Source organism: Erpetoichthys calabaricus, chromosome 14 (genome assembly GCF_900747795.2).
Source record: "Erpetoichthys calabaricus chromosome 14, fErpCal1.3, whole genome shotgun sequence".
Taxonomy (NCBI): Eukaryota; Metazoa; Chordata; class Cladistia; order Polypteriformes; family Polypteridae; genus Erpetoichthys; species Erpetoichthys calabaricus.
Genome location: NC_041407.2, coordinates 48,554,018 through 48,626,106, shown reverse-complemented (window position 1 = coordinate 48,626,106; position 72,089 = coordinate 48,554,018).

Genomic DNA, 72,089 nt, shown 5'->3' with positions numbered 1-72,089 from the left:
GAGTCATTTAAAAATGGAATGGATTTTCTGAAAACAAGAAATGGTTTTACCTAGGGTTCTTCTGAGGATTATTTTTAAGGCACAATAAGCATTTCTTGTTTGTCATTTTATATATTCACCTATCTATATATCCTTATTATGAATCCACTTTGTCCAGTAAGAGGTCAAAGAAAGCTGACACCTATATCAGCTGCAATTCAGCTACTAACCCCAGCAAGGTTATCCATCACTCCACTCACTTATCCCCAAATAAAAAGGATAACTTAGTTTGACTTACTAATCAGGAGAAAATAACCATCAGTTTATGTTTTCTGAATTCATAGTTTGTTACTGAGGAAGAAAAAACATTATTAAGTGTAATGATTATAAGTATTTAACTCACAAATACCAAGGACTGTATTTTGAATTAATCATGCTGCAGAGAGCTATATGATTTATTACTTCTATATGAATTTGTTCTTCATTTAGGTAGAAAAAGAATTAAGTTTGTGCAAAGTTTAAGGGACTAACTTGCATTCTTTTATGAGAAAATGCTGACCTCTTAATACTAACAGAACACCCTGTAATATTATAAATCAATGTGCTAGTTTCTGAATTCTTGCTTAAAACTATAAGAAACATGTCCCTTATGAATTAATAAATAAGGATTTATTAATCTAATCAGACAAAATCTAATGAAGATATTAAAGCTATAAGAATGTAATTTCTTTATAACTAATGTACTGAACTATAAGAAACTGCTTTAAACTGGTCTTGTATGTGTGAGCTGATAAGGGCATATCTTTAGGAATGTGAGTGCCCTGATAACTCTTTATTTTGGTAAGAAACTGTGCACTCCTGCATGTAATAAATCAGGATGTAACTGTAACTTACAGCAATCTATGTATGACCTCAAAATTAACTGTTTTTTTTTCTGTTTTGCTAATGAATAAGCTAGGTAATATAAGAGAGGATTTTTTTTCTTTTAGAGAGCAGTCTGTCTGATCCCAAATCAGTTGCACTGAGCATTGGGGGGGGGGGGGGGGGGGGGGGGGGGGGGGGGGGGGGGGGGGGGGGGGGGGGGGGGGGAAGTCTCTCAGTCTCTTTAACTCATCAAGAATAAAGAATAAAGAAATTGCTTTTTATTTTAAATTGGTTTTAGTCTCCCATTGTTTTTTCCGACTTCAGCGTCCACATTACATACAGACTTTGAAGTACATGGAACTAGCTGCAGAGCAGGGCAGTCAAATTAAATATGCAGACCATTACAATTTTAATATTATAATGTTCTGCAACTACACTCAAATAGCACTTAATTAACTAGGTTGGGCTGAACAATGAGTTGCTTCTTTTTCTCCTTAAGAAGTGGCCATAATCTCGATTTTGAAATGAACACTGCTCTGCTAGTTGATGTGTATGACCACATGAGCAATGTAATGGTACTGCAAAGGCATCTGCATAGAATTCCTTTTGGATTAACAAAAAATTAAACTTTTGCAGCATCATTGCAACAGCAAGGCTATTTTACCTCATCCAAAGATGATTTTAAAAGGCATTCAAAAAAGTTAATTTACAAATCTGGGAACAGGCGCAACTTTGACATTGAGAATACAACCAATTTCTCTCTTCTTTTACACGGCAGTAAGCAAATATATCTGGCACCTCAATATCAGTCAAATGCTGAATATGTCAGGTATGGTCTCTAGGGGTGCTGTTGAGCCAAACTGAAGTGTTGTCTGTGAAGCAAAAATAAGTTTAAAGGAAAATCAATTCCCTTATGCAAGTGTTTTACTAGGTCGGTAAATAGGCATGCACGGTACCTCTGTATCATGTAGATACTACATATGTTCTACATGCCAGCTTACTACTGTTTGGTTTGCATTTTCCATATTGCATTTTGCATCATACTTCAACATACGTTATCATGTAGAGAAAGCTCTGTATACATTATACATGTGCATGCAATAAATTTGCAATAAATCTACTTGGCAGCTGCAGGCACTGAGCACAGTTGAAAACAATCAGTCAGTAGTAATCATACTACAACAATGAATTCTTGAAGATGCAATCATGTTTTCCATAACAATGCCTCTATTTCTTTGGGTCCAAATCCCCATCCCTGAGTAATCCTTTGGAATTAGTTGATGCATCAAGGGGCTTGACTTTATTATTATTATTAATCTTTCAGTTAGACAATATGCGTAATCCTTCTGAAGCACAGCACTAAAAAACACTATGAGTGCTGTGCTGGAACCGTTCCCGGCCGGGATGCCGTAATGGAAGGACAACATGGAAGAAGGGATAATCCGGCCTGGATGGGACTGAAGCAAATGGATAATGTGGGGACGTTGGTGCAGTCAGGGCAGTTCCCATACTGAAAGTACTTCCGGGTCTGACATAAAAGCGAGCCATCCAGCCTCCTCCGGTGAGTTGGGAGGGAGGAAATCAAAACTCACCTGAAGGTGGAGAGGAGAGAAGACTTAGTGTACCTCATTGTGAGGGAATTAGTGGAGAAATAAAATATTTATTTGAACATGTGACTGTGTCCGTGTGTGTGTCTGAGATTGGGTTAGATTTTTCTGCTTTCTGCCAGATACTGTAAAATGTGCCTGAATTACATTTGATTTAGGGTTTGAAGGTTGGGTGCTTTGGTAACATGTACAACTAAATAAGAGTAAATAGACATGGTCAGCAGCCTGTGTGTGACATCTTAGGCCATGTTTTGTATTTTACAAAGTGGGAAAGCCACAGGTCAAGATAACTATACAGTAGAATTTCACAAAATGCTCTCTGCTACATTAGCTCTATTAATGCTAACTATATTTAAACAAGCTAGAGAAGATAAAAATACTGCCAAAACATTATGCCAGCCATCTATTACATTCTTTCTAAAGAATAAAAACAGAGAATGACATCATGATTCAAGTAAAAAACTGAATAAAAAGAACAGAGTAAATATTATGTTCACAATATCACAAGAAGAAACTTCAACACTTTCTATAAAGCCTTTGCTGAGTGTTTAATGTATTACATACTCTGTTAGTATCTGAACATCCAGAGGACCTGTCATCTCCGCACTCTAAAAAAAGTTTTTGATCGAAATGAATGAGATGTCTATTCACTGTTCTGTTCAAATGAGGCTTTGGCCTCAACATACGTTCCTGGATTAAACTGCTACATTGTAACTCAGAAGGGAGTAGTGACAGTTCTGCTCTGGAATCTGGAACAAGACAAGGCTGCCAATTATCACCAAAGCTATTTTCTATTGCTATTTCAAAGGCATTGAAAAAATAGATCCAGCAGAATTCTTTCAACTTAACGATGATTCACATATTTCAGGACACCAATGTAGTACTGGGGTGTTGTACCGTGTTAGCCATTATGAATGTAGAGAAAAGCCAAGCAAAATGACACCTTTTATTGGCTAACTAAAAAGTTTACAATATGCAAGCTTTCGAGGCAACACAGGCCCCTTCTTCACCAATGGTAATAAAAGGGAAGTGCATTTAGGACTGAAGCCAGGGAGCACCTCTTTACACAAAGAGTTGTGGAAATCTGGAACAAACTACCAAGCAATGTAGTTGAAGCAGAAACCTTGGCAACATTTTAAGAAGAATTTGGATGAGATACTGGGACAGCTTAGGTATTAGCTAAACAATTGAGCTTAAATAACTGAATGATCTCCTCTCGATTGTCAAATGTCTTATATTCAAACCTCTGGCTGTACACCGCTGCAAATAAGCAATGATTTGGATGACTGTAAAGGAAGTACTTAAACAAAAGTGTCAGTTTTTGATGATGACATGATGCTCCACATTATTGGACCATGTTCAGTCTGGGCATATGTATTGAATATATTGGAGGAATTCTACAGGATTTCTGGGTTAAGAATTAAATTCATTTACAGCATATTGTCCCAGTGAGTAATCCTTAAACTGTGAGTAAACTGCGAGAAATAAATAAAACATCAAGTTAAATTGAAACAAGTTTTTCAGTTAATTGATTTATATTTACAAAAGCTTAGAGATCTATTTAAATTCAATATTTGCAAGATGATGTAAAGAAGATTTCAATAGATGGTCCTCTGTTAATCTCACTTTATCTGGTAGATCAAATATTGTTGATATAAATATCCTCCCAAAATTTCTTTAGTTTTTCTAAATATGTTTATCTATACATATTAATAAAAGGCAAAGCCCTCACTGACTCACTGACTGACTGACTGACTGACTCACTCATCACTAATTCTCGAACTTCCCGTGTAGGTGGAAGGCTGAAATTTGGCAGGCTCATTCCTTACAGCTTACTTACAAAAGTTAGGCAGGTTTCATTTCGAAATTCTACGCGTAATGGTCATAACTGGAACCTGTTTTTTGTCCATATACTCTAATGGAGGAGGCGGAGTCACGTATCACGTCATCACGCCTCCTACGTAATCATGTGAACTAAAAACAAGGAAGAGATTTACAGCACGAGTCAAACGCGGGAACAAAGGTAAATGACGTTGTTCAGTGTCTTTTAATACTGTGTAAGCATACATATTAACACATGTGCAATTAAAGGTGTGCATTTACGAGGTGATTTCTCAGGCTTAAAAGCTCGCCTTTTATTAAAAACGTAAATGCAAACTGTTTTCATTCTGAAGGGCACAAACCACGTTAGATTTCAGACGTTAAACGCGCAAAAATGTCGGTACACCAGATAAATAAGCGCAACATATTATCAGTTGTATTGTATGCTTACAATACATATAGAAATGTGTTAATCGTTAACTAATATTATGGGATGGTGTTTTTCGACTCGCGCCTTGATTTAAACTATTGCATTTCTTGGTGGGTTTGTGTAGCTTATTGTCAATATCTTTACACCTCTTTTTAAGACTTAATTTAAAAAGGTTTTCTTTTCTTCTTAATTAAAATTTAAAAGCAATACGTCACCGCTGCCAAGCCCCTCTAGTGCTGACGTCCGAGGTTCGATTACCGTAAGCGAGTGCAGTGAGTGTGTACGCCTGATGAGCCAAGAATAAGGGGGAAAGACGTGTCGCATACTCTTTGCATTATTTGACAGTAAACTATTTTCAATCATTCTATGATCTGTTTCTCACAACTGAAGGCACCGTGGCTGATGTTACCTCACTTGCTGGCCAACCATAAGCGTTACCTGGTAGGTAACCAGCCACTCACTCACTCCCTCCCTTCACGTCAGCGCTACAGGCGAAGCCCCTAAAATTGCGCCACGGCGTGTGGTTCGTTTATTTGACAACATGTAGATCGGGGTAATTACATTCACGGCATTCGTAGTCTGATTCACAATCTGATTGTATGGGTGGTTACCTACCAGGTAACGCTTATAGTTGGCCAGCAAGTCAGCTCGAAGTGATCACTCGAGTGAAGGCAGCTTCACAAAAAAACAGATCCTTAACAAACTGTTATTAGTATATTTTCCCTCAATTTAAAAAGGTTTTCTTTTCTTCTTAATAAAAATTTAAAAGCGGTACTTCGCCGGTGCGAAGCGCGTGGATTTGACCGACTGACACATACAGACATATTCATGAGTGCAGGTACTTCGGAAAGAAAGCACCGTGTAAACCTAAAGTTTAAATTAAGTTCATAGACCTACAAAAGGTTGCCATTCATTTGAGGCAAGATTGCTTTTCTTCTGTACAACTATACGTTGCATTCTCAAGAGTGTGCTTGCACGGCTTCGGATATAGATACAGTGGTGTGAAAAACTATTTGCCCCCTTCCTGATTTCTTATTCTTTTGCATGTTTGTCACACAAAATGTTTCTGATCATCAAATACATTTAACCATTAGTCAAATATAACACAAGTAAACACAAAATGCAGTTTGTAAATGGTGGTTTTTATTATTTAGAGAGAAAAAAAAATCCAAACCTACATGGCCCTGTGTGAAAAAGTAATTGCCCCCTGAACCTAATAACTGGTTGGGCCACCCTTAGCAGCAATAACTGCAATCAAGCGTTTGCGCTAACTTGCAATGAGTCTTTTACAGCGCTCTGGAGGAATTTTGGCCCACTCATCTTTGCAAAATTGTTGTAATTCAGCTTTATTTGAGGGTTTTCTAGCATGAACCGCCTTTTTAAGGTCATGCCATAGCATCTCAATTGGATTCAGGTCAGGACTTTGACTAGGCCACTCCAAAGTCTTCATTTTGTTTTTCTTCAGCCATTCAGAGGTGGATTTGCTGGTGTGTTTTGGGTCATTGTCCTGTTGCAGCACCCAAGATCGCTTCAGCTTGAGTTGACGAACAGATGGCCGGACATTCTCCTTCAGGATTTTTTGGTAGACAGTAGAATTCATGGTTCCATCTATCACAGCAAGCCTTCCAGGTCCTGAAGCAGCAAAACAACCCCAGACCATCACACTACCACCACCATATTTTACTGTTGGTATGATGTTCTTTTTCTGAAATGCTGTGTTCCTTTTACGCCAGATGTAACGGGACATTTGCCTTCCAAAAAGTTCAACTTTTGACTCATCAGTCCACAAGGTATTTTCCCAAAAGTCTTGGCAATCATTGAGATGTTTCTTAACAAAATTGAGACGAGCCCTAATGTTCTTTTTGCTTAACAGTGGTTTGCGTCTTGGAAATCTGCCATGCAGGCCGTTTTTGCCCAGTCTCTTTCTTATGGTGGAGTCGTGAACACTGACCTTAATTGAGGCAAGTGAGGCCTGCAGTTCTTTAGACGTTGTCCTGGGGTCTTTTGTGACCTCTCGGATGAGTCGTCTCTGCGCTCTTGGGGTAATTTTGGTCGGCCGGCCACTCCTGGGAAGGTTCACCACTGTTCCATGTTTTTGCCATTTGTGGATAATGGCTCTCACTGTGGTTCGCTGGAGTCCCAAAGCTTTAGAAATGGCTTTATAACCTTTACCAGACTGATAGATCTCAATTACTTCTGTTCTCATTTGTTCCTGAATTTCTTTGGATCTTGGCATGATGTCTAGCTTTTGAGGTGCTTTTGGTCTACTTCTCTGTGTCAGGCAGCTCCTATTTAAGTGATTTCTTGATTGAAACAGGTGTGGCAGTAATCAGGCCTGGGGGTGGCTACGGAAATTGAACTCAGGTGTGATACACCACAGTTAGGTTATTTTTTAACAAGGGGGCAATTACTTTTTCACACAGGGCCATGTAGGTTTGGATTTTTTTTCTCCCTAAATAATAAAAACCATCATTTAAAAACTGCATTTTGTGTTTACTTGTGTTATATTTGACTAATGGTTAAATGTGTTTGATGATCAGAAACATTTTGTGTGACAAACATGCAAAAGAATAAGAAATCAGGAAGGGGGCAAATAGTTTTTCACACCACTGTATATATATATATGTATGTATGTCTATATATAAATATGTAAGCTTGTAAGTACTGCCTTACTTCTCTTTAAGAAAGGAAGATGTAATGATACTTGATTTAAACGATTCCATGTCTTCCTGGGTTTGCTTAGCTTATTGTCAATATCTTTACACCTCTTTTTAAGACTTATTGACTGAAACGGGCTTTCACGAAAAAAGTTAGGGCTTTGCTACAGGATACACCCTCCACAAGTTAAGCAAGTAAAAATAAAATATATATTTCTGTTTTATTTAAACCTTTTAAGTTCGTATGCATAGCCCCATTTGGCTGTTTTATGTTTTTTTTTTTCTTTCTTCAGTAATATTTAATCTCCTTAAAGAAAAAGAACATATCCATTTTACTTTTTTTGTATCTCTTTAGTAATATTTTAGTGTAAAAGGATAACCAGTATTTAAACCTTTTATGTTACTTTATAAATTTATTTTACACAATGTTGAAAAATTAATAAGAAAGCTACATATTTTGGCAGCTGCTGCTTTAATTTTCAATGAAATGAAAAAACCTCTCCAAGAGAAAACGTCAATGAAGAAAAAACAGTTTGCACTATCTAAAAAGGAGAAACCCTCATTTATAAAAGTTTGCTGCAGATGACTTAACTGAAAATAAATGAATAGTTCCTATGTGTATAATACATATTTATGTATTTTACTTATGCCTTTATTCCAGCAACTTGCAACATCTGAGGTACAATTTCTTACATTACTTTTGTTTTTTGCAGCACAGGCAGGTGAAGTGACTTCCTCAGGGTCACACAGTGGTGTCAGTACCAGGATTTGAACTGACAAGCTCCGGGTTTACTGAAATATTACTGAAGAAAGAAAAAAAACGAAAACGGGCAAATAGGGCTATGCATACAGATGTCCATCCATCCATTATCCAACCCGCTATATCCTAAATACAGGAGCCAATAAGTAGATATGTATATATACAGTATATATATATATACAGTATATATATATATATATATATATATATGTGAATGTATGTATGTATATATGTATGTCTATATTTATATCTATATATATATATATATATGTAGATATGTAAATTTGTATATGTATATATATATATGTATATGTGGATGTGTATATGTAGATATGTATATATATGTATATATGTTTATGTATATATATGGTTACATAACCTCTTTAACACACTACTTCTCCGCTGCGAAGCGCGGGTATTTTGCTATATGTAGATATTTGTATATGTAGATATGTATATATATGTATATATGTATATGTATATATATATGTTTACATAACCTCTTTAACACACTACTTCTCCGCTGCAAAGCGCAGGTATTTTGCTATATATATATATATATATATATGACAGCAACACTCATAACAATGACAACACAATTACATATATATATATGTAGATATGTATATATATATGTGTCAATCTACGTATGTATGTATGTCTAGATATATATATATATATGTAGATATGTATATATATGTGTATATATATGTAGATGTGTATATATGTAGATATGTAAATATTTATGTATATATATGTGTCTGTGTATATATATATATGTGTGTGTGTATGAATGTATGTATGTGTGTATGTATGTATGTGTATATGTATATGTGTGCATTTATGTATGTGTGTATATATATGTCGATATGTGTATATATATATATATATGTATATATATGTGGATGTGTATATGTATATATATATGTAGATATGTGTATATGTAGATATGTATATATATGTATATATGTATATGTATATATATGTTTATGTGTGTGTGTGTGTGTGTATATTATATATATAAAAGACAGCAACACTCATAACAATGACAACACAATTACATTGACAATCATGTTACGTTATTTTTAAAATGTTTCCTTTTCTTTTTCATAACCTCTTTAACACACTACTTCTCCGCTGCGAAGCGCGGGTATTTTGCTAGTATGTATATATATGTGGATGTGTATACAGTGGTGTGAAAAACTATTTGCCCCCTTCCTGATTTCTTATTCTTTTGCATGTTTGTCACACAAAATGTTTCTGATCATCAAACACATTTAACCATTAGTCAAATATAACACAAGTAAACACAAAATGCAGTTTTTAAATGATGGTTTTTATTATTTAGGGAGAAAAAAAATCCAAACCTACATGGCCCTGTGTGAAAAAGTAATTGCCCCCTTGTTGAAAAATAACCTAACTGTGGTGTATCACACCTGAGTTCAATTTCCGTAGCCACCCCCAGGCCTGATTACTGCCACACCTGTTTCAATCAAGAAATCACTTAAATAGGTGCTGCCTGACACAGAGAAGTAGACCAAAAGCACCTCAAAAGCTAGACATCATGCCAAGATCCAAAGAAATTCAGGAACAAATGAGAACAGAAGTAATTGAGATCTATCAGTCTGGTAAAGGTTATAAAGCCATTTCTAAAGCTTTGGGACTCCAGCGAACCACAGTGAGAGCCATTATCCACAAATGGCAAAAACATGGAACAGTGGTGAACCTTCCCAGGAGTGGCCGGCCGACCAAAATTACCCCAAGAGCGCAGAGACGACTCATCCGAGAGGTCACAAAAGACCCCAGGACAACGTCTAAAGAACTGCAGGCCTCACTTGCCTCAATTAAGGTCAGTGTTCACGACTCCACCATAAGAAAGAGACTGGGCAAAAACGGCCTGCATGGCAGATGTCCAAGACGCAAACCACTGTTAAGCAAAAAGAACATTAGGGCTCATCTCAATTTTGCTAAGAAACATCTCAATGATTGCCAAGACTTTTGGGAAAATACCTTGTGGACTGATGAGACAAAAGTTGAACTTTTTGGAAGGCAAATGTCCCGTTACATCTGGCGTAAAAGGAACACAGCATTTCAGAAAAAGAACATCATACCAACAGTAAAATATGGTGGTGGTAGTGTGATGGTCTGGGGTTGTTTTGCTGCTTCAGGACCTGGAAGGCTTGCTGTGATAGATGGAACCATGAATTCTACTGTCTACCAAAAAATCCTGAAGGAGAATGTCCGGCCATCTGTTCGTCAACTCAAGCTGAAGCGATCTTGGGTGCTGCAACAGGACAATGACCCAAAACACACCAGCAAATCCACCTCTGAATGGCTGAAGAAAAACAAAATGAAGACTTTGGAGTGGCCTAGTCAAAGTCCTGACCTGAATCTAATTGAGATGCTATGGCATGACCTTAAAAAGGCGGTTCATGCTAGAAAACCCTCAATAAAGCTGAATTACAACAATTTTGCAAAGATGAGTGGGCCAAAATTCCTCCAGAGCTCTGTAAAAGACTCATTGCAAGTTATCGCAAACGCTTGATTGCAGTTATTGCTGCTAAGGGTGGCCCAACCAGTTATTAGGTTCAGGGGGCAATTACTTTTTCACACAGGGCCATGTAGGTTTGGATTTTTTTTTCTCCCTAAATAATAAAAACCACCATTTACAAACTGCATTTTGTGTTTACTTGTGTTATATTTGACTAATGGTTAAATGTGTTTGATGATCAGAAACATTTTGTGTGACAAACATGCAAAAGAATAAGAAATCAGGAAGGGGGCAAATAGTTTTTCACACCACTGTATGTATATATATATATGTATATGTAGATATGTGTATATGTAGATATGTATATACAGTATATGTATATATGTATTTGTATATATATGTTTACATAACCTCTTTAACACACTACTTCTCTGCTGCGAAGCGCGGGTATTTTGCTAGTATATTAATAACTCTGATGGCGAATGTGATTTTCCATACTGTGATGTGCTGGACCAGATACTTCACATCAAGAGAGGCCCACCAAATCAACAAGCTGACTAAGAAGGCAGGCTCAGTTATGGACACACACTCAAGGTAGTAGTGGAGGAGAGAATGAAGACACAACCAATGGCCATTATGAACAATGCTGCCCATCCTCTCTCTGACACACTAACACCGAGGGCTTTCAGCCAATGAATCATTTAGCAGAAGTGTGTCAAGAAATGCGACTGGGACACCTTTATACAAATAGCAATATGTCTGTATAGTGCCTCACTGTGACTGTGACAGCCAAGCCAGATGTTTTCTTTCTTTTAAGCCATTCTGGTGTGTATTTGAGAGGGGTTGTTGTTGTTTGTTATAATGTGTATGTATCTATTTATTCATGCACTGGTCTTCTGTAAAAAGCAGCATCTATCTATCTATCTATCGGTCTAATGTTATTACTGAGTTGTGAATATTCATATTCTAGGGCTATGGAATGAGACTGAAGATAAGGAAATTCAACCTTCTTAAATAGTCATGGAAAGGAAATTCTGCTCAAACTCTTCTCTGTATGACCTGTGCTCCAGCCATTACTAATTAATGGTAGTATTAAATCATGGACTTGTTCAAAATTTGCATACTTTTTATCAAGACATGCTGAATGGGACACTTTTATTTACCAAGACTTAAAAAGTGAATCCGGGGTGATTTTAAAGTAAAGTATTAAGAAAAGTACATAACCTACAGACAGCTTGTGAGAACTAATGGAGAAAGAGATTTCCACTTCTTTGGGGGTGGAACTGGAAGCCAAATCAAAGCAATGGGGTCACTGCAATTCCGAGTATTTGGACCATTTCAACCTCCTGGGTGGTAAAGGAGTTTGCTTAGGTTTAGAAAATGTTGTTTTGTTTTTATCAACTATTTCTAACCTTGAAAATGGAGAAAAACGTTAGTTTTTTTTATCATAAATGTAGGAAGATTTAAGATCTTTCTTTGTTGGGGGACCCTACCCTGTTACCTCAACTGGGCAGCTTCCTGTTCAGATTGCATATTTTTGGTTTATTGTGGGATTAATAAAGTATCTATCTATCTATCTATCTATCTATCTATCTATCTATCTATCTATCTATCTATCTATCTATCTATCTATCTATCTATCTATTGGGGGAGAAGGTGTTGAAAAAAAGCTGCTATAAATACAATAACGACAAAGTAGAAGAAGAAAGAGGAGTATTATGAAGTTAGTTGTGAAATGTGGAATATGAAATGAGATTAAAAATATTGTGTTTAATCCCCATTTTTAGTCAGGTTTTATTTTTTTCTAGATTTTTGTATTTAAATGGAAGAAAAGGAATTTGTGTTTTTGGGCATTGATTTCTGGTTCTCGATGCCTAGTTTGGATATGTTTTTTACTCAATTATTTGCACAACATTTTGTATACTCTCAATGTTTTGTATTTAATTTTTGCATTTTGGGGGCATCATTATTATGTATTTTTCTTCTCTGCTGTCACTCTTGTTACTATTGATGTGCTTGATTTTTGTGACTATAAACCTCTTTCATATTATTTCTTTCATAGTGGTGTATGCCTCCTGTGTGGTACCTGCTTTGCTCTTGTTTTAGAAGTGAGATTTGGTTCTGTTCTCTTTTCTTTCTCAGCAGTGGCAGAAGTCAATGACTTGCCTCTCAATCATCTTCCACTCAAAACAAAGTGCCAAGAGACACCTCACTACTAATACTAATACCTTAATGCAAAGATGCTACAGTTATTTGCTCCTCTGCATGACAATCATATGTTCCAGCCATTCTTAAACTATACAACATTTTATTAACTGAAGTCATTTGGTATCCAGACCTTTAGAAACGTCCATGTTGAAAATACGAATGCATCATTGGAACATCTCAAGATATAATTTACCAGTGACTTGTTTCTTTCCTAACCGTTCATCAATATCTATGGTCGAAACTACTGTTTATTGTCAATTAATGATGAAGAGATGATCAACATTTCCAGATCCTACTGTCCAATTTGAAACTGTACAGCCTGAGGTGATTTAAGGCGACATTGTGAGCAGGACCTTTCAATTAGAATCTTATTCGATATAAGGAATGGAATTCAGTCATCATCTAATGATAAAATGAGTTGTGGTGCAGCCCTTTAGGTACTTGAGTTTTGAAATCCCTGTCTTACATATATATTTGACACCTGTATACTATCATGGTTCATCCAGCATATTCCCCTTGGCTGGTGTTCAAAGTTAGGTTTCTTGCTTCTTTTGTGTTATTTTATGCCATTTATTTGTATTCACATTTATTTTGTTTATTATGTACATTTTTCTTTGTGTTCATTTGTCCTTGGTTATGTCCCTTGTGTTTTGTGCATGGCTTCCCAAGATGCAGGGCCACCTGCTAACCACCACTAGGAACGGCCCTCCATCCTCTTTAAGGGAGGGCCTCCCACGGTTCCTGATGGTTCACTGAATGTGCTGGAATGGAGTATTTCTTGTGTTACTTTGCCTTTTGCCTTGCCTTTTGATTCCCTGGATTTTTGACCCTGTGCTCTGCTTTTCGACTTATTTCTTTGGTTTTCATATTGGGATTGTGTTTATTGTTAATTTAAACCTCTGCTCTGTTTTTTTGACCACGATTTTTGGATTCTGTTTTTGGATCTTGTTTGCTGTGTCTGCCTTGCCTCTTAAGGCATCTACTTTTGCTCTTCTGCGTTATGGGGCTTGCACTGCCTTTGACTTTTATCAAGATTCATCTTGGCCCCTTTTGTTTCTAGTTGGGGTAGTTTGACCGTGACCGGAAAGAAGCGCACAGGAAAAAAAAGCACAGGAAATATCCACATGGAAAAAAGCGCACAGTCCTATAAGCGCACGGGAAATAACCGCACACAGTAAAATGTGCGCACGGAAAAAAAACGCACATGGGAAAAACCGCACATGGATAAATGCGCACATGGAAAAATGCACATACGGCAAAGGCGTACAGTGATCCCTCGCTATATCGCGCTTCGCCTTTCGCGGCTTCACTCCATCGCGGATTTTATATGTAAGCATATTTAAATATATATCGCGGATTTTTTGCTGGTTCGCGGGATTTCTGCGGACAATGGGTCTTTTAATTTCTGGTACATGCTTCCTCAGTTGGTTTGCCCAGTTGATTTCATACAAGGGATGCTATTGGCAGATGGCTGAGAAGCTAGATTGCTTACTTTTCTCTCTCTCTTGCGCTGACTATCTGTGATCCTGACGTATGGGGATTGAGCACGGGGGCTGTTCGCACACCTAGACGATACGGACGCTCGTCTAAAAATGCTGAAAGATTATCTTCATGTTGCTATCTTTTGTGCAGCTGCTTCCTGAAACAACATGCTGCACAGTGCTTCGCATACTTAAAAGCTCAAAGGGCACGTATTGATTTTTGACTGAAAAACAAACTCTCTCTCTCTGTCTCTCTCTCTCTCTCTCTCTCCCTGCTCCTGACGGAGGGGGTGTGAGCTGCCGCCTTCAACAGCTTTGTGCCGCGGTGCTTCGCATACTTAAAAGCCAAACAGCCCTATTGATTTGTTTGCTAGAGATTGTTTTCTCTATCTATGTGACATTCTGTGCTCCTGACATGCACTCCTTTGAAGAGGAAGATATGTTTGCATTCTTTTAATTGTGAGACAGAACTGTCATCTCTGTCTTGTCATGGAGCACAGTTTAAACTTTTGAAAAAGAGAAAAATGTTTGTTTGCAGTGTTTGAATAACGTTCCTATCTCTCTACAACCTCCTGTGTTTCTGCACAAATCTGTGACCCAAGCATGACAATATAAAAATAACCATATAAACATATGGTTTCTACTTCGCGGATTTTCTTATTTCGCGGGTGGCTCTGGAACGCAACCCCCACGATGGAGGAGGGATTACTGTATATGCAAAGAAGAAAAAAAAAAAAAAGGTTGAATAAGCGAGATGGAGTTTTCAACCAGTCAGAAAAGCAAGCAAATTCTCGGTTACAAGGGATTTGAATATCTGTGTTTTTGCACAACAAATGGAATAGATACTTGGAGGTGCCGTGAAAATCGATCAACAAAGTGCCATTCCTTAATGAAAATGAAGAACGGAGACATTGTACAAGAGCCAACCAGTCATGAATAGCTAATTTACAATAATACTGTTAATTAGGGTGTGTAAGAGCCATTTTCCTAGTTATATAAGATTCATAAATATTTTGCTAGATGACAATGCATAATCTACGGAAGGTTCCTAAAACCCCCATAAGTAGAATTGAATTGGTATATTCTTGCCATTTCTAACAGCTTTGATTAAACATTATTCTTCAGTTAGTGACAGCCTTGTTGTGTGTAAGGCATAGAGGGCATACGGTTTTAAACCGTGCTTGCGCCCACGCCTACGGGCTCTTTGAGTGTGTGAAGCAACATGTAAAGATAACGTACTTATATAAGCACAAAGCCATGCGCTTAAAGCGTACAGAAGAAGAACCTTTAAGTATAGAAATAACTAACATTCCTGAAGAAAAGCTAAGTTTAGACAAGATACATTTTTCTTTTTTTTTTGCCTTTTATTCTATGTGTGCAACTATTTTTCCTTTATTCTTGCATGGATTATTTGCCTTTAACTTTCACTAAATATTTTTAAAACAAACTTTTGGACTGAGAGATTTCTTTCGACACGCGTTTTACCCGTGCTCGATTTCGCCTTATACTTCGGAGGCTACACTAAAGTTTAAAACCTGCCTAAGATTGAAACCAGCCTAAAGATTGAAAGTTTGAAAATTGCCTTGGATTATAAAAGAAAGTAACCTGCATGTTCTACGCCTGAAAACGGACTGAGATGAAAGAAAGCAACAACAACTTGAAAGGACTCGACAGGTACTTTTAATTTTTGTCTTCGATCAGAGTAAGACATATGTGAGAATTGCTAGTGCTCCACGTGAGACTGTGGAAATTACAAAGGAGCTTAAGTTTAAGTACCTTGTGAGAATGCCATGGAAACCGGGAAAAATTTCAAATCCCTAACGAAAGTCTTAGTGGTGCGAGCAGAACTCGCGATGATTATGATGTTTTGAGGGAGGATCATCTTCATGATGACAGACAACCCTTCAATTTATCAGATAGACTTTAATCAGAAATGGATTACAAATATAAACAATTATTCGATATGATGAAGAACATAAAGGATTTACAACAAAATGAATTTAACTGCGACAAAGTAGACCTAATTTTCAAAAATCAGTTCCTCAATCTGAGAATGGAATATAAAAGGTTAAGCAACAAACTTTTATCCTTCCAGAGCAACGAAGATACATGGAAAATGTTACAAAAGGATTTTGATGCTAAAATGGAAACTTTTGATAAATTTATAGGGTGTACAATGAGTTGGATTATGGAAGTACTCCAAAATAAAAGCCTCAACCAACAACCTGATTTTTCTGCTAACCAATTCAGGGATTACAGAACGAAAGATGACATTTCTCCAGAAGACAATATCTCTTAGATTTCCACAAAATCTAAAAGTCATGCAAGCTCAGTGGCTACTTCAATTAAAGACTCCCAAATCTCCAAAAAATCTAAAATTTGTGCAAGTTCAGTGGCTACTTAGTGCCCTCAGATCTCAAGAGGCTGCACACGCTGTGCTGTTGGCTAAAGCCGAGAATCGAAGAAAGCAACAGGCTTTAGATATGGAAGAAGCACAGTTAAATGTTAAAAGAGAACAATTGGAATTGGAAGTAGCTATAGCAGAATCCGAAGCAAAATTGAGAGTTCTTAAATGACGCAATCGCAGTCCAAGTAAACCAAATAATGATAATGTGCCTCAGAGACCAGATGTGAAATTTGAAAAACCACTAGATGCAAGCAGTCGTAACTTTCCGTATAAAAATGAAAGTAAAAACACTCCTCAGCAACAGTTTTATGATCAACAAAATAAAGCTCCAGCACTCTTTCAACAACAGCATTACGAACAGTGTTACGATCAACTAAAAGAACAACAAAACAAGGCACAAGTGCTTAATATACCTCATAGAAAAGTGTCAATATTAGATGGCGATCCATTGACTTATATGAATTTTGATTTTCGATCGGGTGGTGAGTGATTCTGGGGTCAAATTAGAGTATTTAGTACAATTTACCAAAAGTGAACCTAGAAAAATTGCAGAGAACTGTGCATATTTGCAACCAGAAGAGGGGTACAGAAATGCCAGAGAAAAGATAAAGATTTTTTATGGAAACCACGTACAAATAGGAGATGCCTACATGAAGAAAATCAGGAAGTGGCCACAAATAAAAACGGGCAATGGAGATAGCCCAAAAGCATACACACTCTTTCTTGGTAATTGTAAAAGTGTTATGTCGGGTTTAAAGAACGGACATGAATTCGATAACAATTTAAATATTCGTACTATGTCATCGAAGCTTCCCCAAGAGCTAAGAGAGCTCTGGCAAAATAAAGCAGCAAAGATCGAAAGTAGTGAAGGAAGAAGACCAGGGCTCGCTGAACTATATGGATTTATAGAAAATTGGCTTGTAGCTTCCTTGGACCCAATGTATGGCGTTTCATATCAAAGTCATACCTTCAAAAGGGAAAAGGAAAAGACTGATTATGAAAAATATCCAGTGAAAGGCGAAATAAGAAAGGGCAATTTTGTCTCAAATTTTGCTGTTACCGTAGAAAAAGGAAATAAAGCGGAGACAACTGGACATGTACATGGTAAGCAATGTCTTTTCTGTGATAAAAAACACGATCGTAATGACTGCAAGGCAATTCAGAAATTAACTTATGAAAGTAAAATTGACTTTTTGAAATCCAAAGGCTTATGCTTTAAATGCCTTAAACAAGGTCATCTTAGTAAAAATTGTGAAGAGAAAATTAAATGCAGCATATGCTCTCAATTTCATCCAGTTATTTTACATGTAAACAAAGAAAGGAACTCTGATGATAAAGCTAAATCTCTTAAAGATGAGAACGCTAAATCGAAACAGAAAAGCACTTCTTCTACGAATACACCCATAATACCGAAAAAGACTTGTATGGCAACTGGGGCCAGAAAGGGCATCTTAGCTGTGGTTCCAATCAAAGTTAAGTCCAAAAGGAGCGAAAAATATATCGAAACATATGCTCTAATAGACTCATGTAGCTCAGCCGCATTTTGCACAGAAAGCTTACAAGAGCAATTAAACCTTTCAGGAAGAAAGTCTCACATATATCTCAATACTATGGAAAATACAGAAAAACCATTAAAATGTAAAGTTTTATCCGACATGCAAGTCTGTGGGCTAGAAGAAAATACATTGTATGACTTGCCAGAGGTGCATACAGTAAACGTCATACCTGGACGTAAAGAAAAAATTCCTACTCAAGAAGATATTATAAAATGGCCTTACCTTAAAGATGTGTATCTACCCCAAATCAATACTGAAGTAGGTTTATTAATAGGTACAGACTCTCGTAAAATCATGGAGCCATGGGAAATCATGCACAGTGAAGGAGACGGACCTTTTGCAATGAAAACAGTTCTAGGATGGATTGTTAATTGTCTAACAAAGGACTCAGACAATGAAAGTTTAAAAAGATGTTCAGTCAATTATGTGACAATAATGGAAGTGGAGCAAATGTTACTCCAGCAATATAATACAGACTTTCTAGACCGCAGCTGTAAGGAAAAGGAGGAATTGTCACAGGAAGACGTTAAATTCATGCACATAGTCTCAGATACTGCCAGACTAATGGACGGACACTATTGCATTAATGTGCCTTTTAAAGATGAAACTCTTAAAGTGCCAAACAATCGTTGCATTGCAGAACAACGCGCTATTGGACTTAAAAAGAAACTTACAAAGTATTCAACATTCCATGAGGATTATAAAATTTTCATGAAAGATATTTTAGACGAAAGATATGCCATCAAGGAACCCACTGAACAGAGGACCCTAGAAAATGAGAGAGTGTGGTACATACCCCACCACGGAGTATATCATCCAAAGAAAAATACAATCAGAGTGGTTTTTGACTGTACAGCCACTTACCAAGGTTTTTCCCTAAATGAACAGTTACTGAAAGGACCTGATTTAACTAATACACTCATTGGAGTTCTTACAAGATTCAGAGAAGAACCAATTGCTGTCATGGCAGACATTAAATCAATGTTCTATCAAGTGAAAGTTCCAGAAAAAAACATGGATCTTCTTCATTTTCTGTGGTGGCCTGAAGGTAATCTAAACAATGAACTTGAGGAATACAAAATGACAGTGCATCTTTTTGGTGCAACTTCATCACCGAGTTGTGCTTCTTATGCCTTAAGAAGAACAGCAGAGGATGTAAGAGGAAGCAGTTAACACTGTGTTAAATAATTTCTATGTTGATGACTGTTTAAAGTCAGTTGCTACAGAAGAACAAGCCATAAAATTGGCCAAAGATCTTCAAGCCCTGTGCTTAAAGGGAGGATTTTATCTTACAAAATGGATAAGTAATAATAGAGCACTCTTCTCGTCTATTCCTGAAGAAGACAGGGCAATAGATCAAAAGGACTTAGATTTAAGTCATGATTTGCTACCAGTTGAAAGAGCCTTGGGCGTTCAATGGTGCACACAAACTGACAGTTTCAAGTTTAAGGTCAAGCTTTAAGATAAGCCTGCTATAAGACATGGTATTCTGTTAGTGGTCAATTCAATATATGACCCACTTGGATTTTTAGCACCAGTCATACTGTCTGCTAAGCTTATTCTAAGAGAACTGTGTAAAGAAAAATATGCATGGGATCAAGAAGTGGAAGTTAAGTATGTCCAGCAATGGAAAAAATGGATGGACGATATACAGTTACTTGTGGATTACAATGTAGACAGGTGCATTAAACCACCTGGATTTGGCCAAATAATGACCGCACAAATGCATCATTTTGGAGATGCCTCGGAAAACGGGTATGGCACTGTTTCCTACCTCCTTCTGACTAACTGAGAAAATAAGAGACATTGTTCATTTTTAATGGGGAAATCAAGAGTGGTACCACTAAAACCTGTCACTATACCAAGGTTAGATCTTACAGCAGCAGTGGTAGCAATCAAAATGGACAAAATGTTAAAACAAGAACTACAGATTCCCCTACAAGAGTCAATCTTTTGGACTGACAGCACCACAGTACTAAGGTACATTACAAATGAAAATGCACGCTACAAAACTTTTGTTGCTAACAGAATCGCAGTGATAAGAGAGCACACACAACCCTCACAATGGAGGTATGTCGCATCTTCACAAAATCCTACAGACCAGGCATCAAGAGGCTCTTTGAGTGTGTGAAATAACATGTAAAGATAATGTGCTTATATAAGCACAAAGCCGTGCGCTTAAAGCGTACAGAAGAACAACCTTTAAGTATAGAAATAACTATAGCTAAGTTTAGACAAGATACATTTTTCTTTTTTTTTTTTGCCTTTTATTCTATGTGTATAACTATTTTTCCTTTATTCTTGTATGAATTATTTGCCTTTAACTTTCACTAAATATTTTTAAAACGAACTTTTGGACTGAGAGATTTCTTTCGACACGCGTTTTACCCGTGCTCAACTTCGCCTTATACTTCACCTTATACTTCAGGTGTGTTAATCTTTTATATTTTATTATAATAAAAAATGTCTAGCAGTATAGGTGGTGTATATTTTATATTTGTAATAGTTATATGTCGCCGCTGTGTGCTTTTTTCCGCGCGCGCACTTTACCGTATGCGTATTCTTCCACATGCATTTTTTTCAGTGTGCGCATTTTACCACGTGCGTTATTTCCTGTGTGCTTATATGACTGTGCGCTTTTTACTATGCGGATATTTCCTGTGCTTTTTTTCCGGTGCGCTTCTTTCCAGGATTCAGTTTGACAGTGTTTCTCCTCTCTAGTTGGCAACCTTGGAATTGTTTTTGATATCTGTGCTCACGACATACACCTTTTAAGCACTGAAATGCATGCAGCAAAAAATGAATGATAACAGTGACAAAACTGTCATTCCAGTCATTTCCTTAATCTTTTGACAATTACAACTGCTAATGGAACAAATTACATCCCGCCAGACATCCAGTTTAAAACAATGAAAGAGACTTTTTCTTTTCTTCACCTTATACAATTTCTTGTATTAGGAATTTGTTAGTTTTCGTATACCCCTTGGGGGCAGAGCGCAGGGGCAGCCATTGCACAGCACCCCTGGAGCAATTACAGGTTAAGGGTCTTGCTCAAGGACCCAGCAGAGTAGGATCTCTTTTGGCAGTGATGGGGATTCGAACTGGCAACCTTCGGGATACCAGCACAGATCCTTAGCCTCAGAGCCACCACTCCACCCTAGTCTATATATGTCTATATATGTCTATATGATAGACTTGTAGCATTTGAATGCTTTTACTTCAATAACCAGTTTGAAAATGCTTACCACAAACATCTCAGATGTTGGCAACACAGACACACAGTGGAAAAAAACAAAATAAAAAAAAAAATGCAGTAGCAAAACAAATGTCACATTTCAGTTGCACTCTTCGGCCTGCAGAGGTGTGACAATTTCCTCTTCCTTTCTTCATCTCTCACAGACCTTACATTTTGTGTGCCTCATAAGTTCTGCATGACATCAAACTCTGACAGCTTTGTATGTGAGTCACAAATACATCTGGGTCTGTGCATCTTAGAAAGACAATAGACTGTTCTGTATCTCCCTTTTTAGATAAATGACACATATTTTCCGACTCAAGATGGTCTTAAATACGGATATTGTTTGTCATTTGCAACAATATCGTTAACCTAAGGTACATGCACCAGTACATTTGTCAGCTTTTTCCCTTGTTACTTGGAATTAGTGTAGTCTGAAACAAGGCATCAAACTGTGATAATACTAATGAAGGTCAGGTTTCTGTCATTGCTTTGTGAGCAGAAAGCAATTTAAACTCTTCAGCTCCCTAGTTTCTCATACTCTTCCTGAGCTCATTAATGCTACCAGCTTAAAGACTTTTTCAGGGTTTTACAAGAGTGCCGTCCTTATTTGTACCATAAATTGTCTACTAGACATCATTAATCAGATGACCTCTTTGCTTACCTCTGGAGGTGCTATGCTTTGGTAGGTTTCTCCCTTTGTATTTTGCATTTGATAATCACATTAAACAAGATGTAAAATAGCTATATTTGCATGAAGGTTGTGTTCTTTGTGTCTGTCACAGAGTTCTCTTTTTGAGTGAAGAGGTTGCTTGACCCTTTAAATCCAGGTAAACAGCATCAGGAAAAGAAGAGGAGAACATACAAAGTTACTTCTGTGCCCGTATTTACCAAGCATCCTAGAATTACTCTCAGAAATTGCACTAAAAGTCTGACTAGGATAAGAATTTGTCCTACCACAGAGTAAACCACGAGTAGTTATGAAGTGTCCTACACCAACTCCCAGCGAGGAGTAGGAGTTGACATTTGAAAATGAATGATGTCATGATTTCATGGCTCACTAGGCCACAAAGTGGCACTCATGAAGACACTTTGCAGTTTCCTTGGAAATCATGACAACACATTGTAGCTTTCTGATACTAATACTAAGATTTTACCACAAAGGCAATAATAATAATAATATTCAAAGAGACATGATTACATTCAATAAAAAGGTTTATGCCATTTTCATGAAGTACTCCAGAGTCATGTATTGAACTGGGCACCTTGCAAAAACATCAAGAATAATACAGTAACAAGCACAAAGATGGAAAGACAGAGAACAGACACTTCAAATAGGAATAAAGCCCCATAACAGACATGTTTATTTAACAATGAATGATTCACAGTCATACTTTCAGAAGAATCAGCTTCTCACTGTTATGGTGACAGAGAACATCATAAAATAAAATAACAGTTACTGCTATTGGGGTGGCGTTTCTGAACTTGCATTCACTGTTCCAGTGTTCCCGATCGTTTTCCAGAGTTGTGTGCTGTGTCCCGATCTTCCTGGGCTTGTAAACTGTAATGCAGATGTTCCATGGATGCATCAGAGTGGTATGTTGGCTACTACAGTAATTCATTTGTCTTGACTATCTATCTCTGCTTTTAACCCCTTCCGAAATGCCATTCCTGTGCTTGGTCATGATAATTGTTTAATAAAATCTTCCATAAAAGTGCACAACATAAATACTGTAATAACCAATCTTAATGCACATAGAAAATCTAGGCAATACGGCATAAACACGAATAATTTAATTAAAGTTACTACTTTAGATGAACAATGTATTAAAACTATAAAAACAGATTATAGATTAAACAAAAAATGCACACAGAGCGGCGCTAATAAAAATAACTTAATTCCTGTTCCATATATCAATAACGCACATAGTATTCATCTCTGCTCCTCCGAAACATTAAATATGGTACTATTAAATATTAGAGCTTTAACTAACAAGACGTTTTTTATCAACGATCTTATTAGTGATAAAAAAAATAGATTTTATTGCACTAAGTGAAACGTGGCTTAGCTCAGATGGCGCAGCTGTTTTAATCGAATCTGCGCCTCCGGATTACAGTTTTACTCGTGCAGATCGCCAAGAAAAGAGAGGTGGCAGACTAGCAAACATTTACTCAAGCAGGTTAAAATGTAAAAATGTCAGTTTTGGTAAATTCAAGTCCTTTGAGTATCTCGCCATTGTTATTCAGGGAGATTCTCACGTTCTAGTATTATCTGTGTATAGACCTCCAAAATTCAACGCGTCTTACTTTGAGGAATTCTCTGACTTGATGTCAATCTTAATTACGAGCTATGACACACTCTTAATAGTCGGCGACTTTAAATTTCATATAGATAATCAATGTGACCAAAAAGTAAAAGAATTTATGAACCTCCTGGACTCTTTTGATTTGAGACAGCTCGTTAATCAGCCTACACATAAAGCAGGTCATACGTTAGACTTAGTAATTACTAAAGGACTAAAAGTTGATATAAAGCAGGTCATTGATACGGGTCTATCAGACCATTTTCTTCTACTTTTTAATATAGAAATAATGATAGAAAACACTCATGAGAAGCATATTGTTAAAAAACGCTTCTTTGACTCATCAGCAGCTTTAAAACTTACAAACATTCTAAGCAATCAGTCCGTTTATAGTGGCAACTATAATAGCGAGGAGAATGTAAATAATAAGGTGGAAAGATTTAATACTAAAGTGAGGGCTGCTGTTGACTTAGTTGCACCTGAAAAGACAGTTGAAAAATTTTCTAGCATTGTTATACCATGGAAGACCCAAAGAGTGTCTGACTTAAAGAGAACATGCTGTAGAGTTGAGCGTAAATGGAGGAAAACTAAACTAACTATTGACTATCCATCCATCCATTTTCCAACCCGCTGAATCCGAACACAGGGTCACGGGGGTCTGCTGGAGCCAATCCCAGCCAACACAGGGCACAAGGCAGGGAACCAATCCTGGGCAGGGTGCCAACCCACCGCAGGACACACACAAACACACCCACACACCAAGCACACACTAGGGCCAATTTAGAATCACCAATCCACCTAACCTGCATGTCTTTGGACTGTGGGAGGAAACCGGAGCGCCCGGAGGAAACCCACGCAGACACGGGGAGAACATGCAAACTCCACGCAGGGAGGACCCGGGAAGCGAACCCGGGTCCCCAGGTCTCCCAACTGCGAGGCAGCAGCGCTACCCACTGCGCCACCGTGCCGCCCAACTATTGACTATGAAATATTAAAAGTTAAAATAACAGAATACAATAACACAGTCCGTCTTGAGAGGTGCTGTTTTTTCTCTAAGATTATAAATAACAATGCTAGTAATCCCAGAGTCTTATTTTCGACGATTGATCATCTGTTAAACCCAGGTAACTCAAAGGAATTCCTCCTAAGTACTTCCAGTAAAACCTGTGAGGCTATCGCTGTATTTTTCAATCAAAAAATTAATGATATTAGAAATAACATAGTATATCTCCCCAACACTAAGGATCCTCCTAAACCCCAGTACTCCATAATAAACAAATTAAATTCTTTCACTAGGATAGGTTTACCTGATTTACATAAAATAATTTCTCAAATGAAACCCTCCACCTGTGCCCTTGACCCAATACCAACAAATTTTTTCAAAGAAGTATCGGGCGTGCTTATCGATAATGTTCTTGACATAGTAAATTCGTCATTAGATACGGGGGTCTTCCCAGACTGTCTTAAGACTGCTGTAGTTAAACCCCTAATTAAGAAAAATAATCTCGACCCCTCTGCTCTTGAAAATTATAGACCCATCTCTAACCTGCCTTTCTTAAGTAAAATTCTAGAGAAGGCAGTCATTATACAGTTAAATGAGCACCTCAATAAACATGCTATTCTTGATAAATTTCAGTCAGGTTTTAGAACAAATCACAGCACAGAAACTGCACTCGTTAAAGTAGTAAATGACTTGCGGGTAAATGCAGACAGAGGCCATTTATCTGTTCTCATCTTCTTAGATCTGAGTGCCGCATTTGACACCATTGATCATAATATTCTTAAGAATCACCTTAGTCAATGGGTGGGCCTCTCTGGCAGTGTCTTAAATTGGTTTGAATCCTACCTGGCAGGGAGAAAATTCTTTGTTAGTTGTGGTAATTATAATTCAAAGACACATGATATCTTATATGGTGTTCCACAAGGCTCTATCCTGGGTCCGCTGCTCTTCTCAATCTACATGCTTCCATTAGGTCAGATTATCTCGGGACATAACGTGAGCTACCACAGCTATGCTGATGACACACAGCTGTATTTATCAATAGCACCTGATGACCCCGAATCTCTTGATTCGCTAACACAATGTCTAACCTGTATCTCAGAATGGACGAATAGTAACTTTCTCAAATTAAATAAAGAGAAAACCGAAATCTTAGTGATTGGCAATAATGGATACAATGAGGCTATTAGAAATAAACTGGATGCATTAGGATTAAAAGTCAAAATGGAGGTAAAAAGCTTAGGGGTACCCGTTGATTGTAATCTGAATTTTAAATCGCATATTAATCAGATCACTAGGATAGCATTTTTTCACCTAAGAAACATAGCAAAAGTTAGACCTCTTATATCATCGAAAGATGCAGAGAAATTAGTTCACGCATTTGTTTTCAGTCGGCTAGATTACTGTAACGCACTCCTCTCAGGACTACCCAAAAAAGACATCAATCGTTTGCAACTAGTGCAGAATGCAGCTGCTAGAATCCTTACCAGGAAAAGAAAATCCGAATACATTTCTCCAGTTTTGATGTCACTACACTGGTTACCTGTGTCATTCAGAATTGACTTTAAAATTCTGCTTATGGTTTATAAAGCCTTAAATAATCTCGCCCCATCTTATATATCGGAATGTCTGACACCTTATATTCCAAATCGTAACCTCAGATCCTCAACTGAGTGTCTCCTTAGAATTCCAAGAGCAAAACTTAAAAGAAGTGGTGAGGTGGCCTTCTGCTGTTATGCACCTAAAATCTGGAATAGCCTGCCAGTAGGAATTTGCCAGGCTAACACAGTGGAGCACTTTAAAAAACTACTGAAAACACATTATTTTAGCATGGCCTTCTCATAACTTCACTGTAATTTAATCCTGATACTCTGTATATCCAATTCATTATAATAACTATTCATTCAAAATCTGTACTAACCCCTACTCTCTCTTCTGTTTTCTTTTCCGGTGTCCTGTTGGTGGTGGCGTGCGCCACCACCATCTACCCAAAGCACCATGATGTTCCAACAATGATGGATGGATTAAAAGCCAGAAGTCTGTATGACCATCAGCATCAAGTGACTCCGTGAGAACCCTAACTACAAAGAGGACTATTTCATTTATGTTAGGTAGATTGCCCAGAGGGGACTGGGCGGTCTCGTGGCCTGGAACCCCCACAGATTTTATTTTTTTCTCCAGCCTTCTGGAGTTTTTTTTTTGTTTTTTTCTGTCCACCCTGGCCATCGGACCTTACTCCTTTTCTATGTTAACTAATGTTGTCTTATTTTAATTTTGTATTTTGTCTGTTATTTTTCTTTTCTTCATTATGTAAAGCACTTTGAGCTACTTTTTGTATGAAAATGTGCTATATAAATAAATGTTGTTGTTGTTGTTGTACAGTACAGTTTACATCTATGACCATCTTTATGTTGATATTGAGATATCACTTGTGCAATTCATCAGTGAGTGCTCATAGAAAATTGGGTCGATGATCTTTATGTTCATGCCATCAATCACATCATCAACTCTAGGAGAACCAGCGATTTGCAAGAATGAAGCTTACTTGAACTTTACTTCAATAGAGTGATGGGGAAATATATAAATCTGCATTGTAAGGGTTTTTCAGTTTTTGTCCAAAATTTGAGAGATAGCTGGTTGTGACATTCCCAGATAATCACTATTGCAAAGCTCTATTTTCCTATAGCCAAAAAAGGTTACTTCACCAACACTTTCATTTCGACTGACAGCACATGGCTTCTTAATATACATGGAGTAATCACAAGACGGACAAGACTTTTTATGAATATTATTCCAACTCTGTCAAATCTACATCTGTTTATTGTTGTCCAGCATTACCAAAACATTCAGCCTTTATAAGAGACATAGTTGCAGATCTCAGTCTGAAGCCTTCTTCTGATGGCTCCTAGTCAGTTAGGACATTTTATGAGCTCTCCTAAAAGCCAGTGAAGTTAGTAGCAGTAGTAAGCAGAAGTTTTCTAAACTTGAAAATTTGATAAAATGTTTTTACTCCTACTCCTAAGAATGGGATCAAATTTGCATCACTGAGATTTTTTTAGCAAGTTAGGGTTGTTTTCCTACTCTGAGACGTTCGATAAATTTAGGCATTGATTTAGAATTTGTGTCTAAAGTTAATGTGTTACATGCTGTATGATGAACAAAGGCAAATTTCTCACAAGAAATGTCTCTTGGGAGCTACCTTACTCTTTGGTAATACTTACAAAGGCCTTCCTCCACAAAGACAGAAAATCTCTGTCATATATAAGTTTTCACAGAGGTTCTAAACAGTTATTATGTACAGAGTCTTTCATGCCCATGCAAATCACAAAGACATTTTTCAACATTTTATTACTCAAATGTCCAGTCAGTTTGTGGATTAGTGTCTTATGAAAGCAGCAGATGTTTTACTCTCCTGTCTCTCAGAAAAGTAAATTGTGCCATATCAATATTAAATGTCAACAGTTCTTTAATCCTACGCTTGTCTGATGTTCACTTTTGGGAATATACTGAAATTGATTAAAAACATTCAGAGAAAGTACATACGTATATCCACATCCTTAAAAATTGCTTTTGTTACTCTAGGATCTGTTTTCAGAGTAATGAGTGTCTTAAGTCATCTTTTGTCAAGTTTGTAGTATTGTAGCTCTTTCAAAATTCATAATTTCCAGTTTTACAGAATTGAAAGACTCATGAAGTGTTGATCACACATCTGTTTACAGTGTTCAGGTCCTTACATTAAAGAGATTCATATCATAATCATAAGCAAGAAAAAATCAGTGGGGAACTGTCCACGTCTACTGAGACTTCATTGATGGTCTAGGAAAAAATAGTGAATTGCATGTTTTTTTAAATCTACTAAATTACAGACTAATTCATTTTTTTAATATTTTCATAATAATGGTGTAGTTCTAACATACAGCATCTGGATTCATATGTTGTTTTACAAGTGTACTGGTTAATTTGATGTGAATAGAAAAACAGGTTCATAAAGCATTCTCCTTTAGAAGGAGAATAATCCAGCTTGAAATATTGGATCGTTTTTATTTTATAATATGACTTTCGAGAATGCAAGGACTGATGAGTGTTTCAGGGTTAACTATTCTAGGGTTTTCTTTGTATTAATTTAAAGCGACAAAAATCAACAAGGTCTTTCTTTGGGAGAGTGGTATAGAATGGCCTAGAGGCACATGGGATGAATAATATGAAAGGATAAACAATTGTTCAGCTAGCCAATCCTCTAACCAAAATTCAATATCAAAAATTCAAAACCAAATTCAAAGTCAGGAAAGGTAAATCATCTTAACTCCAATAATTTGGTTGAGATCTACCAATCTGGCTTTAGGCTTTACCATTGTGCTCAGATGACCCTCCTGAAAGTATTTAATGACCTCTCTCTTATTTATTACTGATTCAGATGGGACAGCGGTTCTTGTCCTCCTAGACCTTTCTGCAGTTTTTGACACTATTGATCATGAGATCTTGCTGTTGCAGCTTGAGCACCTGGTGGGGATTAAATGGGCTGCTCTTAACTGGTACAAGTCATATCTTACTGGTAGACACGTTTTAGTGATATTCAGTTCCTCTTTTTCGTCTATTGCGCCTGTTAAATATGGTGTTCCTCAGAGATTTACACTGGCTGCCAGTTAGCTTTAGAATTGCTTTTAAAATTTTGCTGCTGTTTTTTAATCACTACATGGGTATGCTCCTGTGTATTTATCTGAATTGGGTGTTATACACCAGCAGTCCTGAGTGCTTAGATCTACTGGTCATTTCTTTCTTGTTGTCCCTCATACTAAGTGCAAACCTAATGGGGAGCAAGGTCTTTGCAGCTGCAGCACCTTGCCTGTGGAATTCTTTACCTAATGACATTAAGGAGTCACCTTCAACTGAACTGTTTAAAACTTGATTGAAGATGCATTTCTATTCTCTAGCTTTTCATGACCTTCAATGATACATTGAATATTAGTACATCAGGCACTGTAGTTAAAATATAAATTACCTTTAGGTATCTGTCATTTAATGTTTAGGAGCAGTTTTTCTTAAACTGTCTCTAATTGTGTCATGGTGAGTTGTGGATTAAAAATTAAGTGAATGAGAAAGGATCGTAAATAGTTTGCGGAAAGCTTGCAAGAATCTTCAAGGGTAAAGCCCCACCACAAATGATGGTGTCAATGATTCTCTAAGGGGAAAGCACAATGTTTGGGGGAACGGCGTGATGATTGGCCACTGTAACTGATGATTACAGTTTCTGAAGATATGCAATATGCAAAATTGGGTTGCAAAAAAAAAATATATACTACAATTATTAAGTACAATTAAGTACAATTATACTTGACGTTTGCTTTTTCCTGATTTAGTCTTGTACCTCAAAAAATTATATAACTTCATGTCATTTGACATTAAGTAAAATGCTTTTTTTCTAGTGCAAGCTTCTAATATTTATAAATGTAAGCTAAATCTGTATGAAAACATATAGAAAATAAGCACCTTTGTCTACAAGACATTTAAAGCACATATTACAGTGATATTTGATTATTGATTATTTTTACAGCTTATTACAAACACATGCAAAAATGCATTTGAATGTGAATTTGCATGTGAATTTAATAAAGTATCTATCTATCTATCTATCTATCTATCTATCTATCTATCTATCTATCTATCTATCTATTGATAGAGAGAGCATAAGTAATATGCAGATATTCACAGTTACTCCACACGACTCTGATCAACACTCACTAGTACTCACTTCTTTTCAGGTGTTTGCTGATGGAGGTAAAACTGAGTGCCATGTACGAACCCACGAATTGCTTTCAGCGTGGTTGTCACATCTTTTAACACTAGCTTGTTTTGCTTCTTTGGATGACACACATATCTACTTCATCAAAATTTTAAAGTGCATATTCCTTTAGCCAGTCCATACCTGCTACTCATTATGATCTTGCAGGTATTCTTCATATAAAAGGCATCTACTTTTTGCATTTTTACTTGAAATATGTTGCAAAATTGCATTTTAGATTTAGTCAGCCGTTTAATTATTGTTAGCTTTAGTCTAGTTTTAGTCAAGAAAAAGTAAGATGATATCTTGTTTAATATATCAATACATTCAAAATATACTGTACTTCTAAACTGTTACACTAACATGTACACTAGTGAGCCAAAACTCATTTAGTGATTAGTGAAAATAAAACAAGGGTAGCTGTAGAATGGAAGTTGCTAGCTGGCCAACCACCTACATAATGGTATATAACCTGATATTAACCACAGGATGGTGTGTGTCTAGATGCTTCTTGAGATCTGTGGTGTTCCTTCCTATGATCTTCATTCTACATTGCCTACACTGGACTTTATTTTCATATAATTTATGTTATTTCATATGTCTAATCACTTTTTTCACTTTACACCTTGTTAAAACTGACCAATCCATTCATGCTCATTAATGTATTCATATTCTTTACTGGTTGGCGGACCGTGTCATATATAATGTAAAGTGTTTTGTTGTGTGTAATGCTTCATATCGCTCATTGTCTGCTTGTCTGAAACATTTTTGTTCCGTTTATATTTTGTCGACAATAATTTTAAAAGCATTTGCCTAAGATTTTATCAAATTTTTTCACAGATTTGTCAATGAAATTAACACAAGTTTGAAATTCAGATAACAATGGAGTAAGTGCCTCTTAAGGAGGGTTGAACACAGCCATTAGACATAGTGTCAGGCTCATTGATGTACTCAGCTTGCCTGATGACAACCAGAGTGGGTTTCATAAATCAAACAAGAGACAGAGAATGTGAATGTGTGTGAGACAGAGCCTACTCCATGAAGGACAGGCACCTAGTCTTATCTTGTTGCCTTCTTGAATATGGATGGTAGGTTCGATTTGTTGATGGAGACAACGAATGTGAGCTTGAGCAGTAGGCCTATACAGCCAGAGAATTGATCAGATGTTACAGAGAAAAGAGGCTATAAAAAACAGTGATGAATGGAACCCTGTAACACAACACAGGCTTACTTCAATACAACCCTTCTGTAAACTCCCATGCTGTAAACAAAGCATAGCATCTAATAAAGGAAGAGCTTGATTAATAATGATACAATGGCCAAAAATGAAAGATGTATTCTCTAGGTCCATAGCGTTTAAAAATCTTAAATAAATAGCTAAATGTTGGCAGTGAGTAAAAATGAAAGAAAAAATATATATTTAAAAGCTATTTCTGTAATACTGGCTGTGAGAAAATAAGTAGCTGTAAATCAGAACCAGAAATTCACTGCTGTGTGCTCATAATTCCACAGGTCGATGCTAAGCATAAGCTTTGTCTTGTTTAAGTATAATTTCATAATGCATTCTTTATGAAATTATTAAGAACCAGCTTCACTTCCCTGATATCCTCTTCTTCTGTCCTTAACATGATTTCAAGCAAAATGAAACATACTGCCACATGTTGTAAACTTAGGAGTACCTAAATGTAAAGTCCCCAAAACTATATCAATAACCCACACAAAAGGAAAGCACCATTAATCCTTTGGCCTGTGTAGCACAAATGGAACAAAAACTCTTTATGAATAGAAATATATTTTTTCACAAAAATGCTCTTCTAAACAAAAAGTTCCAAGGAGTTCCAAAAACACAGGAGTAGTTACCTGAAATAGGAAAAGGCAATCAAAGGCCTAAAGTCCCAAAAAACACAAATCCAGAAAGAATGGTCAAAAACAGAGCACGAAGGTCACAAAATCCAGGAAATAACAAAAGTGCAGTTAATCACAAGAACTCACTAAGACCACCATGCACATTCAAGTGAACTGCAAGGGACTGTGCTTTCTGAGGCAGTTCTTTGACAGTGATGGACAGGTGGTCCCACTTCTTGGGGCTTCTTATATAAATATATGTAATATGCATCTTAACCTAATAGCAGTTGGCTCGATTTTGATTCTTGTTGGTGACTATATTGTCTACACATTATGCTGGGAAGCTGCTGTAAATTCTGGTTCTGAACCTGGCAAGTCCATCATGTGTCTCACCTTATTATAATCCTCTGTTATTTTAATTGTTCTCCCGATTTTAATCTTTGCTTTAATGCTGACTTCTCCAAGTTGAAAAAAATAATATTGAGGTGCAAAGGATTTCACAGTTAACAAATGCTGCCTTTCTTTTCTTTTTTATGATCCTGTCTAGTGTCTATCTACATGACCTCTGCCTTTTGAAAAACAACATCAATGATTCTGTAGAAATGATGGAATAATATTCATGTTATCTCTTTTGCCTGAGTGGTCTGAAGAATACTATCACAGTATATGTGAAAAAATATTTCATTTATCATGTCTTTCCCTTGTTTTGCAAAATGCACTTTAGCAATCATTAAATATTGTCAAAAGCATTTTTAATTTCATGGATATGTAATACCATCATCAAATTTGCATATACAGTAAACATTTGCCTATAAATGATATGCAGCCCCCGGAAAAGCACCTAAATGAAAATGAATGAATACATAATATGCAAATCAGATATTCTTTGTTTGTATGCTTACAGTGTATAAGTAGATGCTATTAAGTTGACATTTTCTTTAGTGTTTCTTGTTTCTAATATGCACAATGTTTGGGATCTATGTTCACTAGAAATAAAAATGACAACTAGAACTCAAAGAGAAGCACAATTCCTAACATATTAAAACTATTGAAAGTATTTGTGTTTTTGTACTACATTTATGCCCACATAACGACATGCTGTCATTCATTTTTTGACCTATAGATCAGGACAGAATGCAAAGCAAGAGAAATCAGTAAAATGCACACCGGGCATCCTGAACAAAAGCCGGACTGCTTGCACAATCATGGGTTAGGAGATTTTTGTAGTATGTTCAGAGGAAAACTGGAATCCCCTTAAAAATCTTCATAATTAGGAAAAATTGGGACCTAACCTATCAAGTTCTACTTCTAGATACATATGTGGTGTCTTGTTCTCTTTTGTTTTTGAATTATGCTTTTCCATTTCCACCCAGAATCAAAAATGGCTGTTATATTTACCATAAGGTCCTGAGGGGGCAGATTAACTTTGAAGTAAGGCCAGGAATTTTATCCACTATGTGTTGCCTTTCTTTTTTGTCTTCCTGTCGCAAATAATGCTAGTTTATTTATTTCATGTGCCCACAGAGCATGATTTTCATTTTCTGAGCAGATCAGCCACATTCAAAAGAAATTAATACTTTTGGAAGTATTGGGCATAGGTTTTCCCCCTCCTGTCCCTTTTTTATTGGTCACATTTTTTCTTTGTTATGGGCTTCTGTTTGGTCTTCATTTTTGAACTACCAGAGTGCAGCTCATGAGTGTATTGCAGTGTCTTACTATGTCACAAATGCACACACTTGCCCTACTTCTAATGGAACAGCCAAGCAGCTTTCAGTGACTATTTTGTTTTTCATTCAGTCATTCTCCAGTGTGTGTGTCAGTGTTTATGAACAAATTCCACCAACATCTCCTCTGGCTCTCTCTTCTCTGCATAATCCTCCATTCCTAGTGCCAACTGGTTTTCCTAGTTCAAATACCCTGAAAAATTGTCCTGGTTTTGACGCTTATGTTCTGGGCTTTGGTTGTCCTCTTCAAATATAATTTTTGTGTGTGTTATCCTCTGAGTACAAATTCTTCCATTATTTTGTATCACAGCTGAATTACGTTCCTCAACTAGTGTTGTGATCTGGGAGTCCCGAAAGCACAAGTGCCAAAGCATTCTCAAAAGCTGCTCACTAGAGGGATACGATAACCTCAAATACCACAACTCTTCATAAAAATAAATAGTTTATAAAGAGCGCAAAGGAAATGCCTGAAGAGGCAAGGCAGACACAGTAGACAAGTCCCAAAACAGAATCCAAAGGCAATGGTTGAAATAGAGCAAAGAGCAGTTCTTACTTCTGCATCAGCCAAGCAGTCATGTCAGTGTTGTACCCTAACTTGATTTCTTTTTCTTCAGTTATATTCTTGAATAAAAGCAGACTTTTTGTTTTACATGTACTATTTGGGAAAGTGTTTATTTGGTATTTGGACTTCAGTCTTCACACATTATACACTTCATGTCAAAATTTTGTCATTAGAACTATAATATAGTTTCTGTTTTAGTTATGTGTTCAACATTTCTTGCCTCACATTTCCTGTCATCCTTCATTTACATAGATTTTTGTAGACACAGAACACACATGAAATGCATTTGTTCCAAATAATGATATATTATTTACCCTATACAGCTCCAGACACCTCGCACACCAGATAACCAGACTTGAGCTGGGAGAACTTTTTGCCCGAGTTGAGCTGCAGTGGTGAGGGGATGGGATAGCAGGTTGCTTGCTGCTTGTGCTGATCAACACATTTACAAAACAAAAGACATTGATGGAGAGGTGCAATGGAATTTAAGGTGGCCTGGGATTACAAGTTTTTTTTGTAGGTTTCAGAGATTCTAGTGTTAAACAATTCATCTTCTTTTATACTTTACTTTTCTATTACCATTAACTCATCTAATACATAATGTTATCTGACTCTTAATATGTAGAACTTTATCACCTTATCTGATCAACTAAAGCCAAAAGTAACTTTGGTCTCCTATCGATTGCCCCATTAATCTGATGCTAGGGGTGTTCTGTGAATTCTCCCATTGATCTTATCACCTCCTCATAGGAGGGGTGTTTCGGCTTGTCATCAACTTATCCTCGCTGCATGGAGGGGTGTTAGGAACTCATTTACTTTATTTTAACCTTGGTAATTACACTGGTGGCTTCTCTAAGATGAGGCAAAAACCTCATGTGCCTAAGCTTTAAACTATATTTAGTTAACTCTTTAGTTACACTCAATCCTTATCCTTATGTTTAATAATTCATTCTGTTGTAGCGTCAAATAAGTACATACTTGTACTAGATTGTAAAAATTATTAAATATTGACTAAAAATTCTATAATACCAACAGCAATACTCCTGCATAACGCCTCACTGTGACTGCAAAGTCAGAAGTTTTCTTTCTTTTAGAATTCTCTTCCTTTTTAGTCATTCTGGTGTGTGTTCAGACCATAGCATGTGAACATATATTTAATTATCTATCTATGTATGTATTTATTTAAAGAGGTTCTATAAAAAGCCAAATAAAGTTCAATTTATCTGTATATCTACTAGTCAGAGACACACCAATAGAAGTAACTAAAAAATAGAAAAAAAAGCATAATTACAATTTGACAAAAATGCCCAAAAAATGCCCACACACAATCACACTACATGACAGTTTTTCAAATATGACAATTACATTGCATTTGAAAAGAAAAATGCCCTCTTAAAATCCATTGCAAAGTTCAGTTCTGAAATGTATATAAAGTCAGACATTGCTGAGCAAAAACACACACAAATCAAAAGAAAAAAATTCCCTACCAGACCAGAAAGACTCTCTCCCAAATGTTTTCTTGTTATTTACTACACTCTTTTGGTATTAATTAGCTTTTCATATTTAGTTTCTGTTTTATTTAGGCATTTTGTTCTTGTTTCATTTCTTTTGTTCTTCTTTTAAATTCCTTTGCTTCTCTTTTTCTCTGTAAAAAATTGCATTCTTTAATAAGTTATTCAAATATACATTTGTGTCTTCTTAAATTGGAAAACATGCCTAAACAGAGCACTTTATGTTTTTGTTTTTACCATTCTGGAAGTCAATTATATCAATAATACAATGGGGTGTATGAAACTCAGAAGTACACCTCATGAGTGCCATGACTGTCTGGATTTTTCCATTAAGTTCTGTCAGAACACTTTGTAGAAGTAAAATAGCTGAGATTCTTTGAGAAGTTACAAAAGGGAAGCTAAATATTTTTTGAACACAAGGTCAATAACAACAACAGAAAAATTTTTCATTGAAGATTATTTAATGCATGTAGGCTTGAGGCGTGCTGATGTGTACTTTGCAAATGCTAAAGGCCGTTGAGAGTTTTTGGTGTTTTCTGTGGTGTGAGAGTTGAATAAAAAAATACATTTTGCTCTTAAAAATTTGAGTTTTGGTTGCCGCTGAGGAACCATGCAGGAATTTTTAAAGCTTTTTTCCTTTAGGAGGATTTTTTTGCTTTTTTTTGCCAGCACAAGAGGAAAATTAACTGGGTATTTGGAGGTGTGCTTGGAAAAGTTACTTGTACTTGTACGTGTACGTGTACTTGTTCTTGTTATCTGTATCAGAACTAGCATTGAGGAGGTAGGGTAAAAAACAGCAGTGACATGATATTGGCATTGTTAAGCAAATAACCGCATCGTCATAACAGCGACTCCTTAGTTTAAGAGAAAAGAAAAAAAAGGCCACGACTGACTTCAAAGCAATAAAAGGGAAGTTCTCAGCGGTGCGCAGGTAAGCGGCCAGCGTTAAAGGGGCATAGCAGCAGATAAGGTAGTAAAGCTTTATTTATTTGTTCATTTTAGATTGAACAGTTCTTAGTGGTGCAGAAGTAGTACAGTTAAGCGGACGACGGCATAAGGACTCATTAACATGGGATAATACAAACAGAGCGAGTGGACGGACTTTTAAGTAAGGAATAAGAGGAGCGCAAAGTTAGTAGAAGAGACAGAGAAAAGTAAAAACCTCATAGAAGGACAAACAGCAGGCAGCTGAGAGGGAGAACAGTGCAGGAGCTGAAGGGGGAAAGGTGTAAAATAGCTGTAGCAGTTCTTAGTGTTACCATTTAAATTAAATCATTTAATTTTAAGAAAAAAAAAGTCAAGGCAGTTTTACTATTCCTAAAACAAATTTTAATAATGAGGCCAGTGCAATGCAAGTCCTGTTGGATGCTGGACTTTTTAGATGATGGTTTGGAGGAACCAGTTGTCTATGAGGGCTACATCTGCAGGAGATGCCAGCTGATCCAGCACCTCGAGCTCAGGGTTGCTGAACTGGAGGAGGAGTTGGCTGACCTGCGTTGTAATAGAGGATTGGTAGACCTGGCCCAGGTGTTCTTTAGAGAGACAGTGTGCACCCCCAAGGTGGTGTGGGAGGAGATTCCAGACCAGACAGGTAGAAATAGGTGGGTCATGGTCACAAGGCGTAAGGTAAAGGGTGCACACTGTCCAGGGGCATCAACTCCAGAATTAGAAGAGTCAAACTGTTATCATGACCTTGCAGAGCTGTACGGTGTCTCTGATGATTCTAAGGTGGTAGGCAGGGATGAAGAGCCCCAACGGGCCACCTCAAAACCAGTTCTGGAAACCTGTTCTGTCATTACAGGTTACATCTGAAGCGGAGGGGCACCAATGTATTGTTTGTTTAAACTAGGGAATGGGGGCAGGGAGTTTAGGACAGGCCAGGTTTAGATCTATACATGGAGGAACAAACAATGGTGCAGAAATAAAAATGTGTAGTATTGTAAATTCTAAGCAGACATTTAAATGTAGAAGGAGTAACACATTAAAAATAGCTTGCCTTAATGCTAGAAGAATCAAAAATAAGGTAAGTGAGTTGGAGCTGTATGTAGCAGAGCATAATTATGATATTGCAGCAATAACAGAAACCTGACTAAATAACAAAGATGGGAATGAGTATAACATAGAGGGATACACATTTTTTAGGAAGGATAGACAGACCAGAAAAGGAGGTGGGGTTGCTGTTTATGCCAAGCAGAATTTAAATGTAAGTCCTCTTCAGTTGGATGATGAACCCCATCTTAGTGAGGACATGTGGCTTCATCTGGAAAATATTAGGGAAAGAGGTCTTATTTTAGGAGTGAGTTATAGACCACCCAATTCAGACAGTAATTTCAACACACATCTTTTTAGTAATATCAAAAAGGCAAGTTTACAGGGAGATATTATAATTATGGGGGACTTTAATTATCCAAATGTTAACTGGGATAACTTTGCAGATAGAGGAGCACAAGAGCAGGAGTTTATAGAAGTAATCAGTGACGGTTTTTTAACATAGCATGTTAAAGCACCAACATGGGGTGAAGCCTGCCTGGATTTAGTATTTTGTAATAATCAGATCCACTAGGGTCAAGTGGCCATAATATAACACAATTCTCAGTATTTTGTAAGACTGAGGATGCAAAGACTAAAATTGTTAAGTTGAACTTTGGTAGGGCAAATTTTGAGCAGTAGCGACAAAGTCTAAGGAGGATACATTGAGATAGCTTTTGGAAAGAGTTGAGGAGCAGTGGAACAGGTTTAAAAATGTTTTACATGTAATGCAGGACAGATACTGTACATACCTAAAATTGGAATTAATAGGAAATTTTAAAAAACTCCACAGTGGATTAATAAAGATTTAAAAAAGAAGCTGCAAAGGAAAAAACTGCTTTATAAGGCATATAAGACTAATGACTGCAAAGTGAATCGTAGAGCGTATGAGAACATGAGAGCAACCATTAAGAAGGATATCGGGGAGGCTAAAAGACAGTTGGAGAAGAATATAGCAGAAGCGCTATATAAATGCAAAGAATTATTATTATTATTATTATAAGGCAAAAGAAGACCCTAAGAGATTCTTTCAGTATTTTAGTAGCAAAAGAACAGCCAAGGAAGAGGTCAAGTGTATCAGAAATAGTAAAGGGGAATTAAAAGATACATGTCAGATTGAGGCATGTCAGAATAGTATGCAAGTAAGAACTACTGAATTGACAAAAACAGCATGACACACAACAGCTAACAGCCACCATCCAGGCACAGTTAAGGAAACTAATAGGATACAAACAAATAGCATGTTGTATTGATTACATGTCAAGGGAAAGATGCACATTCTTAAGCTGTGCCATGTGTTTATGAAGCCTTCCATGCAATGTTGTGTGTAGTTTTGCCTTTTATTTTACAAAAAACAGAAATCCCATAAGAAGAGCTACAAGACTAAATAGAGAGATTTGTGGAATGGGCTATTAAGACATATTGAAATAGCGGAACTTTTTTTAGTTTAAATAATCAGAGATTAAGAAGTCAAAATTTAAACACACAGCACTGTGTGAATGGTGTCTTCCCTGTTTATATTAAATGCGGGGTGTCAGTAAAGTAAAGTAAATGTTAATAAAATTTTAGCAAAAAATGCACACAGTTTGCACATTTGCATCATATTGGACATATGGATTATATGACATGAGTTACACAAAAAAGTTTTTTCTTTTTTCCATGGACATTATTTCACATTGTTTGTTACTGTTTGTCACAGTATTGGCTCACAATGACGAAAAAAGGAGATAAAAAAATTCTCAGTCACCAGCTACATGTGGTATGTAATATTTTAAAAGAATACTTTAAAAAATACTTTAAAATTAGTTCATGAATAAGAAGGGTGGATACATAGGCCAGTCATGAATAATTTACATAGACTACCAGCCAATAAAAATTCAGAATTTTTATTCCTGTCCAAAATACTGGAATCCTCTTCCAGGCAAAATTAAATTTTCAATTTTCATTGTGTAATGTGCTTAAGACTAAATTCAAATATCACAGTGTAACGTCTGTGGAGGGTAGTAACACTTCGATACCTCAAACCACTCAGGTATACAGTTGGACATGCAGAATATAGTAAATATAGATACACATTTAGTATGAAGTAGATTAGCAATTACAATAAATCTATAAAATCACTTGAAATGAAAAATTCTGAATGAAAATAAAATCTAAAGCAACTATTTACAAACATATAGACTTTAAAATAAAACCATCACCAGTTAGTGATTTCCATTTTTACCTACAAATTATTAATAGCTAAAAGCTGGATGTTTAAACATTCCTGATAAAAATTTCTTTCCCTTTATATGCATTTTTAAAACTTTAATCTGTCCTTTTCCACTTCCTTGCATTTTCTTTTCTGCATCATAAAAACCTGACAAGCAAGTCATCTACCACTTCATGTCCTGATCCCTGTAATAGGAGAACACTTTCATTTGAAAGTAAATATATTTTCAAGAAATTCCAAGAAAGTCTTGTATGTACAAGGGGAGGTTTGGGACCCTGTTTGTCCTCTAAAGTGGCAAAATCGCCCCATGTGGCCCTGGTGCTGTGAAGCAGACCTTTTTCTTTTCTGCCATCCTTTCTCTTCAGTCTTCCTGTTTGTAGCCGCTAGTATCCACTTAAAGAACTCAGTTTCTGCAAAATCCTTAAACTCCATTTTGGGGTTTTCCAGGTCCTCACATCTGTAGGTATTGAAGGCTCTGCTACTACATACTAAAGACTGCAAAAGGGCAGGTTGGGAATTCTAAACTTTTTTATTAAAGAAAAACACAAGCTTCTATTTCAAAATAAACTTATCAATCAAAGTCATCAAAGATAATACTGTAATTAATTTAATGTAAGACACTGCTCAGGTTATTTGTATTTTTTACCTAATATATGACACTGTTTACATTATATATATATTTATTATTTGGTTAATTTTATATAGTACTAGCTGTCCCCCGTGGCTTTGTCCATGTAGAAGTGAAACAGGACATTGAGGAGGACCCTGCCAGGTCTACCTACTCCCGATATCACACTTCTCCCTCCCATCAGCCCACAGGTTCTGTTTCAGATTAGCGCGAACTGCAAGCAAACTATGATTCTTAGCTCGATGAGAGACATTGCAAAATCAACCGGAATGTTCCAGCAAATTATAGAAAAAAAACGATCAAAATCCATTAAGCAGTTCTTTTGTTTGCTAGCTAAATGAGGTAAGATACGCCCTGAGGCTGGTGCGTGAGTGAGAAGGCCCTCACCCCGCCCTGCCCAGCCCACCCTCGGCCCGCTGCGTCTCTCTGGGCTTCGCACAAATAAAATGGTACTGCAAGCAAACTATGATTAACTTAGCGACATAACTTAACAAGCTATGATTAACTCAATTAGCAATGAGAGAAGTCACAAAATCACCCAGAATGTTCAAGCAAATTATAGAAAAAAACCTGATCTAAATCCATTAAATAGTTCTCTCGTGAAAAGCAGACAGACAGACAGACAGACGTTGGATTTTATATTGAGAGATTATTTGCAAATGTACAAATTTGCTTTTGCTACCTTGGCTTGCCTGTAATAGACAAGAAAAAAAATTATTCTTATATACATAAATACTATCTGACTAAACACTCACAACTTTAACAGTGATTTATGTATAATAAATGATAACTGTAACTCTGTTTACTGATGCAGATGCAGCTGGGACAATGAAAACTGCAACGGCACAAAATATATACATCCATATTGGCTCTACCACGGGAAATGAATGAAAAATGGTTCAGGAAGTTTTAGTAAAAGAATCCATATCTGCCACACCGGCTGTTATTCTAAAATATGTTTTTCAACAACCACATGGGGCACAGATAGGAAATGGTTAAAGATACATTTTTATACTTAAATTTTTCTTCTCACAGAGAAAATTACTTGCATAAAATTACTTACTGAGCAAGGCACATGAAAGAAGTACTCTGAGGACTATCAGATTTCAATATTTTCAAAAGGTTAGTGAATTGACAAGCTATGTTGGGCTAAATGATCTACACTCATCATTCCTTTTCTTTATATTGCGTGTGGTTTTATCTTGGGCACAGAACAAAGTCAAAATACAAAGTGCAGGGTGTTTAAAAGCAGTAAAAGGTTCCATATATGGAATTTAGCAGTCTGAATGACTTAACTGGTATGGCCCTAAGCCAGCACATAGTATCACTGAGTAACTTTCTTTTAATACAGGCAAACAGTGTGGCATAGAGGCTCCACTGTGGACTTTAACGCTCAAAGTTGATGGCGCAACCTTTTTTCAACCAACTGTGTGAGGCAGCGCAAGTCATTTAATCTGCCTGTGCAACCATTTGTAACTAATGTATGTAAACTGTCAGAATGTATCTTGATTTTGGGTTAAAATTCATTCTTGAAAGCATAATACATAAAATAAGTATCAAATTTGAAAGCATCAACACTGCTAATTATGTAGAAGATTTTTTTTTTATTTCAGTCTCCCAGCTGTCCTTTTAATGTGCAATTTCAGCCATGCTATTTAAACTCCAGTACCATTAATATGCACAGTAATTTCAAGTTAATGTGGAAGAGACATATTTTTAACTGTGAAACTTCATAGCCCTTTAAGTATTATTTATATTGGCTATGATGATGTCAAGGTTTAACTATCTCTGCGTTATTATTGTTGTTTTTTTTTTTTTTTAAGTTTTAAAGTATCACAGCCGATTTGAGGTATGGCTGATTGATTAAGTAACATAACCGTCTCAAAACTACTTAGTGCAGTTCAGGGTTATGTTGCCTTAAGTCTAACTGGAGGTAAAGCTGGAACTAACCTCAAATAGGGTACCGGTCCATTTTAGAGGCCACGCGCACAAACCCATAGTCACCTTAGAATTGTCAGAGAACCAGGGCACCTTGAGAAAAACCCTTGTGGATATAAACAGAACATGCAGATGTCTACAGACAGTGACCCGGCATGTGCTTCACACTCCGACAATAGGATCCATGAAAAAGCAGCGCTGGCACACCATGCCTTTTCATTGAATATACTGCTGCAGATAAATATTCTACAGTAAATTAGAGTTAGATTTAGGTGTAAATATACAGGCCTAATTCTACTTCTTATTTTATTTTATTTTTAATTTTGATAATGTTAGTTGAGCACCAGAGTATAAATAATGCCACAGTGCTGACTTTAATTAAAGACTGTTGAATTTGTGGAGGAATAATATGCATTGATTGTGCATCTACTTGGTGTTAGCTTCTTGTTGAATGTGATATTCATCTACCAATGAAGTTATTGTGAAGCACTGCAGCAGTATTTCTATGCTCTAAATACCACATCCATACATGTGTACATTTGTATGACATCATATTCTCCATGTGATTAACAGGCCAGTCATGTTTGAAACATTTCCGTTTGCTCAGAAGAATAGACATATTTAGGGCAAGAAATGAAAACTCAAGCAAAATGACACCTTTTATTGGCTAACTGAACACTTTAAAGGGGTTATTGTGTATAACTTACCATTGCATCCATAATGGCTAACATGGTACAACACCCTACTACTTAGGGCAAGAAAGAAAAGGAGAAAAAAGAAGAAAAATGTCCGCGTTGTAAACATAAAGCAAACCCTACAACTGAGGGATAAATGAACAAAAAAGTATTAATTATAAAGTTGACTATATTACAATTATTGCAAAAGTCAGTGAGCTCAGTAAAACTGATAAATTAATCTTAGTGGAGTTTCTGAAAGCAAACCAAAGTTTAAGTAAATAATTTTATATCATACTAGACAATTTACCTGCCGTTGCTTCTGTTGTGATGTGGGAGTTCTTCCCAAGTGATATCCAAAGGGGTCTCCACAGTGGCTGGGGAGCACAGCCAATAATGAGACATAAAAAGGTTCTCTTAGACAAAATCTGGAATCCAGTGACACAATAAAACTGATATCCAGATTAGTTGAGAAGAAAATGCTGTATGTAACCGAGGTCTCTGAGATCCACTTTGGTTGGTGGTATACTTTATGTATACTGAATACAATGTCCTCCGTCAGCTGAAGCACATTCCTGCTGTCTAATGGGAACTGTAGTTTCTGCTTCAGCACTGGTTTTAAGCATCCCCCCTCCCGTAATAATTCTTCTCTGGGATAGGACATATAGCCAGTATTTTAAGTAAGACCAACGACAAGACACATGCAAAATTTTGTGAAAGTTGGTTCAACCATTTTTGCAAAAAACCTAAGAAACGATCAAACAGACATCCAAACGACTTCATATAGATAAATAGTTGGAATGGAAAGGAACATATCATGATGAGATGCTAAAGCTATGTCACTTAAGATGGAGTAGCTTCCTTTCTCTCTATTTGCATTTCCTTCATTCCTCTTGCTCTGGTAGAGTGTAGTAAGTGAGGACAAAATATTTCTATAGTCTGTTTCACACAGTATATGAACCGTGCAGCAGTCTAGTTTATATATATAAGTCTCCATCTGACCTGGAAGTGCTGGTGAATCACATGGACGGAAGGACAGAAGCACTACCAGGTCAAGGACTATATGAAGGAATAGTGGAGACCCAGCAAGAAAGCCGGAGTTGGGAGGGAGTGTGACGGAGCTGCTGGGAGGAGAGAATTGTTATATTTATAGTATTGTTTATTGTGTATTCGGTGGATGTGGTGTTGTGAGGGCACTTTTGATGAAAGAAAATTTAAAAATCTTCTTAGTGCTTTATTGTGTCCAAAGCATCTGTCTGTTGGGTTTCACGGGGAAACAGTGCCCTCTAATGGACATAACAGATAATAAAAGAAATCAAACATTATATCATTATGTTTTGATTTTTATTTTCACTTTTTGCATGTTTGTCTTCTAAAGAAAAAAAAATTAAAAGTGGCAAAATGATATTGTTCCCTAAACTGTACAATACAGAATAAAGGACAGAGCATGAAATAGAGCTGAAAGACTTTAAAAGGTTTTAGAAAGATGATTAATCAAGATTTACATAGCCTCAGTGACAGTATACATTGTAAAATGAACAAGTAATGTTCACCTGAAACGCTTATAAAATGTTAATGTCTCATGTCAAAAAAAAAAAAATCAGCAAATGGCAACATGGACAGTAAACAGAATCAGTGCCTTAAAAGGGTGTTTAGGCATTGATTTTATCAGGAAGAACTAGGGAATTATTTGGTTCTGGGGAGCAACCATAAAATGAAAATCCCAATAAATTCAAGTCATATTAAGAAATCTCTAATACTTCAGGATATTGTACTTTGTTATAGCAAGGTGAATGACTCACTTCTGAAGGCAACCATGTCAATATTTTTCCAGATTTCTTTGTTGAAACTGCAAAAGAAAGAGCATCTTATAATGCAGTCAAGCAGCAACCATGTAAATCACAAATACACTGTGGCCTTATATATACGACTACAGTGAAAGTGGTGACTTGAGATCAAACATGTCTGTTTTACACATCTGAGGAAGCTGAGAAGACTTTGAAAATTCATCTTGTACACTGAATAAATGAAATATGAATGACCATATATTGTGCCAGAAAGAGAAAGTAAATGATTTTCTCTTTTTTTTTGGAAGAATGACCTATTTCAGTTAGAGCCATAAATTTGTTTAATACTATATGAAGGATAATGATAATGTCTGTCCAATATCATTAACAATGATATTAATGTATGGTTATTTTTTCTCTATATCATGGCTGGTTGAATAGAAATATGCTCATACAGAAGACCACTAAAAAACAGTTAACATCATAAGCTTTAATTAGCAACAAACTATTATAGTGTGATATTATTGTAGCTGCGTTTTTCCAAAGTTATCAAAGTTCAGCAGCTCTAACTTAAAAAATGGGATTCAACAAAAGCCTGTGATTCCACAGACAAAATATCTTCATTTTTAAAAGTTTAGTTAAGTTTCAAAGTAAAACATTTCACACAAGAAAGAAAATTAAAATAGCAAAAAAGAGAAAAAATTCATGTTAAGAAAAATTCAGTTTTTAGCTTAATCTTGTTACATCTTTAGTCGTTATTATTTACTTATCATTTCTGAACCATTTCAAAACATTTGTGAACCATTTCAAGACGTTCAGAAAACTGTATGCTTATCCCATCTCTGAGTAGAAAATGGGTCTTTCAAGTCCCTGCTTACTGGGACCGGTCCTAAACACAACTGAACGTATTATCACACTGTTTCTCAATTATAGCAAGAAGGTCCTATCTCTTACTAACTTATAGGGGGAGAAGACTATACCATTGTCTATGACTATGGAAGAAATTATATTCTATTCAAATGAAGCAAACATTAATATGAGTTTAACTCAAAACTTTAACTTTCTAAAATTGGCTCTTACAATTATTATTCCATTTCTTTTCATTTTCACCATTTCAGTTAACACTATAGATTTAATTAGTAGTACTCAATACAGAAATTAAAGATTGACATTATGCAGTTCTTTGCTTTGTATTTCATACCTGTGTTAATAATGACTCTCCAAAGCATAGGTTGGTTAACGTGGGAAATGATATAACCATAATTAGCACTACAAACCTTTGCAATATTGTATTTAATAATTTTGTCAATATTATTATAATTGTATAACAATTTGGTCGATGTTTTTTATTACATGGAAACACTATTAATAGTAGAGTTTGATACTAATGTTCAAGAATCTCTGTATACAGTACAGGAACTGTTAAGAGTGTTAACAATATGAGCAATAAAGATTTGTTATCATAAATTTAATCTGCACAAAGTCTCCTAATTATCTGCATACTTATTATATGTTTTTTTAAATTTTGTGTTGTGTGTGGCTGATATTTTTGCTAGTGGTTTTTATATGTATTTATGTTTTGCATTAGCCCATTTTTATTTTCCAAATGGGGCCAATAATGTAATCTTAATTGGTGATGTATGTATGTTTTATAACTAAAATTATGGCTATTACTATTAACATTTGTATTTCTACTGGCTTCTACATTATTGTTGTCAGTTCTGTTCTATATTAACTGTTAACTGTACGTACCATTCTTTACACAGGGTATGCATATTTTTAGAAACATTCAACTGTTAGCATATTATAGCATTTTCACTTCTCCTTATTTTTATTTATCAGAAAACAGTAAATTTGTTTTGGTTGTCTTCTATCTTTTCCTTATTATATTGTCAAGTGGAGACCAGTATGTGTTATGCAGTATGCCACTGGAGTGAGACAGAGACGTGTGGAATCTTGGCCTTGTTGACAGGGAGCTATTCTCAGCTTCTTTCCTTTTCATACATTTAATTATTTTGAAATGTAGTTGCAAGATTTGACAGATTAAACAGTCCAATAGCTCAAAGAAAAATACTGTATGATTTTCTGAGAGAAGCGCAAATGTAAAACTAAAAAAGTTATTATTTTTTAACTTTAAGACCTGATAACTGTTATCATTAACTAAATTGTAATAGTTGTAATGTCAAAAGTCTTCATCAAGTTGAAAAGAATAAAATGCTATCACATCTTAGCTTAATGAAATCATATATAGCTTTATTAAAGGATGGACTGGACAGGCATTTCATTCCAATTAGAGTAGAAAGTAAAAACAAATGATAAAAACAGTATTTTTTAATATAAAGTTAATATTTGACATTAAGGGTGAGTCTTGTATCCTTTCATTCATGATCTTCATTGACTCATTTCAATGTCTAGTCAAGATTTGAAATTATCCAGTTTGGGAACTCAATGATTATGCATATGTTTTTTACAAATAATGTTGTCCTCTTGGATTCCTAGACATGAATTCCATTCACTAGAATGGGTTGTAGCAGAGAGTGGTGGAGGTGAGGAGCAGAAGAGTTCAAATACCTCAGACAAAGTCTTTGATTTACCGTCAATGGACATCCCCATATATACCAGTAGTCAAAAGCTTTGGGTAGTGTGAAAACATAAAAAGATGTAATTGAACAAAATGTATGTGTGTATAGAAAATAGGACAGAGTGATGAAACTTGTTTGTGTTTTGCGTGCGTGACAAAAAGCATGTATACTTTCTAGAAGTTTCTTTTGATGATGTGTGTGACAAGAAAATATACCTTTAGGGTAATGACTTTACAAAATTGGAAAAGTACAATGAGTCAGGATGCTATTTTTTGCTTACGTGGTCAACGATCAGGAGATTAGAAAGGTATAAAAGAACAAGGACATCTGCGCTCGAGGCAGATGAAGCGCGGTGTCCTAGGACTGTGTTTCTCTGACATTTTACCCTTGCCTGGTATGTATTAATAAAAGGTTTTGACTAATTTTAATTTTCTTCTCTGTCTTCAGTCACAAAAAGTGTCCACAGTTTTTGGCGCCCGGACGTGGGGCAAGAGACGGCCGGTCGACTCCTCCAGCGAGACCATTTCAGTGATCCGTCTTACCAGCGGACTGCCGTCAATTTGAGTTCCGGCAGCAGAGCATGCAGCTCCGGCAAAAGTTAGGACTGCCCTGTCCTGAAACAGTTCTTGCGTGAGGAGTCCCTGGTCTCCTCTTTGCTACATCCACAGTGACTGAACGGATTTCCAGACAGAGCTTGCACACTTCCAGACTGGGGTAAGCACCGGGGGATTTCCGAATATTTTTTTATTTTCTAAATAACGGGAGGGCGAGTTTCCTGTTGACCGTCTAGTCATACTCATATCTCAACGGGTTGCTTAAGGTGATGGAGACTTGAACCGAATCGGACACGAAGTCACCTGAGCTGGAATCCGGGGATGTGAGCGGACAGGCTAACGGGACGAGTAACGGGGTGGTATGGAAATATAAACCGAAAAGAGCACAGATTACAGGATTGCTGTTAGGAACGGAATGATACGTAGCGCTATGGAAGATATGTAGCTATGGAAGATATGTAGCGCTATGGGAAAATAAATAAATCTACATACGGAATAAGCAACAAAGCCGTGTTCTCCTGGGAACTGGATTAGTACCGATAGTTAGGTGTCTCCCCTTGAAACTAAGAAGGGAACAGTTTAGGTTTAGTGAGTGGCACACTTAATGCCTCGCTGATTCATACGTACAAGGGATTAGGCGAATCAGTATATAGTTGGAAAATTAAATACAGAACCCGGGAGAGCAAGGGGACATAATAGGAACTTATAACAGTAAGCCTGTTAATCGCCGCACAGGGGGATCAAAATCATTAGTGCTGGAAGAATTATTTTCGGAGGATCAACAGACGCCCCGTAGAAATGGGTCTCCTAGAAAATTTATAGTAAAAAAGACAGGTTTAGATTTATCCTATTATTTTTTTCCCCTCCTCAGAACCAACCTCAGACACCTCTATTATCCCCTCCTCTATTCCCCATTCCGACTGCCCCCCCCTACACTACAACTTCCCCTGATGATTCCCCAGGCACAGATCACTATGACCCCTCAACCCATCGTGATGACTCACCCTGTACTAGACAAACCCCCGTCTCCAAATGCACTCGAAGTCAAACCTCCACTCACAAACCAGCTCCAACTTTTTTCTCTTCTGATCTTTCACATTTACTTACTTGCCCTTTAATAGAAGTTCCCAATCCCCATTATAACCCTGCCCATCCAGCTGGACCCCAAAATCCCACAACAGTTATGATACATCGGAACTGGGACATCCAAGAATTAAAAGATGTCGTGAATGCACTTCCAGATCCAAAGGAAGTAGGTGGACTAAAATTTGTTGAACAACTTGATCAGTTAGATAGCATGTATAAGCCTAATGCTGCTGAATAGACCCAGGTACTTCGTCGAAAGCTTGGGACCACATGGGCCACTGTTGGCAGGGGTGTCCGCAATGACGTTCCATGGGTATGGAACCCAGCTTTAACTCGAAGACAGGGGATAGGTGGAGAAGGCGAATTTAACCCACAATGGGAGGCGTATAAAAAAGGAACGGACTGGTCCCTTATTTTTGCTGCAAAACAAAAAAGAGACGAGACGGTTGATGAATGGGCACATAGGATTCAAGACCTTATGGCTAATCACTCGGGCTTGGGAAATGCTGATGACCGCACCCGAGCTGCAGTTCCACCTTTTGTTTCCGGTTTGCGCCTTGATATACAAAACAAAGTCCGCACTTCCTGTATTGAGTGGGAAAGTGCCACGTTTGTTGAAGTCAAACGACATGCTGAACATGCCGAATCGGACTCTCATGCCAAATTATTGGCAGCACAGATGAACTATTATACCAGGAATGCTCCTGACCAAGGTCGAGGATATGGCTTTAGAGGAAGGGGACGAGGACGAGGAAGAGGACGAGGTGGTTTTAGAGCTCCTCCTGTTGACCACACTAAGAATCCTTTTATTCCCTCTCCCTTAAATTCCAATGCTAATTCCTTCTCTTGCTACGCCTGTGGTGAAACTGGACATTTTCGTCGAGAGTGCCCTCACAGACAGCAACAACCCCCACCTCCCCTTATTCCACCTGTTTTCTCTGACACCCCTGACTAACAATACTGGCCATAGGAAAACGCTGGGACCTCCAGCCACTCTTTTCAACTACCTTTGCTCACCCATAATTCAGAGACTGATCCTTTACTGACATTGTTCGTTGATGGCACTGAGACTGTTTTCTTAATCGACACTGGTGCCACTTGATCTACTCGCTAGCTGGCAAAGGTCCCTGCTTCGAACGAAACTGTTACTGTGCTTACTGCTTCTGGACAACCTCACCTTCTTCAAGTATCAAAAACCTCTTCAAGTCCAGTCACGTCCTGGCGGACATACTTTGTTCAACCCTAAAGTTGTTGTGTCAAATTACCCCTTACCCCAAACCCTCTTTTGCAGCATGGACTTTAGATATTTTCCCCACACACCATTCTCCTCAAAGCCCTACACTCTTTTTCCCCTTGTCTTTTTCCCAATTTACAGGCCCCTGACATTTTACACTGTACTGCCCAATACTTTAGACACCACCTGGCTAGAATCTTTCCTTATTTCTGGTATTTGCCCCGAAACCCTTCACATCTCCTGTGTTTTTATTTCATCCACAAAGGCAGCTGCTTCTGTTCATTTTACATGCTCACAGCACATATATTATCTTGGCAAAATAGTGCCTCATATTTTTCCTTAGCTAAATCTCACACTGTTAAATGGGAGAAAATAGGACCATGGGTGGAAAAATGCCTTGAAAGAACAGACTGGTTACAAGTTACTCCGGGTATTTTTGATACTCCTGACCATTTGATAACTAAAGTAATGTTTCAAAGGATAGCCCATTGTGAGCCTCTGGTGATCCACCCGAAATCCTCCTTCCGCTCGCACCGTGCCCAATATCCTTTGTCTCCCGAAGCAGAGGCTGGCATCTCCGCCGTACATTCCGATCTCGTCAAACGCGGTACCGCCGATGGACATGGACCGTCATGCCTCAGGGATACAGAGAAGCCCTTTGTGTTTATGGTTAAGCTCTTGCCCAAAATTTAGAAGGCGTCTGGCCGGAAATAGGACATTGATACAGTATGTAGATGACCAATGATATGTAGCGCTACGGAAAGAAGATTGTACAATAGATACTCAGAAATTGTTGCTGTTTCTGGGGGAAAATGGCCATAAAGTTTCTAAGGTTAAGCTGCAGCTAAACAAAACAACAGGTTATGTCTGTTTTAGGTATTCTGGGCTACTACAGACAGTGGGTTCTAAATTTTACTGAAAGAGCACAGCCGTTGCAACAATTGGCTGAGAAGGCTCTGTAACCTCAAAACTACTCTTCTATCTGCGCCCGCGCTAGGTTTGCCTGATCATTTCTCGTCCATTCACTTTGTTCGTGGACGAAAAGCAGGGATTTATGAATGCAGTACTGACGCAACAACATGGAGATAAACAAAGACCGGTGACTTATTTTTTCTAAAAAAAAACTGGATCCAGTGGCCGCAGCACTTCCTCCGTGTCTTCGTGCTGTGGCTGCAACAACAGAAGCTGTATTAGCAAGCACGGATGTAGTTCTCATGAGCCCCCTAACAGTTAAAGTGCCTCACGCTGTACATTCTATCCTAGTACAAGCCAAAACTTCACATCTCAACTAGTTACGCAGTGGTCCAAGGGGACCGCCTGCTGGAAGCAAATCGAATTTCATCAAGCTTAAGTGCACAAGCAGCTGAACTCGTAGCACTCACTCAAGCATGTCAGCTGTCCGAAGGGAAGATCGTAACAATTTATACAGATTCCAGGTATGCTTTTGGAGTCTGCCATGATCATGGAACACTATGGAAACTAAGGGGATTTAAGACCAGTACTGGAGAGCTCTAACTAAAAACTGAAAAAGATAATTATCGATTTGTGTAATTGGTTTAACGCAAATGAATGTCTCCACTTTTGTTTAAGGCTTGTAGATATACAAAAGTATTTTCCTTTTAAACCCTGATCAAGTTTGAAGGAGAAATACTCTTTTAATAATATTACATGAGAAGGGAGACAAGTTTTTTGGCGATAAGCGGAATGTGTCTAATTGTGATATGAATGTGTGTCTAATTGTGATATGAATGTGTGTCTAATTGTGATATGAATGGAAGTTGTGTATTTTAGGTACTATAAAGGAAGAGCATGGTGACGCAGTGGTCAGCACACTTGATACGAATAAAGGTTCAAGCACGTATGTTTTCCTTGTTAATAATAAGCATGAAGGACGCGTTTAAGTATATTGCATAGATAACCTTTAAGCACAACTTAAGACCAGTACTGGCAAACCCATTCAACATCAGAAATTGATCGAATCCCTTTTAGAAGTTATAACCAAACCATCGGAGCTAGCGATTGTTAAATGTCAAGCTCACACAGGAAAACAGGATCCTGTTAGCAAAGGGAATGAATTAGCTGACCACTTTGCTAAAGAGGCTGCATATAATAACACACCAATTTCTTTATTCCAACAGAGAAATGACCAGGACCCTGATAATTAAATTATTTCTTTACAGAGTGCAGCCACGGATATCGAAAGGAGAAAATGGTCCAAAGAAGGGTCCCTCTCTGATGGAGTCTGGACTCATAAACACACTAACAAACCTTTTCTCCCAAAAGCCTCTTTCCCAGGAATGGCAAAAATCGCCCATGGCCTCGATCACGCAGGTAGAGATGCCATGGTTCAAGATGTTGAAAAACATTGGGAAGCTGTAGGTTTCTCTACATATGCAGAGCAATTTTGCAGATGCTGTGCAATATGTCAAAAGTTTAATGTGGGAAAGGGTACTCAGGTAAGTCCCGCCGTTACCCCTAATCCAATGGGTCCGTTTGAACACCTCCAAATGGATTTCATTGAACTAACCTCGTCTAAAGGGTTCCGATATTGTCTTGTGATTGTCGATGTGTTCTCCCGATGGGTAGAGGCTTTCCCTTCTAAACACAACGATGCCAAAACAGTAGCTAAAGCACTAATTAAAAAGATTATTCCAAGATGGGGTATCCCTCAAAAGTTACAAACAGATAATGGCACTCATTTTGTGAACTCCATTATAAATGAATTAACCACCTGGCTATTGTGAATACCATCCCCTAAGCGGAGGCATCGTAGAACGATGCAATGGCACTATAAAAGCTAAACTCGCAAAAATTTGTGAACAAACTAATTTATCATGGCCGGATGCACTACCCTTAGCTTTAATGGGACTAAGGGGACGGACACACCGACAACTGGGACTATCGCCGTTTGAGATTCTGACCGGACGTCCCATGCCCGCTGGCATGGTTGTAATGTGAATTTGCATACTGTGGACAATGATTTTCTCTCTAGTCTTGCAGGTTTGCGAACCTCGTTGAAGGAAATCCACCAGCAGGTTAATCAAGCCTGGAGGACCAGTCCCCTTTCCAAGGATTTTACCAATTCCTTTGGGCACCTGGATCCTGGTTCGAGATACTCGGAGGAAACACTGGCATCAGCCTAGGTGGAGAGGATCATTCCAAATTCTTCTATCCACACCACACGCTGTGAAAGTTGAAGGACTGCCTGCCTGGATTCACGCCTCACATTGCAAGAGATGGCACCCTTGATTGCTGTGCTACTATGCTTTTCTTTTCCCTTGTCTACTGCCCTGGTCACCTTGACTTTCCCGTTAGGAATTACCACATCAGTGCAGTTTGATTTCTGCTCTATTATCAACTGTGGGACTGGTTGACAAGCCCAGTGGACCGGATCTGACAAATACGTGTGTATGAGGGGAAGTGACTGCGACAACTGGCAATGGGTTTTTGCTAACACTGGAACTGAGGACTGGGGTTATCAACCTTTTGAGGCCCAAAAATACGGTTTGAAAAATCGGTTTTCTATCATAAAAGGACATGCCTCTCATGAATGTGCTGACAACCATTGTAACTCAGGTATTTATGTATTAGGGGTATATGTATCTGGAACAGACCCTTTAGGGAGATTTCTAATTAAGATTGACAATCCTGTTACTAACACCCCTCATTCTCTGGCACACACACACCCATCTCCCTAACTTTTGGTTCAGATTTTTTCTCCTGTTAGGATTACCCTTTCATCCACTTTTTCAGTAGAAACTGGTTATGGGGATCAGAATAGATGGTTGCAGTGGGCTCATTGTTATGCGTGCGCTGCAGCCCGTCCCCATTTAGCTACAGTCCCTTTCCCATTATCTAACATTTCTGACCCCGTGGGATTGCCCTGCCTTCTGTACTTATTCACTACTTCCAAGAAACCCCTCTCTGGTTCAAAGTGTTCTAATCTATCTATTCTTTTTCCCCCCACCCGTCACATGGATACCCCTATGTTTCAAACTCACGAAGGAAATTATACATGTTTCAAATCTAATGGAGCCACATGGGTAGGAGATTTACCATTTTCTTTCTGTTCTCAAACTTTTCAGGTTACCTTTTCTCTGAACACCGTTCTGTCTTCCTTTCTTCTCTCCCAAACCACTCCTAGATCAGATATTTGGTGGATGTGCAGTAGGTCCAAATTATTTGCCACCCTTCCCCCTAACTGGTCTGGTACCTGTGCTCCAATCCAATTAGTTATGCCTTTTAGACTTCTATCCTTACCTCCCTCTCACTCCCCATATTATTCCACACCTCCTTTTTATTTCCGACATACCCGCTCCCTTTTCCATACGCCTACTAATATCTCCTTACATGGCCCTGGAGTATACATAGATGCTATTGGAGTCCCTAGGGGTGTCCCAGACAGATTTAAAGCTAGGGATCAAGTCGCAGCCGGTTTTGAATCTATCATACCCCAAATTACTATTAATAAGAATGTAGACTGGATTAATTACCTTTATTATAACCAACAACGTTTCCTTAACTTCACCAAAGACGCTATTGAAGGTATACATGAACAGCTTGATCATACTTCTCTGATGACTTGGCAAAATCGTCTAGCCCTGGACATGTTACTTGCGGAAAAGGGAGGTGTCTGTGCTATGTTTGGTGATGCTTGTTGTACATATATTCCAAATAATACCGCGCCAGATGGATCAATAACTCGTGCATTGGCAGGCCTTACTGCTCTCTCTAAAGAACTTTCCACTAATTCTGGCATTACTAATCCCTGGGATCAGTGGTTTACATCCTCCTTCGGATCCTGGGGACAATGGATAAGATCTGTTTTCATTTCTTTGGTTGTGACATTTTCTCTCCTCCTCCTGGTTGGTTGTTGTATTATAGCTTCTTCCATTTTCTCTTCCCCTTCCCCTTCCCCTTCATCAACCAGGCCCACATCATTTTTGTTCAAAAAGGGAGGAGTGTGAAAACATAAAAAGATGTAATTGAACAAAATGTATGTGTGTATAGAAAATAGGACAGAGTGATGAAACTTGTTTGTGTTTTGCGTGCGTGACAAAAAGCATGTATACTTTCTAGAAGTTTCTTTTGATGATGTGTGTGACAAGAAAATATACCTTTAGGGTAATGACTTTACAAAATTGGAAAAGTACAATGAGTCAGGATGCTATTTTTTGCTTACGTGGTCAACGATCAGGAGATTAGAAAGGTATAAAAGAACAAGGACATCTGCGCTCGAGGCAGATGAAGCGCGGTGTCCTAGGACTGTGTTTCTCTGACATTTTACCCTTGCCTGGTATGTATTAATAAAAGGTTTTGACTAATTTTAATTTTCTTCTCTGTCTTCAGTCACAAAAAGTGTCCACAGTAGTCATCAAAAGAACAAGCTCTTGTGTACATAATGCAAAGATAAGGTTCCTGCACTTGATTTCAGGGTTAGCAGTAATACAGAAGGACCTTGGGGAAGAAGCACATTCTCCAAGGTTGACTCAGGCCTTTTACCCAGGGCAGCCAGGACAGGCACTTTCTCCCTGTACCTCTACAACAGTTAGAAAATGGATGGATGGTTGATGGACAACTGTAGCTATGTGCATTACATTCTCAGGATGAATGTAAAGCCTTATTCCTTTATTTGGACTTTGTTGGACATTGTGTTAAAAATTATTTGTCTTGGTATAATTAGTAACCAACTCATTAAAAAAGTGACATTACAGGATAAAATGATTGCAACACGCACCTGAGTGGTTATGTCAGTTTGCTCTCAAAGCAGGCCCAAATCATGTATTATTTCCAAACTAATTCCATAAAGCGATAAAAGATAACAATAACAAAAGACTTTTTGTCTTAAAAGAGCAGCAGCAGTCTCTTTCATTACAAATTAAACCTTATGTTATTTTTAAATACTGTAATAGGTGCTCTGTAAAAATCATTTGGTATTTCAACAGTAACAAAAGATGTAATCTGGTTGCCTAAATATTTTGAGCTCATTAAAACTCAATTAGCAAATTAACACATTTGGTCAATGAAGTTATATCAAAGAAAGTTATCATGTTGATCTGACATACATTCGTAATCAATTCAAGGTCAATCAATTTAAGACTTTTTGTTAACAAAATATTATCTTTTGTTAATCTGACTTGAGTTTATGTACCATATTAACTCATCTGAGCAGGGCAAGCCACTGACTAAGTTGTCATAGTTAAGTGAACTCAACCATTAAAAAAACAGAATTTAGTTGCATCAATCTACCGTTTAATTTTAAATAGCATTCACTAAAATTTCCCTCAGGATAACTTTTACATTTTTATTGTGTTAACATTTTGAAAAATTTACCTGGTTGCCTTAAAATCATGAGATCTTTCAACTATTTACATTAGTCACCAACTGAAAAATTTGCAATTCTATGTGTTACACCAATTTGAGAGGATGGAACTGGACAACAGTCAAATAAGACAACAAGTTATAAAAGAACACAAACACATTTATTTCAACTGTTTAACACCACCCCCCCTCCACACACCCATAATTCACAATATGAATACAAGGGATTTCCTTGTGCGTGTGTGTGTGTGTAAAAGAGAAATAATACGGTACAACACAATACTGAAATGAAATGGTACTAGAAGAAAGATAATTCTGTATGAAACCATGTTAAGTCTCTGAACATGAGACAAGTGTGTGTGTGTGTGTGCGTGTGCGTGCATGCGTGCGTGTGTGTGTGCGTGTGTGTGTGTGTGGGATGACATTGACTGCTCAGAACTATTGAAATGAAACAAGTTTGAAGTACTAAACATTTCTTTTTGCATTAGAGAACAAAAGCATATCTGTTAATAAGAACGTAAATCTTAACTCTGACACTGGACAGTTTCATACCATTAAAATAAAGAAATATTAGGCTCTATGTGACTAAGTCAAAGGTTATAAAGGGTAACAGCAACAAACATCAGAAAAAATAAGTTAACAGTACGTGCTTTTCTTAGCTACAATAAGGTATGAGAATAAGAAAAGTACACCAAATGAACGAAACACTGTAGGCAAATTTTGGGACTTCTTTTCAATGGACCAACTAGACATACTGTACTTTTACAGAGGATTCTACAACAGTTTGTTCTGAAGTCTGTTAACTTTTGCATAACACACATTCCTATTCATTAAAATTTATTGGATGACCTTGAATGTGTTAATCAATGCCTTGGGGTAACTGATGTTTAAGGTATAGAGAAGATCTACAAGAAAGCAAAGGCATGCGTGACATCTTGCAGGTCATGAAGAACAATCTGCTGTTCTAAAACCACTGCCACATCAATAATATTCTGAGGGAGAAGGCTTGTAGAATTCTCCTCTATTATCAAGAGGAGCCCAACATTCATCCCTGTGATCATTTCATCTTCATCAGATGTGGGCTATTCAAAGAAGACAGGCAGTTTATAGCAAGACACAAAACACAACCTTAAAAAGCACTGTTGGTCAAAGTATCTATATATACAGTATAATTCACTAAGTCCATGGCAAGCAAGACGCACGCAAGACAGAGCCACGCCCGCCAACTCACAGAGCCCTGCCCACCAACAATTCACTAAGCAGCCGACCATGGCACGCAAGACAGAGACCATGGGATACGTACGACAGAGCCCCGCCCGCCAACTCTAACCCTCCTCCCGCGTTATGGGATACGCACAACAGAGCCCCGCCCTCCAACTCTAACCCTCCTCCCGAGTCCACCCTCACTCTCGAGGCTTGCACACTGCCTGCTCATGTGCCAGCACGCAACACCTCACCAAAAACCACCTCAGTCGCTTTCGTCTCTGCTACAGTCCACTTTTCATTGTTCTTTTCGGTTCCAGCTGCTTTTCTAGATATAATCCACCAAGTTGCCCGACCATGGGATATGCACGCACACAAGACAGAGCCCTGCCCGCCAACTCTAACCCTCCTTCCGCGTCATGGGGTACGCATGACAGAGTCCCACCCGCCAACTCTAACCCTCCTCCAGCGTCATGGGATACGCACGACAGAGCCCTGCCCGCCAACTCTAACCCTCCTCCTGAGTCGCTTTCTCCTGCATCCACCCTCGCTCTCGAGGCATGCACACTGTCTGCTCATGTGCCCGCCCCCAACTCCTCACCTGAGTCACTTTCATCTATGTACAGTCCACATGCACCTCTGAGCCATGTTGACTGTTCATTTTCCTAACATGGCCACCGCTTCACATGTATTTCATGGAAACAACTCTTCTTTCAATTTTATACAAATTCCTGCATCAGGTAACAGCGCTTGCAGTGAGATTTTGTTGCTGCAACTAGACAAAATGCTACGACAGGTTAATCCCTTCACTAAGTCTTACATGCAAATGCATGACATTATCGCTCACAGTAACCCTGTTGCTGCTGTACGAATGATATTCATGGAAAATCCAACTCTGGATATGAGAAGGTATAACGCCCCGTCCTGTCAAACTGATGTTGCTGCTATCTTTGTAGGTGAAGACGGGGAACCTCCTGCACAACGCGACATTTGCATATACCCAAGGGGAGATGCTTGCAAGCGTATCTCTGTACTCAATATGAACTGTGACCCCATGGTTTATCCACTGCTATTCCCTTACGTAGATGCAGGCTGGTACATACAATTGACCCATGTTGAGGAAAAGTGAACCGCGAAAAGAACATGAGTCACGCAGCTCCAATTTTATGCTTACAGGCTTGCCATGAGAACTGCATTTAGCGACATCGACTTCTCAACTGTGACTCCGGAACAACTCAGTACACGAGCTATATAAAGCTTTACCAACGAAGACTCGCTACACCTTAATGAACAAGTACTGAAACTTATCCCTACCGACGAAGTAACTTTCACCAGCGTTGACTCCATCGTCACAGACGATCCCGCAGATCAAGTTTCACTGGCATGCCTCAGCACAAACTCTAACCCTCCTCCCGCTTCCATTACCTTCACATTGTTTTCCTTTTATTTCTGATCCCGTTCAACAACTATATGGCAACATCGACTTCTCAACTGTGACTCCGGAAAAACTCAGTTCGCAAGCTATATTAAGTGTCACCAACGAAGACTCGCTACATCTTAATGAACAAGTACTGAAACTTATCCCTACCGACTTTCACCAGCGTTGATTCCATCGTCACAGACGATCCTGCAGATCAAGTTTCATTCCCCGAAGAATTTCTTAACAGTCTTACTCCCACTGGCATGCCTCCGCATAAACTCAAAATTAAAATAGGTTCAGTCGTCATGCTTCTCAGAATCCTCATGCCAGCAAGAAGTCTCTGTGATGGCACTAGACTGACTGTTAGCAGCATTCATCACAATGTACTGGAGTGTAAAACTATCACAGTTGCTACCTCACAAACTGTCCTTATTCCCCAGATTTCCCTGACCCCATCAGATTCAAATTTGCCTTTTACTTTTACACACAGACAATTTCCTGTTAGATTAGCCTTTGCAATGACAATTAATAAGACACAGGGCCAAACTTTCAAAAAGATGTGCCTGTATCTGCCAACACCAATTTTCAGTCACGGACAATTGTATGTTGCTCTCTCCAGAGTTCCATCTTTTCATTCACTCACAGTCGTATGCTACGCTGCAGGTTGGCTAATACAATATACAAGTATACAATACATCTCCATAAGTAACTCCAAGAATTTTCCCTTGACAACAGCTCAAAACAAGGAGTGTGTGACCAGACTGCTATTGAAAGATTCATTTTGAGTTCAAATGCAATGTAAACTGAGCTCCTTTGTTTTGTTACGGTACTTTAAAATGTCACTACTGTACCTTTTTGCAATCACCTACTTACAGGAATGTCTACATACAATGTACAGATATTTATACACAACTATGCTTAAAGTCAGGCAAAGGCATGTCTCTGTACAACCTGTGCCTATTTAGGTCAGGAAGTTATTTTTATATTTATAGATAGATAGATAGATAGATAGATAGATAGATAGATAGATAGATAGATAGATAGATAGATAGATAGATAGATAGATAGATAGATAGATAGATAGATACTTTATTATGTCATAAAACTATAATACAGCAGTCAATGTTTAAATAATATTCAGATGTTATCAGCTAACTAGACAATGTGGAAGGGCAGCATAATGGTGCAGTGATAGTGCTGCTACCTTGCAGTAAAAAGACCAGCGTTCATGTCCTGGTTCTTCTTCAGAGTTTGGTGTTCTACCTGCAACAACATAATGAAACAAATGCTCAGTTAACAACTGACTATTGTGAAATCAAAAAAAATATTGATTTATATTAATTAATTGAAAACGTTTTGTTAATTTACTGGACAAAAACGCAGATTATTAGGTTATCTTAATAGCATTGCTGACTCTAAATTGACTTGACAAAACATAAAAAGTCACAATAATCTTTTAAATTGTGTGAGTCCTACAATCCCACTCTGAAATTTAAGCCCTGTTCCTTACTCTCGGTGTCACACCAAACACAAACACAAGTTAAACTGCAATTTCAGAGGCTGCCAACCAATACTGTGTCAAATGCTTTTGAATTGCACTACATAATTTAAACAAAAGCATACTTAAGACTATATGTGATTACTTTAAAAATACTTATTCTAAACCTAAGTAAAATGCCAAACTACTGCTCTGTGGCCTGATTTAGTAGGCCTAGGATCAATCAGGTTTAGCCTATTCATTTTAAGGCCCAGCTCTGTCAATGCCCCTAATTATGATAATACCATCATTTTTAGTGTTACTATACTCGGTCACATGACATGAAAGTCATATGGCATATGATGTCATCACATCCTGCCTATTTAAGATGGTGGCATGTGGCTTCTGGGATCCATTCTTTGGATAAGACCACAAATGAACTTGTTTTCTCTCGCATTTTATTATATTTTGGGCTGAGAATTCCTATTTAAGCTTAGGACTCTTTTTGCAATAATATTTTTGACCTTGAATTTTGATTTTACATTTTTCTTTTGACGATAGAATCTTTTACTTCATGCTAGTGACCCTTGCCAGTTCTTAAACAGTGATTGTGTGGTTCATTTTGTACCTTTCATCTCTTGGTTCCTTTCTGGCACTGTGCTTTTGCTCAGAAATGCTCTTTCCTTTTAGTGTTCATAAGAAGGATAAAGCCACTTTAGGAAAGCAGTAGAAAATGAATATATTCTAACAAACAGCAATTGCATTCAATCTTCACCAGCAATTGGTAGAAATTACCAGAGGAGTTACATTTGAGTATTTTAATTTGTATTCTGTGACAAAGTAGTGTTTGAGATCTGTAATTTTTGGAACGAGCTGAAGAAGCTGACGTGACACAGTTGTAGCTGCTGTTATTTTAGTGTGTGTCAACTGCTGGCCTGTAAAGAAAGTTGGAGCTCAAAGAGTGATGTATTGATAAACTCTGAATGTTTTTCAGGAAGATTTATAATTCTTGTATTTTTCGATTGACTACTTATATTCCTTGTCAAACAGCTTTATTTTGAATTCAGTGAATTTCTCATGCAAGGTCCTCACCTTTTTGCTCACAAAATCAGAGCTGGACTATATAAAATGCACCTCTCTTTATATCCTGGTCAGCTAATTCTGGTTATTTTTGCCCTCAGATCAGAAAATGAGCCAATGTGGCAGCATTCAGAGCATTTGTTTCTTCCAAAAACAGATTTGTTTAACAGGGGGGTATTTTTCGTACGTCGCTTAAATCATCCGAGATCAGGTGCCTCATCTTGGATGAGTTAATGCTAGTGACGCTCATCCAGGATAGGTCGGTTTTTCAAACGCAGCCATGTATTAGATTAGTCTAGCTGGATCTAATCATCTGAGATGAATGCGCGCTGATTGAAAACCCCATATATACTGAGTCTAGAAAACATGATCAGAAAGTCTTTGATAGGCTGTAACAAGATGACGAAAGAATGGGCGCATTTTTTTTTCACACACACGGCGCAAGACCTTTTATTCGAAGGACATGAAGAATTTCAAGACTTAATATGCACAAGGGGTAACACTGCAAAAGCAGCCCAGACCAGAAAAGACGGCTGGCAAAAAGTGGCCGACAAATTAAATGCTATGTAGTGTGCATTATACTTACTGAATGCAGCGTTTCCTATGTGTCAGATTATTATTTAATATGTCATAATTCCAGATCAAACGTGAGCACAAGGAGAACATGGGAACAGGTTAAAGTGAAGTACAAGAATATACTTCAAACTGGTAAATATTGGTATATAACTATTTAAAGAATTGTTGACATAAATAATCATATATAATATAAAAAACATTAATTGTAAAGCTAATAAGAAGGCAGACAAGCAAAAAACAGCTGGAGGTCCACGCGGTCCAGACCTAACCCCTGCAGAAGAGTTGGTTCTCCAGCAAAATGCCAATCGTCCTATTTCTGAGGGCATTCCAGGGGGTAGCTCCTCCTCAGAACCAGTGGCAGGATGCAGTGGTCACTTCATTTCAGGTAAAGGATGGTCATTGCATATATTTGTCCTCCATGTGTGCCATAGGTATGTTCCATATAGCCCTCTTTTTTGTTGGGTCAGTTGCAGGGAATGTCATATCCCTTGAACCTGTGTCTGACCAACGAGATATTGACGAAGGTCAAATATCTGCTGAAGACACTGTGTCTGATTATTCATCAGGAGGAGAGGTACATTTTCCAAATAATGTTTGATCAAACTCCACTCTGATCAGTCCCATGTGCCCCAATCACATTTGGAAATCCTAGTAATGAGAATGTTAGGCTGATTGAGGTTCTTCATGGAACTGTGGGTGTTTTTGCCTGTGTATTACCTACCTGCAATGGCATGAAATGCCTCTTTTATTGTCTGCACACACAGGTGTCCAGGAAACATTATGAAAACCCAAAGGAAATATTTCAGAGCCAAACAGACTTTACGAATTGCCTGGCAAACTGCACTTTTAGTAAGATTTTCCGCATCGCCTACAGTATATAAAAAAGTGCCGCTTGTAAAAAACCTCAAAGCAATGCATACTGTCTGTGTGGTTGTGAGAGCCCGACTTCGCAGAGTTTGACTTTGAATATAAGGTGCTAATAAATCTTTGAGGTACAATATTCCCCCTCGGCTAAAGCGGTATCTTTCGTAAAGAATTTCCTCCAGGAGCAATAAAGGATCTTGCTGATCGCGCAAAACCCTCTCTCTATGAAATTCTCTTCGTATAATTTGTGCACCAATATCAATTGGTTGCTCATTCATGAACAGCGAAGCCATGACTGGATAAATTCCACGCACCGTCACTGATCACGTGTGTAAACTAATCCTTGTTTACGTAGAACAAACCTGCTCCGAGCAGGTTTGCGGATTAGGATGTGTTGCTATGACAACACTTCCAGCAAGAATTTTGAAAAACCGACAGATCCAGGATCAGGCCAAGTCGTCAACAATTACATCCGGCTAAACGACTAATCCACATACGAAAAATACCCCCCAGATCTTGACACTGCCAGAATCTTGTTGATATTTTTTTATTTTATTGTACATCATTTTATTTAATTTTCTTGTGTGTGATTATTGAAGTGAGTGTTGTAATAAAGTTTTATTGTTATTTTTCATTATATCATTGTGGCACAATTCATTTGGTTCTGTTTATTTTATTAGTGGATGGTGCTGTGTTGTTGACAACAACTTCAGCTTCTTGTCACGTGATCAAAACAGCAATACGACATGTGATTTAAATCAACCTGCCATTACAAAAAATGGTGGCACACTAATGTTCACACTTTGGATTTAAATAAAGGAAGGCACTTAAGAAATCAAAGAAGTATTAAGGTATAGTTTGCCAACAAATTTTTCTTGGGCTCTAGACAGTGGAATGCGTTACTATTTGATTTAGTTGAGGGGGATCTTCTGGTGTACCGATTCTACTGTATGTCTTTCCGTTACAACTCTCATAGTTTCCTCTTTAAAAGACATCATTCCCTATATTCAAAAAATGTATCTGTTTGAATGAGCTCCTTTTTCCAGTGATTCACATTGCAGAGATAAACAGGACTCCAAATTAGCACCTGGTGCTTAACATCTTGAGAAAGTTTTAAGGCTTCAGAACAACTGTGAATTAAGTTTGCCATCACTGACCACAGCAAAGTAAGAACAAATATCTCTAGTACAAATTGATCAAATTGCAGCAAAGGGCAAGTATTAAACTGAGTCAAAAAGAGAAGCCCACTGTGTCTTAGTAACTAAAGCAACAGGAGCATTGTAGAGACAAGCCACAAGCTCAGCAAACATATTTTACAATACCATCTATGAAATCTTGTCAGATTCCAAAGAAGCTTTGCACAGTTCAATGCAAAAAAAAAAATTCTAGTTATAGATAATATAGTTTTCCTATTTAGTCAAGAAGGATTCGTTAGGATTCTTCAAATTGTGCAAAACTGAGCAATTTATCTGTCTCAGTAAATGCATGTATGTTTACTATATACAATATATGTACATCAATATTTTGTGATGTTAAACAGCATGGCCCCGGTGATTAATTTATGATATAACGAATATCCACAAAGGAAAACCATGACAGAGTGTACTGAGCAAGTATTTTGTTAATGTTTACAGAGAAAAGGAGCAGCATTGATAAAGGAGCTTATTTTTGTAGTAGGAGCTAACAGTCTGCTATTTTAGTCTTCAAGTGAGAATGGACTGCAATGGAAGATTGGGTACATTCCAAGATTTGAAAAGGTATTTGTTATTACCTATTAATGACATAACATACAGTATATAATACTAATAAAATTACTTATACATGTTTTTTTAACCTCTAAACAAGTGTTTATCACTTAGTACTTAGACACCCTCTTGAAAATGGAATAAAGTACAAGTATAAGGTGCTGTTTGTTTTCTTTTATGTGAATCTCAGGTTATTACACTCAGGTTTGAAAGCAGTTTAAAGTTGCAGCAATCAATGCTATGTTATCTCTCAAGAGGTTTTTAGTGAAATATACTGCTCAGGCAACCAGCAGAAAATGGCTATCAACAGTGGTAGTAATCGCACAGACAGCACATCCATAACAGGAAACCACTGCAGTATCTTGAGTGACGTGCAAAACAGTGGGAAAGGAAACTGCTTTAGCTTCTCTAGGCAACACTCTTTTGCTTTTAAAAGATAAGATTTTACGTTGTCATGTTATTCTATATCAAACCTGTATTGGAAAAGAGCAACGTAATGTAATAAAAGTAACCCAGAGAGAAATCAATGGAAATTGCAATAATATTAATGGGTTTTAAAGTTCCATAGTATAGGTTGGGGTTGGGTTTTTATTACTTTTAATGATGGAAAAAGGTAACAGTATAAGGAAGTTACAGAAAACCACTTTAGAAAATTAATTTTTCATGAAGCAGTATGGCTTTCTGCTTTAGTTTCTTTATTATTTCTGTGAATTTTATGGGAAAAATACTTAGTTGTGCTTTTCACTTAATTTCAATAATTAAAAAAAAATCATCCCAAGGGTTGAATATTAAAACTGTACAATATATCCTGGATTTTAATAATGAACTGTGCATTGATGAATATGAAAATGCTTACATCTGCATGATTTTTTTTCTTGTATGCTGAAAGTTCTTTTAACATATTTATAAGCCTTTTACACATTCCTGCAATACTGGAGCTGATAAGTTACATGAACTCAGTGACAGACAGACAGACAGACAGACAGACAGACAGACAGACAGACAGACAGACAGACAGACAGACAGATAGATAGATAGATAGATAGATAGATAGATAGATAGATAGATAGATAGATAGATAGATAGATAGATCTTAAATTTCCTCACACCTCATCAGCAGCGTCTTTGTTTTGCAAATGTGTCAATCAGCACAAGCACCAAGCAGCCTGCTATTCCATCTCCCACCAAGGCAGCTAAAGTCAAGTCAGTTGGAAAATTCTCAGAGCTGAGAGTAAGGTGTCTGGAATTGTATGTGGTAAATAATATATCGTTATTTGGAATACAACGATCTCCGTAAATGCAGGATGACAGAAAATGCAAGGCAAGAAAAGTTACACACATAATTAAAACAGAAACATTTTTCATGTTATAGTAATAATTGGCAAAATGTTGATGTGAAGTGTATAATGTGTGAAGACTGAAGTCCAAATATCAAATAAACACTTTCACAAAAGGTATAACAAAACAAGTGCGCTTTTATTCCAAAATAAAACCAAAGAAAAGAAATTGCTCAATTGACATGTTGCTGAAGCCCAACTATCAGATCACTATGAAACAGACATGTCCACTTGGTTGGTGCCGAGGTAAAGACTGCTACCTCCCAATCAAGAGGTTGCGTGTTCAATACTGGGTCCTCCTGGCGTACTATTTTGAGTAGTAAGCTGCTATCACTGTTACCATTACATTATATAATAAAAACATACATTTGATTTGAGTCTGTATCAGCCAGTGTAAATTTATGGTATTTGTAAAAGTTTCCAGTGAAGGGATAAAAGCAGACACACAAATGCAGCTCAGTGATTTCTTCTTGGCGTCTTGTTGAGCAAACAGACACCGCAGTGTCTATGGTGGATGTTACTTTTCCTCTTACACGGACATTTACATTAACATGTCATTTGAAACATTTTTTTATTCAAGAATCCAATAATAAAACTGAATAAAGAATTGTTCAAATTAAGTTATATTCTAGAATAAAACTGAATAAAAAAACATTCAAATTCAGTTTTATTTGAGAATCCACAGACACTGCAATGTCTATGGAGTAATAAACTACTACAACTAAAGTTTATTACCTCCATAGACATTGTGATGTTTGTTTGTTCAACCAGCCAAGAAGAAATGATTCACTCGCCTACTTTTACAAGATACCATAAATTTACACTCTCAGTTACAGACTCAAATCAAATGTATGTTTTTATTATATAATAACAGCTCACTTCTCAAGGTGATCCTCAAAGAGAGTGGCTGGGACTCAAACCCATGACCTCCTTGACTTTGGGGCAGCTGCTCTACACTCTGCACTACCTGTGCAGGGCTGTTAGAGTGCTGCTGTTTCCTCTATGAAACCTGCTTGTCTATCAAATGTAACCAGTTGAAAGAGAAATGCGCACACACACACATGCATGCAAATGTCTTTATTTTGTACTGATTGATATTTGGACTTTAGTTTTTACACATTCACAGCCACATGTAATTTGAACGATTTTTTTTATTCAGTTTTACTCTTGAATAAAAGCAAACTTGTTTTGTAATACCTTTTGTGAAAGTGTTTATTTCATATTTGTTCTTCAGTCTTCACACGTTATACATTTCATGCCAACATTATGTTATTACTATGACATATGAAAACATTTTCTGTTTTAGCTATGTGTACAAGTTTTTTGCCTGCTGTCTCATAGTCAAGAGGTTGTGGGTTCAACTCCCAGTCTTCTTCACATTTACTGTTTTGAGTAGTGAGCTGCTATTATTGTTACCATTATTTAATAAAAAAAAACATACATTTGATTTGAAACTGTAACAACTGGTGTAAATTTATGGTATTTATAAAAGTTAGCACTGAGGGGATAAAAGCAGACACACAAATGCAGCTCAATCATTTCTTCTTGGTGTCTTGTTGAGCAAAGAGACACTGCAGTGTCTATGTTGGGTGTTGCTTTTCCTTGCACATGGACATTCACATCAACATGTCATTTGAACATTTTTTAATTCAAGAATCCAAGAATAAAACTGAATAAATAAAAATGTTAAAATTCAGTTTTATTTAAGAATTCAAGAATAAAACTGAATAAAAAAATCATTCAAATGACATGTTGATATGAATATCCATGTGCGAGGAAAAGTAACATCTTTTACAAGTACCATAAATTTTCACAGGATGTTGCAGACTCACATCAAGTGTATGTTTTTGTTATATGATAATAATAATAATAAGAGCAGCTCACTACTTAAAAGTGCTAAATACAGGGAAATACAGAATTTGAACCATTGCTAAAAACTAACTTATTCACTGTGCCAACTGCACAGATCCATGATGGAGCAGTATTACCACTGTGGCAACTGGTTGAAATTGAAATGTGCAAACACACACGTATGTGAACATGTTTTATTTTGTACTGTTAGTTGGGCTTCAGCAGCATGTCAGTTAAGCAATTTCTTTTTCTTCGGTTTTATTCTTGTATAAAAGCATACTTGTTTTGCTACACCTTTTGTGAAAATGTTTCTTGGATATTTGGGCTTCACATGTCCTACACTTCATGTCAAAATTATGTCATTATTACTATAACATATGAAAACATTTTCTGCTTTAGCCATGTGTTCAGTATTTCTTGCCACACATTTCCTCTGTCATTCTATATTTACACAGATTGTTGTAGACATGGATCACACATGAAATGTATTTCAAGTCACAATATTTAATTATCTATACAATTCCTTAGAAGTGCATCGCTAGATAAACAAACACAGACTTCAGCTGTGACGATTGCAGCAGGGCGTTGCCTTCATCCGAATGAGTGGGCTGGGGTATTGGGTGTACTAGGCTGTGTTCTGCTAATCTACACATTTGCAAAACAAAAGTGGGCTATTAGTGCGGTGATATGGAGCTACGAGGTTCGTAGTGTATTTCAGGTAAATTTAAGGAGGTCACAGACCACGAAAAAAATTGTAAGCTTCATGTATTCTAATGTTAACCCTAATCTGCTCTTCCCCCTCCTACTATAGATGCTTTTCCCAGCACATAGATTCATTTATTCAGCACTCCATCTAGTTTATTAGTGTGAGATTAAACATCTTTTTGTAAAACCACAGTAAATCAGGAAAAACAAAGAAGTATCATTCATGGCTCCAACTTAGCTAGGAGTTACAGCATTCATGGAATCCAGTCAATAACCACTTGAAAAATTCTTGACGCATAAGAGTAGAGGAATTTATAGAAAGTAGTATAGATGATGGATTGGACAATGAACAATGATAATAGGGTCAATATTTAAAAAAACACATTCAATATTTGGTTTCTTACATTAACCCATGAAAAATATGAGACAAGACAAGATGAAGTGTTGGCGAACCCTGTACAACTGATGAAAAGAAAAATAACAGAAGATAGCAAACTTCATTTAGGTCTGTTCAGACTGGAGTCAAACAGCAGACTGACTTAAAATGGCAGAGGAACCCCTTAAGAAGAACTCAGATCAGAAGGGGCAGGGCCAGTCATCTGATCTGTAGGGGAGAAAGGAGGAGAAGCATTAAGCAAAAGCACCAACTCTCGTGGTGGAATTACCATTAGATAAGCCTTCAAGTTGTTTCCCAAACACACATGGGTGACACCCATTATGCAAATAAACGGGCAATACAAGGTAACAATAATAATAATAATACATTTTATTTCTGTAGCACCTTTCCCGTGCTCAAGGTGCTTACTTTGGCTAGTGACCTTTTAAACCTATAAATCTATAGAGGGAAAGGATAATGGAGAGCCAGTGTCAGTCCTGGTAGAATATTTGGTTTCTTACTTTAAACCATTATGTAAATATACCCAGGCAGTGCTGGTTACTTCTACTAGTATTACATAAACATAAAAAAGATGAAACAAAACCAAAAACATAATTAATAACATAATGTAAATATGTGAAATATCTGAACATAATATCTGAAAGACAACAAAAAGAACAAGCAAACAAAGAACATCATTAAGCCATGGAAAAGACCCTATCTTGAAACATAAATTTTGCTGTTTGCACAACTGAAAGTTTATGACAGAGACACTGCTTTTGTGCCAAGTTTGGACATGATTGAATTTGTGCCTCCATCTTTCATAGGGGCAGTGCAATTACAGCACAATATTACAAACCATAAGAACAATAGAAATTTGACAAATGAGAGGAGTCAGTTCGGTCCTTCAAGTCTGTTTGTTTAAATACTAGATAAGCTGTCCCAGTATCTCATCCAGATTTTTGTTAAAGGTTTCTAGGTTTCTGCTTCTGCTACTGTGGAGGACGGCCAGGGTTCATGCCTGGCCAGGACGTCCCTTCTACTTGTATTCCGGGGGAGCAGCCATGGACTCCTCAATACCTCCCCCGGGACCCTTGGTGGCAGCCTCCCTGGTTAATGATGATGCCTCAGTTTCCCACAGGGTTTCATGGGAGATGGAGTTCTTCCCAACCCTGTGGGGACCTGGGATGGCCGCCAGGGGGCGAGGCGGAGATAGTTAAGCCCAGCTGGTTTAATCATTGGGCCCACACGGGAGTGCAATTGGGAACAGGTGAGCAAGCATCAGGAGCACTCCCGGGAGGGCCATAAAAGAAGCCAGCAACCACCACTCAGGGCCAGAATCGGGAGGAAGAGGACGAGGTGCCTGAGAGGAGGAGGAGGAGGAGGAGGAGGAGGAGGAGGAGGAGGAGTGGTGGTGCCAACAGAAGGTTTGCTGTCATTATAAAGAGGTACTTTGGGACTGTGTTATACCTGTGGGGTTCACGGGGAAGACGTGCCCCACAGGGGAAGAAAAAGATTTATTTGTGTTGATTGTGTTAAGTACTTGTGGGACTGTGTTGGGCCTGTGGGACACGGGGAAGACATGCCCCACGGCTGAAGAGAAAATAAAAAGATTTGTGTACAATTTATACGTGCCTCAGTGTGAATCTGTGCCGGGTCGGACGCTTATATAGCGCCTTACTCACACTACATATCTCAGTAGTTTGTTCTAGAGTCCCACAACTCTTTGCGTAAAGAAGTGCTTCCTGGCTTCAGTTTTTAATGCACTTTCTTTTCATTTCCACTGATGTTGTTTAGTACATGATTCACTGTTAAGTTGAAAGAGTTTTCCTGGGTATACTTTATCGATGCCTTTTAAATTCCTAGATTAGGTCCCCAGCCAGTCTCCTCTGCTCAAGACTAAACAGGATTCATTTTCTGAGTAGGACATGTCCTTAAGTCCTGGGATGCACTTGGTTGCCCTCCTCTGGACAGTTTCAAGTGCTGCTTTGTCTTTCTTGTACAATGGTGATCAGAACTACACACAAAACTTGCAATGCATTATAAGGTTTAAGCATAACGTCCCTTGACTTAAATTCAACAGTTTTATGATACAACGTAACATTTATTTGCCTTTTTAATTGCCTTTGCACATTGCTTAGTTGATGAAAATGTTGTGTCAACATATACTCCTAAATGCTTTTCAGGGGTT